This window comes from Lycium barbarum, chromosome 10 (genome assembly GCF_019175385.1).
Source record: "Lycium barbarum isolate Lr01 chromosome 10, ASM1917538v2, whole genome shotgun sequence".
Classification (NCBI taxonomy): Eukaryota; Viridiplantae; Streptophyta; class Magnoliopsida; order Solanales; family Solanaceae; genus Lycium; species Lycium barbarum.
In genome coordinates, this window is record NC_083346.1 from 101,629,672 (window position 1) to 101,700,920 (window position 71,249).

The 71,249-nt window shown below is 36.2% G+C and overlaps 7 protein-coding genes, 1 long non-coding RNA gene and 2 pseudogenes across 12 annotated transcripts in view; 6 read left to right on the forward strand and 4 right to left on the reverse strand.

Annotated features, from left to right (window-relative positions):
* Positions 1-4,670: 4,670 nt before the first annotated feature.
* LOC132613197 (cytochrome P450 89A2-like) lies at positions 4,671-7,599 on the reverse strand (annotated as a pseudogene).
* A 1,110-nt stretch (positions 7,600-8,709) lies between these two features.
* Positions 8,710-11,783, forward strand: LOC132615393 (uncharacterized). The gene is made up of 2 exons (XM_060329999.1): positions 8,710-9,066; positions 11,421-11,783. Exon 1 carries the CDS (start codon positions 8,892-8,894, stop codon positions 9,036-9,038), a length of 147 nt encoding a protein of 48 aa, XP_060185982.1. The 5' UTR covers positions 8,710-8,891; the 3' UTR covers positions 9,039-9,066; positions 11,421-11,783.
* Positions 11,784-23,833: 12,050 nt separating this feature from the next.
* Positions 23,834-25,182, forward strand: LOC132613198 (uncharacterized). Its single transcript, XM_060327242.1, has 3 exons — positions 23,834-24,116; positions 24,204-24,405; positions 24,450-25,182. Exons 1-3 carry the CDS (start codon positions 23,834-23,836, stop codon positions 25,180-25,182), a joined length of 1,218 nt encoding a protein of 405 aa, XP_060183225.1.
* Positions 24,222-24,315, reverse strand: LOC132616349 (small nucleolar RNA R71; annotated as a pseudogene).
* A 221-nt stretch (positions 25,183-25,403) lies between the features above and the next one.
* LOC132613199 (uncharacterized) lies at positions 25,404-28,022 on the forward strand. The gene is made up of 2 exons (XM_060327243.1): positions 25,404-27,590; positions 27,675-28,022. Exons 1-2 carry the CDS (start codon positions 25,404-25,406, stop codon positions 28,020-28,022), a joined length of 2,535 nt encoding a protein of 844 aa, XP_060183226.1.
* Positions 28,023-28,058: 36 nt separating this feature from the next.
* LOC132613200 (uncharacterized) lies at positions 28,059-28,985 on the forward strand. The gene is made up of 2 exons (XM_060327244.1): positions 28,059-28,355; positions 28,449-28,985. The coding sequence occupies exons 1-2, from the start codon at positions 28,059-28,061 to the stop codon at positions 28,983-28,985; spliced, it is 834 nt and encodes a 277-aa protein (XP_060183227.1).
* Positions 28,986-43,775: 14,790 nt separating this feature from the next.
* Positions 43,776-48,211, forward strand: LOC132613612 (6-phosphogluconate dehydrogenase, decarboxylating 2-like). Of its 3 annotated transcripts, none has more exons than XM_060327708.1 (2): positions 43,776-43,908; positions 46,503-48,211. In XM_060327708.1, exon 2 carries the CDS (start codon positions 46,512-46,514, stop codon positions 47,967-47,969), a length of 1,458 nt encoding a protein of 485 aa, XP_060183691.1. In that variant the 5' UTR covers positions 43,776-43,908; positions 46,503-46,511; the 3' UTR covers positions 47,970-48,211. The 3 variants fall into 3 exon arrangements, with proteins under 3 accessions (XP_060183691.1, XP_060183692.1, XP_060183690.1); XM_060327709.1 differs by having other exon boundaries at positions 43,889-44,020; XM_060327707.1 differs by lacking the exon at positions 43,776-43,908 and adding an exon at positions 43,915-44,082.
* A 1,498-nt stretch (positions 48,212-49,709) lies between these two features.
* On the reverse strand, positions 49,710-50,171 carry LOC132613201 (protein SOB FIVE-LIKE 2). Its single transcript, XM_060327245.1, has one exon. The coding sequence runs from the start codon at positions 50,169-50,171 to the stop codon at positions 49,710-49,712; it is 462 nt and encodes a 153-aa protein (XP_060183228.1).
* Positions 50,172-58,638: 8,467 nt separating this feature from the next.
* Positions 58,639-63,478, forward strand: LOC132614402 (ASC1-like protein). Its single transcript, XM_060328849.1, has 6 exons — positions 58,639-59,377; positions 59,866-60,095; positions 60,777-60,932; positions 61,047-61,232; positions 61,859-62,043; positions 62,475-63,478. The coding sequence occupies exons 1-6, from the start codon at positions 59,240-59,242 to the stop codon at positions 62,504-62,506; spliced, it is 927 nt and encodes a 308-aa protein (XP_060184832.1). The 5' UTR covers positions 58,639-59,239; the 3' UTR covers positions 62,507-63,478.
* A 6,887-nt stretch (positions 63,479-70,365) lies between these two features.
* The window catches only part of LOC132614567 (uncharacterized), an 8,403-nt gene continuing 7,519 nt past the window's right edge, over positions 70,366-71,249 (reverse strand). For all 3 annotated transcript variants that reach the window (XR_009572342.1, XR_009572343.1, XR_009572341.1), the window contains 3 exons: positions 71,038-71,159; positions 70,673-70,951; positions 70,366-70,592 (listed from right to left, as the gene is read on the reverse strand). This is a non-coding gene — a long non-coding RNA (uncharacterized LOC132614567). The remainder of the gene's footprint in view (positions 70,593-70,672; positions 70,952-71,037; positions 71,160-71,249) is intronic.

A 71,249-nucleotide genomic window follows, 5' to 3' on the forward strand; every position in this document is an offset into this window, starting at 1 on the left:
CAGCTGATTTTATTTATTGTCCAAGGACTCCGAGCACTTAAAATAAATTACGGGAGGTCAAAAATTAGGTGTCAACAGTGAGCTTGTAGAATAGTTCCTCAAACTTAGAATTGTGTCTCGTTCTCTTATAACAGCAAAGATCTCACGATATTTGGGACCCAGGCCACTAAGGATCTTAACTACTAGCTCATCATCAGCAACCGGTGAACCAGCTACTTTGAGAGCAGCAATAATTGGTCTAATCTTCTGTAAGTACTCAGCAATTTTCTTGGAGGCCTTTTTCAAGTTTTGCAACTGTCCTCGCAAGCTGAAATGCGAGTCTGACTTATGTTGGCATAAGCTATATGGAGGAGTTCCCAGGCCATCCTGGTTGAGGAAGCAATAGCAACAGTAGGAGCAATAGTAGGGTCAACTGATGCCATCAATGTATGTTTGAACAGTTGATCTTGAAAAACCCAAGTCTCAAATTCAAGAATCGAGATAAAACTATCGTTTTGGGTGGTAGTGGCAACAATTGTAATTTTTAAATATAATTTAAATAAATATGTAATAATGTCTATATATCTAAGCCCATTTCAGGCTTCCTACTGATCTAGTGTTTCGAGAATTATGCAAACGAAAACCGACGCAATACAATAATAAATCGAAATAATAGATTCATCTCAGATGAGAAATCATTTTGAAATTTAAAAAAAATAAAAATTGTAGTACAATATTTGTTGGAATTGACGCTTTAGATCCGGATAGTTCATATTTTGTAAATTCAAATTTTTTTCTTTTGTATTCTATAATGACCAACGATTGGATTTCTTATTTAAACAGTGAGAACTAGCCATTGACTTGGACATGATCTATCTGGACAATAGCTTCATAATTTGCTACTAATTCAATTACTTAAAATTATCAAAAATTTAATTATAATTAGTTGTATTTAGGATAAATAATTTAATATATAGCTAAAAAGTGAACCTGTATCATAATTTATATCAAATAATTATTAACTTCAAACAATGTTCAATGATAAATGATTTATAAACTAAAATGGATAAGTTTACTTACTTTATACATCAAATTACAATGTATATTTTACCCAACTTCTTTTTTTTCTTTTCTGATTATTATTAGGATTTAGGAGGGAAACGTCATGAATGTACAGTAGTTTCCTTCCAAATTACTAAACAAATAAAAAATGTGCCTAAATTTGAAAAGAACACTTAATTAACAACACAAAAACAAAAACAGAAATATTTCCCTCCCTCCACATTATTTCCATCTAAATTTTTATGCCTGATTCACAACTTTCTTTTCCTATTAAAGAGATTAGATAGCCAAACCCTAAAAGACTTTTTTTTTTTCATCATCCAAACCCTAAAAGACTAAGCACTCAAAAGAAAGCAAAAAGGTACTGCCTTCTTCTCCCATCTCAATTTCTAGTTTCAACATTTGTTTTCAAAGACATAACTAAGGTATATTTTAATCCTTTTCTTTGTTGCTTGCTTTTCCCTTTATGTTTAAATAAAATTTCTCTTTGGTCTGGTAAGGTGCGTATAATAGCCATGTTCTTATTTTTTTTCTTGTGTACTTCTCGTCTCATTCACAGTTTTATATAAAGTTCTTTTTAATCAATGAACAAAACGCCATTTACAAAACAGAAAGTATTTACTTTTTGGTTCTTGAACTGTATTTTTTTTTTTTAATTCTTATGTATCTCAGAATTATTTTCCTTTATAAATAATTATGGCTTGATAAAACTTACATCTTAACTTATTGCAAAATTCATCTATATTTGTACTTATGGAGAAGTATTAGTGTCTTACAAATGCGTGTTTGCAACCAGTTAGGGGTAGGAATGGTCTTCAGATAAAATCTAATTGTGTGACTGATATTCATGATATGAAACCTCTTAAGAGTTCAAAGAGAGCACCAGTTAAATGAAATTGTCCACACAGCAGGTGGGAGAACTAGTTTATCCGGGTAATATAGCTTTCGTGCAATATACACTTCATTATTAATTTTTTTTTTTTTGAATTATAATTTGTGTAGTTATTTAATCATAACTTAGCTAACTCATGTTCAATAATTTCCTAGGAAGCGTGGACCTGTTAAGAGAGATCAAAATTAGCTACCATTATGGTGGATATTTTATATTCACTTCTAGAAAACATGTAAGTGGCATTTGATGAAAAGAAAAACACTGACGCTGAGTTTATTAGTTACTTTGATTTGTTGGATGATTTAAAAAAGTATTGTAACTTCGGCCTTTTTTAGGGAGATAAGTTCTTTTGTTTGAGAGGTGAATGGTGATAGAGCTATTAGTGATTATTATGGATTAGTGGAATGTCGTGACGATTCAGATGTTAAGAACATGCTTGTTAGTTATAAGTTCATACGGAGAAGCCTATAGAGATTTATAGCTACCGAAAGATTGTGATATTTTTATGAGTACTTTTCTCAGAAAATAGTTTTAGAGATAATGCGTCAGAAAAGGTGTACGAAGTAGTCATGGAAGTACACGAATCAACAAACTCAATAGGTATTCTTTATTTTTATTGATCTTTTTCGCTTCTATCGACATTTTTACTTGATGTTATCTATTTAATATTTAATTTTAGGTTCCAACTTTGTGAAAAGAAAAACCAAAGAGCCTACTCGGTGCGTAATAATAATCAACTTACAAGAGCGAAAAAATTACCGGTAAAATATGATGAGAATTATCAAGCGCTATTGGTGAGAATGCAACCCAGTTTATTTGGTTTTTGGCCTAAACAGTTAGAAGTCGAATTTGTTGCCCTTTAAAAGTAAATGATTGGAAAGAGATTGACCAAGACAAGATCGACCATACGTGGGATATCGTCTTGGCAAGAAAAACTAATAAACTAATAATGTTTATAATCTTCTTTAATTTTTTATGGATCGACAGTTACCAGAACACATGATCGTAAAATATAATGGTATATTTTATCTTTTATAAAAAAAAAATGTATTTGAGGGAAGAAAAGGCGCAATTTTTGATCATATGAGTGACCTCTACAAAGACTGTAGGCACAAGTTGAAAAAGAAGTATTTTGACTCAAAAGAAACGTATCAACTTCGCTTACGAGACAAGCCTAAACTTGTTACAACAAATAGAATGAAAATATATGTTCCGTAAGCGAAGTTGATAAGTTGCTTTTAAATCGAAATACTTCTTTTTTAATATGTGCCTGTAATCTCTGTGGAGGTCACTCATATGATCAAGAATTGCGCCTGTTCTTTCCTCAGACACATCAAAGTTAAAAAAATTCTATAAAAGAAAATATATACCATTATAGTTTATGATCATATGTTCTAATAACTGTCAATCCATAAAAAATTAAAGAAGATTATAAAATTTATTAGATTTTCTTACCAAGATGATGTCCCACATATGGTTGATCTTGTTTTGCTTAATCTCTTTCCAGCTTTTAAAGGGCAACAAGTTCGATTTCTAATTGTTGGCCCAAAAATCAAATAAATTGGGTTGCATTCTCACCAATAGTCTGATAATCTTCATCAAATTCTACCGATACTTTTGGTACCTCTTGTAAGTTGATTATTTTACGCACTGTGTAGGTCCTCTGATTTTTCTTTTCACAGCGTTGGAACCTAAAATTAAAGATTAAATAGATAACATCACAAGTAAAATTTCATAGAAGTGAAAAAGATCAATAAAGAATACCTATTGAATTTGTTGATATGTGTCCTTCCATAACTGCTTCGTGCACTTCTTCCGACGGATTATCTCTAGAACTATTTTTTCTGAGAAAAGTACTCATAATAATATCACAATCTTTCGGTAGCGTTAAATCTCAATTGGCTTCTCCTTATGAATCTTATAAATAACAAGCACGTTTCTTAACATCTGAATCGTCACGACATTCCGCTAACACATCATAATCACTAATAACTCTATCACCTCTCAAATAAAAGAACTTATCTCCCTAAAAAGTATCGAAATTACAATGCTTTTTTAAATCATCCAACAAATCAAAGTATCCAATAAAATCAACGCCAATGCTTTTTCTCATCAAATGCCCACTTACATATTTTCTAAAGGAGAGAATATATTATGGCCACCATAATGGTAGCCAAACCGGAAAGGTTCTTGGTGGATGGTGAAGAGTTTGATATAATAGGAAGCTGAGAGATCAAGATGATGCCATTTGGTGTAGGGAGGAGAATGTGTCCGGGCTAAGATACTGCTCTGCTCCTTTTAGAGTATTTCGTGGCTACTTCGATTTGGCATTTCGAGTGGAAGCCTGTGGAGGGAGATGGCAATGATCTAACTGGACAGTTATATTTCACCATTACGTTGAAGAATCCACTGAGAGCTCGCATCAGTACCAGGTGTTGTACATATAGCTTATGAATATATATATATATATATATATATATATATATATATATATATATATATATATATGATAATTCAATTAACCAAACGGGCGCTTAATGGCAAATGATTTTTCATATTTTTTTCATCTTTGTGTAGTTAGATTAAATAATGAAACGACTGCACTGTGACTTGTAGTTGAACAACCATATAGCTACCATTGTTCTTTTGGTTCATTTTTCTGTAACGATATGAAATTTACTAGACACCTAAAATCCTCCTCTTTTATCAACTTATTGTTATTTTCTCCCTTTGATTCTCATGCTCTCGCAATTTTGCATAGTATTTCTTTATACAGTTTTTCCTGTATGGCAAGGTACTTAACCGAGTAGGCCATTATCCACTGCAAAGTAGTCGTTGTATCGCTGTCTGCCCCGAGGCACTCACCACATAATCTGGCAATCTCTTCATTAGCTAGTTTCCTCAGGCAATTCCAAATTTAGCAACGTATCGACATAAGAAACTGTTTCCTCTTCTTTTGGATGAACTCCAGAGTTAGCTTTTTCGTCTTTGTACTTTATTCGGGCTTGGATCAGAGGCATGAATACGCTCTCCATCTCTTTTCGTAATTTTATTAGCTCTTTCCAATGCATGGTTTTTGAAGATTAATTTTCCAAGTCTGGGAAAATGTCAAGTATTTTGAATCGGAGCAAGGCTAGAAAGAAGTGCTTGGTGTTGTCAATCTTCAATTTGGTTGATTTGAGCCTCATCAAGCTTGTACCCGAAGCACATGAAGGCAAGAAGACAGAAGATGGCATGCTTAATATGATCAATTACCATCACTCCCATTTTGAATCAGATCTATCAAGTAGCCTTTCAATGAGAATACGTAGTGCCCAATTAGCTCGGGACTTGATGAGAGAGGGACGTAACATTTCCAATCTGAGGTTCCGGCAGAGAAGCCTCCATGTGGGGCCACACGGGTCGGTGTTTGTAGTTCGGTGATTGCTACTTAAAATCTTATTGATCGGTAATGCAAGTAAAGAGCACTGGTAGGCTAAAGAGTGGCTGCTTATGAACATAGTAGTACTGGTAGTCCCTATTTGGAGGGTGATATTAGGACCATACTTGTACTTGAATTTTTGTAGTATAAGCTCGATATCAGCTATGGATTTATTTCTCAGCAGTGGTATTGGAGAAGAAGAAATGATTAAAGAGAAATATGAGAGTGATGGGAATGATGAACAAGGTATCCAATATATTAGCCTAAGTTGTGTTTGTGTCCCTCATTTGTCATTTTCATTTTACTCTACATTGTGATATGTGATCCTCTATATATGGCATGAAGATTGTAGAGGAAGACTTGATGTGCTAAGGCGAATTCAGAATTTAAAAGTTGGAGAGGTTTTTCCTCTAATTCCCTAAAGAGTGATGGGAATGATGAACAAAGTATCCATGATTTATAGGGACAACAAAGTATTCTCTCTATTCAAAAGAGCTAGTAATAAATTAAAGCTACCAACAACTTTCTCTTATTAAAAACGGATAACTAAATAGTAATATAGAGTCAGGAATAAAGGCGATTAAAGATATACTTCTTTTTTTCATTTTCCGATGAGATTGGGCAACTCGATTGCGTATGCTGGTTATTCATCCACTTCGAACGCTCAAAACAAATCTTTGCTCATGTGAAATAACAGGTATTGATTTGATTACTTAGGAAATCCCAAGCAAAATAATTTAAGCGGTGGTCAGGTTTAGTAGTAGGAAAGAAAGAATTACACGAGATATCAGTGCAACAGAAACCACAACAAAAAATAACTTTAATCATTAGGCTCACTATCCCGAGGAATTGAAAAAATTAACAAGGCGAAAACATCTTTTCTCTATTCAAAAGAGCCAATAATAAATTAAGAGCCCGTTTGAATGGGCTTAAAAAAAGCAGCTTATAAATTGAAAAACAACTTATAAGTTGAAAAAACAACTTATAAGCTGTTTTTGATGAGCTAAGCCAAACAGACCCAATTATTTTTTTGGATTTATTTTAAGTATAAAATGATTTTAAACTGACTAGTCAAACACTCAAAAAAACTGAAAACAACTTATAAGTTGTTTTCAGCAACTTATAAGCCAATCCAAACGGGCTCTAAGACTACCAACGACTTTCTCTATATTAAAAAAAAAAAGAAAAGCTAACTAAATAAGAAAAGTCAGGAATAGAGACAGTTAATGATATACTTGCTTTTTTCCTTTTTCCGAGATCAGGAAACTCAATTCATACTCTAATTTTTCCTCCACTTTAAACGCTCAAAACTAACCAATTTTCGTGAGAATAGACAACAACATCATACCTAGTATAATCTCACAAGGTGGGATCTGGAGAGGGTAGAGTGTACGCAGATCGTATCCCTACTTTGGAATGGACATTTATTAATTTGATTACTTAGGAAATTTCACGAAAAATTATCTACGCAATTTCCAAGTTAAGTAGTAGGACATAAGGGATTTATTCGTCATATCAGCGCAACAAAAACCACAGCAAAAAGTAATTTTTAATCTTTATTTTTTACAAAATTGAAATTGTATAATTTCTGCATACTTGTTATATATTAAGTATATAGAGACGGCGATTATAAATTATTACTGTTTGGTGGATGAAATTTCTTTTAGTAGGCTGAATTGGACTAGTTAAAAAAAATGTTTAATTGTTTCCATTCAGCATTTAATGTTTATTCATGAAACAGAACAGCAAATACTACTTGGCAATGTCTATAATGTCAATAATCTACATATCCCTCTAGCCGGACTCTCTCCTATTGCTCTACGGAGTCTTTGGATCAACCGTAATAACAACACTTTTAATAAAACTATGGATCAACCGTAATAACAACACTTTCAATAAAACTATCATACCCTATCAACTCTACTTTTCATCTGATTAATACTTTTCTCGATGTGGTTGGAATTCTTTGGGGACACTTGGAAGACACTATGTACAAAACTTGAGGAAAATTAGAGGCGGCTTGAACTGATTTGGAGGCAAAATTCAGGTAACAACTCAACTTGAAAAATGTCACTGCGATAATATATCACATGTGTATATCATATGTATCACACATTTTCATGGATATACACATATATACGTGATATACATGAGATATGCGGATATATATAAAGATACACATATATTCAGTGGGGATATACATACATCGCTCAAATATCCATTTTCGCATCAGAGAATCTTCCATATACCACCACCACAAAATTAATATTGTCTAATTTATGTGAAGGTGTTTGACTGGGTACGAAGTTAAGGGAAAAGGAAGATTTTTAAACTGATGATCTAAAATAAGTCATAGAAATTTTTGTGGCTATAAATTATTTCATTAAGGGTTAAATGGAAAGTTTAAAGTTAAATAGTTACTCCCTCCGTCCCAATTTATGCGACCCTCTTTCCTTTTTAGTTCATTTCCCAAAAAAAAAAAAAATCACACATTTCTTTTATTTAGTAACATTTCAGCTTTAAATTTACTTTTTTACCCTTAATAAAATGATTTCTAGCCACACAAATCTCTATGATTTGAACACCACAAGTTTTAATAGTTTTCATTTATTTCTTAAACTTCATGCGCAGTAAAACACCCACATATAAAATGGGACTGATGGAGTACTAAATATGAAAAAATGTCATTCTTCTTTTGATTGACTTAAAAAAAGTGTCACATAAATTGAGACCGTTGGAGTAATAAATTCTCAAAGGGTTATTCGGACAAATGCCCCTATTTTAGGGTGGTCTTTAATTTTCCCCCCTAAATTTTTTGGTCTTTAATTTTTTCCCTTGATCACTTTTGGCGAGACATAAGTTAAATTTCGACCGGCATCGTTAGTATTTAGCTTCGGCATATGCATCAGAACATTTCACAAGTTATGTCAGACAAGACAAAACTTTCATTATTTAACATAATCTGAAAAAGACATACGTTTAGATTTCGCTCAGCATAGTTAACGTTTAGCTTAGCTATATGTATCATCACATCCACAAAAGTTAGGTCCGAAAAGATAAAACTTTCAACACTCAACATAATCTGAAAAATACTACACAACTTATGCCGCATAGCTTAATTCCTACCGAACTTATGTAGAGCGCCGCAAAAGTTCAGTTATCGAAGATAAAAATGTTATAGAAATTATGCCGAACGAATCAGATATTTTCATTAAATGAGTAGGAGGAAAAAAATTAAATGCCACAAATATGAGGTGCAAAAATTTGATTTTTGAAAAAGGAAAAATATGGACTGGCCCACAAGAAAAAACTCGGTTAAGGAGGCACACACATGAATCTTGAATTGCAAATTATTTGTCAACCTTCCCAATGCGTTTTCTGCAACTATTCGTCACATGCTTTGTTGTCTTTGCATTCAGTTCTCGGGGTGCCAAAAAACCCATTCTTATCCATCTATGTCCTTCTCTCTATAAATACCAAAATATGAAATGACCCATTATTAGAAATTAAGCTAAACATATAGAGAAATACAAGAAAATGTTGGTGATGGGAATAAGCTTGCAATTCTTGATGGACTTGGTGGTTGCTGGTTTTTCCCTCATGGTTGGGTTGGGAATTTTCGCTTTCATTGCTTCAATCTTATGCTCTGCTGCTTTCTACCAGAACGCCAAGCAACTTTCTTGAACCAAACCAAGCAAGTTTATGGATTTAGGTATGAAGATTTGTGAGTTTTTCTTGATTATTGTTTATGGGTGTTCCAAATTTCACTTTTCTTGGAAAATAAATCTCTTTTTCTTAGAGAATGAGACTCTATTGCTCGTTCAGTCCCTATAATTGGCACTTTTTGGTTCCCAAGAGAATTAATTTTGTTTAATTCAGCTCCGAAATTTAGTCAACTAGAGAATGATCCCTACAATTCAGAATAGGTTTCCATTAATTTGTGGGATGTTACTGAGAATTCATATAATCACCTCGTATAGTTTAGGATTGAGATATTAGTTGATATTAGCAGTAACACTTCGTTTCAAGAAACATTCACACCTTAAGAAAGTATTTCTGGAAAAAAAATAGGCACGCGGAGGCCAACTCAGCATAGAGGTCTATTTTAATACAAAGAGAGTGATAGTTTAGGTAGATATATGGAACAATGGATAGTTGAGGTATGAAGTTCGCGAAAAGGTGATAGTTTAGGTGTGTTTTTGATCATTAACTCTTTTATGAACCAAAGAATAAATGCGAGGACAAACAAATTTGATCTAAAATCCCGCTTTTTAAATGGATAAGCTCATGTATATTGCTTATGGACCAAAATTTGGATCAGGGTGATGCAGAGTTACCTTCAAGGTATTGAGTTATGCATTTGTTGTAAAAGAAGAATGTGAAATTCCGTAATTTTTCTTCTTTGCAAATATCATTTTTTGCCATATTCATCTTGTAGTTGAACTTATACTGCCTTAGTACCCAATAAAGAACTCGTCATGTTTTAACAAAATGACTGAAGATTATTTAGTAGTAGTTAATGGACAACAAAACAACAATTTGCTGAAGAAGAATCTCTGGTATTGTTATTTACCTCACCTTGGCTGCATGTTTAAGCCATACAATGCCTTTACGAGATTGCTCAAATACTCTGGATGGATTTTGTTTTCTAGCGCTCCATAGGGTCAGACATTTTAAACGATGGTATCCTCCTTGATGTGATCTTTCTATATAAGATGCTAGAGTCTTGTGTGCACAAAAGTATGCCGTGGAAGCACGGATACAAGATTTATGAGAGAGTATGTAATATCTGGTGTCCTAATACAGTCAGACCTCTCTATGATAACCATCCTCTATAACAACACTTCACTATAACGGTCAAGTTTTCTTTGGAACTGATTTTTCATGTTATGCTATATTATACATTCTCTGTAACAGCATTTCGCTATAGCAGCTCAAAAATGTTCGAACAAACGGTGGCGTAATAGAGAGGTTTGACTGTACCTAAAGTGCCTAGAATTCCATTTCCCACTGTCAGTAGCATTAGGCAGCCTTTAGTATGGTGTATTCCTGGGGCAAACTAAAGTACTAAACTTGGTCTAATGACATCAACAGTGATCATGTAAGGTTGTATATCAGGTGGATAAACTCCTCCACCGGAATGCAGGTTTTATAATTTCATTGGGCCTGAAAATAGAGACAGAATTGTAATTATGTTATTGCTGAGTGGATCCACAAATATACTTGAAGTTAATGTTTGATAAATTGAGTCATAGAAGTGGGTTTTGTAGTACCTTCATTTCCTATGTAATTGGAAGGTGGTGTTTAGAATGAGGAAATCTTTATTTTCAGAAGTGAACGGTATTTTGAACTGGAAAAATGGAATAGTAGGACAATCAGTTTGGGTTTACATACCTAATGCAATATCTTTCCTTATAGGAGAATTTGTAGTTGGGTTTTGGTTTGTGTGCTGTAAACCCAAGTACTTGGCCTTCCCGGAGTAAACATCCCTCCACTTTCCTCACCCACCCTAAGAACAGATCAAGCAGTAGAACTCTTTAAAGGAGTCCGACTCTTCTGGAAGTGTACTACCAAAGCAAGAAAAGGCAAAATTTTAGTGCTTCTGTTTTAAGCATACTTCTCGGTATCGTGTTTCCTCCGGTGAATTGTATTCCAAGTCCATTAGTAATGGATAGGGAGGAGAGGATCCTCTAGTTAGACCAACTAGACAAGAAGGTTAGCGGAGTTCCTGTTGTGGTGAAGTGAAAGATCTTGTTATCAATCAAACCTTTGTTTGTCGGGAAAAGGAAAACATATAACCTGACTCTTTGTAGCATAGGAGGACCTGGCTTTTTGTAAACAGGAGATAAAAGTAAAGTTCTATTCTAATCCCACATTTGTGAGTAAACCATTTACCACTGAACCCATAATTTCACCAATTTAGTGATGCTATCTGTATCTATGTGAGTGCTTTGCATTTGAGTTCACTTAGAAGTTGTGGTGTTATACTTGTTAATACTCTTCCTTCTGTAGTTATTGGCAGTTCCTTGTGCATTATATAACTGATTCATGATTTCATTTATGCAGGTAGACATCAGCAGCTCAAGTAAAACCAACAATAACCACCCCTCCCACAGTTCAAAAAAAAAAAAAAAAAAAAGCAAAAATGATTACAGTAAGATAAAAAAAAAATCACGAATAAAAGGTGTTTCTCCACTATATTTATAGTTCATTAGGCACTTTTGCTGCTTGTAAGCCAAGACGAGCTGCATGGAGAGGTGAACTAACTGATTAGCAGCTACAGTTTTGTTGTTTGTAATAGACTAGAGATGTATGTCCTCTTAGGAAGAGGCATCTGTTTGTAATATTTAGAGGAATGAATATGCAGCTTTGAGACCGGTATTTTTGCCTTCTGCTAAATATCTTGTGTGTTTAGAAACTTTTTTTTAATGCTTCTTCAAAATTGTTATTAGACCATGCTGGTTTCAGTGACATTACTCTTGGTAGAGAGTACCCCAAAAGTGGGACCAAAACGAATATCTAACACCAGTTGACATCAGAATATGCTATCGGTGCAGTTGCCAATTGCGATTATGGTAAATGATATTCACAAGCAGATGATAATTCTCTGTTTCACTTTAGGATGTCAATGTCCACACTGGAAAAAATTACTCCTACTTTCTTAGAATAGTGCTTCCCCATCTCAAATACTAGTTGTTTCTTCAAATTGAATTTATTTCTAAGTATTTGATGTTTAGAAAAACAAAATGTTATTGCTTTTTTGAAAATCTACCTTTACTATTTCAATTTGAAGAGTATTATGATACAACCTTAAAAAAGCCACACCCCAAACCTAGCTATTGAGGTGGGAGAGCCCGGCGGCGTCACCATTCAAGGTACGATGGGCACGGAGGGTGATGGGTGAATCTGATACAAGTACCACTGATACAATCTTATTCCTAAGAGAAACACACTCCAAGAGCTAGCTAATGAGGTGGAAAAGCCCAATGCTATATAAGCTCCACATCGGCTTCCTATTTAAAGGTCATTTGCACGATTTCCCTTCAAAGGCACTAGTTTTTAATTTTTGTTTTTGATTCGAACCCCGCTCAATAAAAAATTAAAAAAAAAAAATTATAAGGTAAAGTTTGAAACTCTACCTTAAGGCAGAATTTTGCCTTCAAGCATAAGGCAGGCAAAGTTTTGCCTTCAGACAATTTTTTTTTTTTTAATATTTTTTTTACTTAGTTGGAATTTTATAAATCTTTGTCTTAAAGTCTAACTTTTACCCCTAATTTTGAGTAAAAGTTTGCCTTAAACCCTAACTTTTGTCCGAATAGGCCTAACTTTACTACAAACCTCTGCCTTGTGATTTTTTTCTTACTGAGCTGGAGTTCGAATCCAGAATCTCGGGGTATTAGGCGAAAGGCAGAAATTAAAGACCATCAATTTGAGGGACAAAAATTAAAGACCAGTGCCTTTGAAGGACAATCCGCACAAAAATATTCTATTTAATCGATGTGGGATTCAAGTTTTATTCCTTGCAATAATGTCATAACATATTAATTAGGTAAAACTTTTTAGAAGAAAAAACAAGGATATATAATTCACATAAAAAAGGTCTCATTATATTTTAGTACTATGATTTCCCAACTGTTAATAATTTTTTGCCGTGACATGATTCTAAGAATATGGATTTGGTTAAAAACTGAGCCTTGTATCTATTTATACAGTAGCTCTCCATATACATGTTCAATGAGCTAAAAATTGGGATAGGTATAAGGTTCTTGCTCCCTTTCTGTTCTTGATTTCTTCTTTTTCCAGTTCTGCCTTTCCTATACATCAAACATAACTTTCCTTCTATTAAGGAATAAAAAGCAAAATTTAAACTATGCTTGTTATATCCACGGGTGTAAGATGGGAGTGGTGTGCTGAATTTGGACGCGTTAAAATTGACTGAGTTAATAAATGAATTGGTCATTAATCTATCCAAAAATTACTTGAGTTGAAATAGGTTGGACTAAAATGGATTAAAAAGCGGATCATCCCACTCAATCCTTATTATGATTTAATTCTTTTTTTTTTTTTTGATAATATTTTAAGCACCTATTAATTTTTAGACATTATCATTTTTTATTCGGTATTATCTTTACTTTCGAGCTGCGTCTCGTACACTGTACCCAATGATTAGTTGCATGACTTACTGTATAGCTTTTGGATATTACGGTTTGTACGATACATATCAGATATTATCTTCATTACAACATTTATGCTATATCATATTACTGTAGTATCTCTTTTGTCTTACCGTTATGAGCATGTTAGCATAGTGGGGTCGCCTGGTGAGGTGGTGGCTTGTTGGGCGCCTTGTCATAGCCTAGTGCTAGATTTGGGTCGTGACACTCGTTTTAACATCATACTATCATAGGCTATATATATGTGTGTAGGATCACATGCTAGCTTGTCATCATTGTACATATGCATTAAACCCTGCGTGTTCATGACTTCTGACACTAGTTTGTGGGTGATTGTATTTGTTTTTGGGGTATTCGGCTCCTTTTATTTATGTTATTTTCTTTTAGGCAAAATACATCAAATCACCCTTAAACTATACCCAAAATATCGATATCACGCATAAACTATACGGGCGACCTATTATATACCTGAACATCTAAAAAGTGAAATTATTTACCCCTGCAAACTGATAACCACTTGCACAATGGAAAGTGTAATACACTCGCCTGCCACGTCAGCACTACGTCAGCGCCAAATCAGATTTCTTTTAAATTATTTTTCTTTTCTTTTAGTTAATTTATTTTTCCTTTATTGTAAAATATAAATAACCCCTCCTCCCCCCCCCCCCCCCCCCGGCACCCTTCTTCTTCTTCATCTTCTCCATCACTAACCCCTCAACCACTACCCCATCACTAACATCACCCAAATCTCTTTTAAACGTCCATTTGAAGAGCAGTTCGTGCAATTTCAATTTCTCCAGTCCATTTGAAGGGCAGTTCGTGCAATTTCAATTTCTCCAGTCCATTTGAAGGGCAGTTCGTGCAATTTCTTCATTGTTTAACAACAATGAAGAAGAATTATCCAGTCCATTTGAAGGACTGTTCGTGCAATTTCTTCATTGTTTAACAACAATGAAGAAAAATTATCCAATCCATTTGAAGGGCAGTTCGTACAATTTCTTCATTGTTATTAAAAGTCCATTTGAAGGCCAATTCGTGCAATTTCTTCATTATAGTTACGTATTGTTTCTTAAACTTGGACGAATTTGAGTGGAAGTGGGACGAATTTGTCGAGGAATTGGATGATTTGTTCCTCAATCCAGTTTTTCCGGTGGGGGTGGTGGTGGGCGTCGGGGCGGGGGTGGCGTGAAGGTGGAGGAGAAGAAGGAGTGGGGTAACGTGGAAGGGAGCAGTGACGAGGGGTGTGGAGGAAAAGAGGAAGTTGAGGAAGAATGGGGAGAGGGGGAGGGGGGGGGGGGGGAGGAAGGCAGTGAGGGTGGGAATGGAAGAAGATGAAGATGAGAAAGAGGGGGGTCGGGGGGCATAGAGGAGAAGAGAAGGGGGTGGGGTGCGTGGGGTTGGGGTTGGGGGTAGTAGTGGTGGAGGAATTATTTAAAAATCATTTTTATTTTAATTTTGACTTCACTTGCCTATTTTTGAATTTTTATTTTTATTTTTGCCACATCAGCTTCTAAGGGGTAATAAATAGCACTTTAAAATATATTAGGTGTGTAATGGGTCGTCTGTATAGTTGTGGTATCGACATTTTGGGTATAGTTTAGGAGTGTTTTGATGTATTTTGCCTTTTCTTTTATTTTGAGCCTATGCATGTTGTGTGGTTCTCCATCAAAACTTAGGTGAATTGGGTCGTGACTCTGAGACTCTGAACAACCATTAGTCATGCATTTTACAAGATAAACTACATTAAAAACTAATCTGTTTCTGGATTGTCGTGTCACTTGTATCATATCAACGTAATAAACAACATAATGTATCCGCTCCCGGAACTGTAGAAAAAGACAAGCAAAAGGTAAAAGCAATTTATAATGGATAAGTACACGAAGTAAGAATTATTCACGAAATAATATTTATGAACTAAAGTCAGCACAATTATTTTATTTTGCAATAGGCAAGCCGACTTCTTTAGGTTACATGTCCCTCATTTGGCTTGAAGTACTCGTGGCGAATCGCATGACATGTGTTGGACCATATATGCTTTGATGATTGACAAAGTAAATGAATCAGGTCAATGGACATGTTCCATCTCAGGGTCCAGATGCAAGTAAAACTCTTGGATTAAAAGATCTCGAGATACGGACTTAGCGAACAGGATATAGGAGTCCTTGGAAAAGTTATTTGAGATAAACTCCAGACTCCTACAGTGCACATATCAAGCCGCATGACAAGCAACAGGTTGCCTCCATGTCAAACATTATCTCTCCTCATGGGCCTTATCAAGTATGTGTTTGTGTTTAGCCGAATTGCTACTCACCAATAACTATATAAATGCAAGTCTCTATTGGAAGAAACGACGCACTCACATAGAGAGAAAAGCATAATTCGAGCAAATAAGCAAAAACAATAATTCAGAGTTCTGATTGACTACTGAAGTGCAGCCTGATACGTATGACCTAGTTGGAGAACCTGTTTAATTGTGTAATGCTTTACAGTCTTCAAGTTATTTTATGTTAGGGTTGTTTATCGAGTTGTACATTTTCAGCTTTCTTAGAAGCTGTAACACCTCGTACCTTTAAACTAAGCTATGTTCATGATTCAGGGATTTAGAAACCAACGAAAAGTGTAAGGATTGAAAATTCGTTACTATTCAGTGATTCACGTTTTGCGTCAAATTATACGGACCGTACTTATAAGTATGGGTCGTACTTATTGGGAATACATCGCTCCCAGAAAATCCAAGTCACCGGAATTTGTCAATCGAGATACGGTCAAGATATATGGACCGTACATTTTCAAAACCATACGATCAAGATATGTACGGGCCGTACTTTTTGACCATACATTTTATACTGACCGTAAAAATAAGTATGGGCCATATTTTCAAAACCGTATGTCCTTTCACGAAAATCGTAAGTTTCTGGAAAACCATCATTCAGATACGGCCACGAAGTTTGGGTCGCACATTATTGCACGGGTCGTACATGGTGCCCGTACATTTTCCCGACTCATCTATAGTATAAATACGGGACTTCAGTTTCTTTTCTTATTTTTCATATTCTTAAGCCCTAGAATGAAGTGTTTCTCCTCCCATCACTCGCATACGCTAAGGTAAGTCTATTCCAAGCCTTTCAAATGAATTCTAACCTATATCTATGATTTCTAAATAAGAATTTATTATTCCTAACCTAGGGTTTTCAAGAAAACCCATCACAAGGATTCAAGACTAAGGCTTTGGGACTTCTTCTCAATGTTCAGACTTTTATACAAATTTTGGAGTGTTACAGGTATGTAGGGTTTCTATTGTTATAGCCCGTATTTTGTACGTTCGGATAATTCGAGATAATTGCGAAAAGTCAAGGGCAAGACTATTTTTCAAAATTATTTTAATGAACAAGTTGTTTATTAGTATGGAAATATGGAGAAAGGCTAAGGGTAAAAAGGGAAATTCGCAAGATGGCTCATAGAAATATTGCAGAAGGCTAAGGGCAAATTTGAAATTTGAAAAATAAATTTTCATGAAGTGCAAAACAAAAAAAAAACAAAAAAAAAAAGTGGGCTTAATAAAAAGGGGCCAAGTGGCCGGCCACATGGAGTGGTCCAAGGCCCACATGGGAGCCCAACTTTGATAAACAAAAGATGAGAGTTAGAGCTCATTTTCCATTCACAACACTTAGAATTTTCAAGAACTTTGAAGAAGAGTAAAAACAAGGGCCATTCGGCCAAGAAGAGGAAAAATTGAAGCCTCCAATTTTGATCCAAAAAAATATTTTCTTCTAGTATTCCCACTAATTCAAAAGTCCTCTTTAACGTGGTTTAATTGTTGAAGTTGGAGATGTGATTGTTGATATTGTTGTTGATAATTTGGCCGAGTTGAATTCTCGGATTGTTGTTGATAAAATTGGCCGAGTTAGATTCTCGGGGATGGTGTATTTACAGGGGAAATGCTGCCGAAATTTCTGTAGACAAAGTGTTAGTTCAGGATAAGGTTCTTGGACATCTACATCTAATGTTTGTTACTCACTAATATTGTTATAGATTTTGGAAAGGCCAAGACTTAAGTTCGGATTAGCTAAGGAAGCAGACAAGGTATGTAAGGCTTACCCTTTCTTTATTTTGGCATGATCTTGATGAAACGAGCAAATGACGTATATGTATGATTTCAAAGAAATTTCCTATTCTTAGAGCCACTAGGATGGCTAATATTCTTGACTTCCATAAGTTGTTTCATATGGTTTTGATGCGTATCTATGATGTCCGAAGTTCGTTTGATATGTTTCCAAATGGCATTCGAAAGATAATTGATATGACTAAGGTTTTGATCTTCAAATGCTAGTACGTTCGATTATTCCATTGAGTCTTTGATATATTTTGATATGTACGTATGGTTCCAAAAGCTCTATTTGATTTGATCCATAACGATATCCGAAAGATGCTTGATATGATTGTTGCTTTGATTTTCCAAAAAAATAGCTTCTAAAATGTTCGTAGAAGGTTCTGTACTTCAAACGCTCATAACTTTCTTATACTGAGTCGGATTGACCCGAAACTTGTTTCTGAGCCTTCAGGTGTCGGTAAGTATACTTATCTATCGAGTCTTGATTTATATGCATATAGTTTCTCACTACTCTGCTCGTGCATGTGCCATTACCTTTTTCGCCGAGTCCCGGGCCGGTATATATCGTGCGCATGGTTCGCCGGGTCCCTTTCTTGAGGGCCGGGTGCCATATATGTATTCCGAAGTATGATGTGTTACGGTGTTATGATGTGTTCATGGTTCGCCGAACCATATATGTGTATATGTATATTTTTGATCTTGTGATGTGATATTATGATGTGTGACGGAGATTACAGAGCAAATCTTCTGGAGTATGATGTGTGTGGCGCCAAAGGCAGGGTGGCGCCACGTTCCCCGGGTCCCGCAAGGGGCCGGATACCGTTCCTGGCATGCATGATTCGTGTTTCCAGTAAGTTGTTTTTATTATTCTGCATATCGTGCTTATTGTCTGTACTAATCTTCTGCCCGTTCCGCAGTAATATAATATATGTTATATATGGATTGGGTTGAACGTTCCTCGGCACTAATATGTTATATATGGATCGGGCCGTACGTTCCTCGGCACTATTATGTTACATATGAATCAGTTATATGTATATGCATATGATGACATACGATGTTGGCACGCATGGTCTGTGTTTGGAAAGTAAGCATTTTGGCACTCTGGATGATCTACCTATTTTTTGTACTCCTTCTGACATATGACATCGGTATACACAATTTGCGTTCTGAAAAATAAGCATTTTGGTATTCTAAAAATGTACTTACTTTTGTACTGCTTGTTTCGATTATGGTTCTGTTTTCTGTATTCCATGCTTTACATACTCAGTACATATTCCGTACTGACCCCCTTTTCTTCGGGGGCTGCGTTTCATGCCGCGCAGGTACACCCAGATGAGTAGAAGCCATTATAGAAGATGTTCCAGCGGCGTTGGCAAGCTCCATTTGCTCCTGGAGTGCTGCCGAGTCAGAGTATATGTGCTATGATTTCTGAGTAATGTTAGAGACTTTGCAGACAGAGTCGTGGGTATAGAATGTCAGTTTTGTAAGCGGCTCCATCAGCCGATATGTCATTCTGTGTTATGTGATAAATTCTACATGATTACAGCTTTTGTTTGATTTGAGAATAACGATGAAAAAGAATATTTCTGAAAGCTGTACTATGTATTTCATCTTTATTTGATTTAAAAGTCTAAGAAGATTATGTGTGCACTAAGGGTCTGAGGGTTCGCTCAGCCCTAAGTAAGGGTCGGGTGCCCATCACACCCTAGGGAGATGAGGGTGTTACATCTATCTACATGTGGGAACATCATTGTTCTTCCCCACGCCATATTCTTCTATGTTTATACGAAAGTTCACCAAAACTAGGGTTCTAGACATGTTCATGATAATCCTAAGTACATGTACCATGATATACCATGTTTGTATTAATAGTTCGTTATTGTTTTCTTAATATTCCCTTTTGGTTATTGAGAATCTGTCTGTAATCCATAAAAACCCATACGTTACATTCCATGGGTTCTTAAATGCAGGTTATTAACTATTATGATCAATCCCATGAAAATCCTACATGTTTCCATGTTTCAGACAAATTATATATATATATATATATATATATATATATATATATATATATATATATATATATATATATATATATATATATATCCAAATCCATGTTCATGTTAAAGTATACTTATATACCATGTTACAAGCCATGTTTATGTAATACATGGGCTTCTAAGCCAACTATATCCATGTTCATGTTTTGGGAGTTGCACAGATTACCAAGAAGGTTTAATACACGAAACTACGTATGCTAGCGTAGGATAAGAATCGTTCCGCCCAGTTAGGACGATTCCTTCATGTTCCCCCATTGCGGGATATTGGATCCATTCATGCCATATTCATGTCTCGTACCCCGGCAAGGTATGAGATGACTTAGCTGATCGGGCAGAGATCAGACGCCACGTATTTACATGGTGGTTACATGTCGGTTATACTAATGAACTCCCACAGATATCTTTACAGACTTAAAATATTTTATTCATGTCAGATGATATTAATGTTCATGTTCAGCTTAAAGATACAGTTTCTGTTTCAGTTCTATTATTCCATTTGCCATGTTTATTCCATTCAGTTGCTTTACATACCAGTACAGTTTAAGTTTACTGACGTCCCCTTTTATTTTCCGGGGGCCTGCATTTCACAATGCAGATTTACAGGATGACTGATCAGCTCGTTAGGACTTTTCCCGTAGTAGCTATTGGTGAGCCCCTTCCATTTGAGGTGTTATCTTTATTTATTTTCATGTCAGTTATGTAGCTAAGGTATGCCGGAGGCCTTATCCCGGTAAATAGTTTAGCAGTCAGACTCATGTTAGAGGTTTCATAGATTAGTTCAATTATGTCATGTCAGATGTTCAGAGTCGTATAGCCAGCATTGGCTCGGTACTTATTATATTTTCATCCTATTTCCACATCATGTTTAAACAGTATTTTTATTAGTATTATGATGACTCATGTTATTCAGAATATCCATGTTTTTAAGTGTATTCCGCATCAGTTCATACCCCATGTTGATTCAACAAGCCATGTGGTTTGCTTGATCACATGCAGCAAGGCATCGAGTACCGTGTTACGCTCAGGCTATGGTTCGGGGTGTGACAGAAGCATTGTAATAGGTATAAACAATTGTCAAATTCAGCTCCAAGTTGAGGGACTTGGAGTAGGCTCAATAGTCTAGGGAAATTATTGAGATATAATTAGAGTTAATTCCTAAGTTACAAGCTTTGTAATCTGAAATTTGTTGAGGCTCACAGTTATAGTGGAGTTTGGGACGAATCCTGCAAAGGTATAGGTCATGGTTTTCGCACCTTTTGTGAGTCGGGTGGTTTCCACGTAATAATATAGTGTCATTACTTTTCTGTTTGTTATTATTTCGCAAACTGAACTTGGAACAGATAAAATAACCTGATTAATCTCTAGGCGAAAATCTGGCATAAATTAAGTTACATATTTGATCGTGCAAGTTATCAACATGGGTGAAGGTATTTCATGCGGATTATCTGAAATACATTTATATCAACAAAAGACAACTCGTATCTTCCTCCAGAGGAAGCGGTAGGAGATACGAGAAGAGTTGAAGATTTACTATTCCATAGGCTACTAACTTTCCAACTCCTCTTCCCAGCATCTTCAACCATCATGGACATACAGGTTTTAAAAACTGCGAGATTCAAAGCATTTTACAATCACCCTTCATGATTTGCAGCCTACACTATTATAAAAAAAAAATCTGGCCTCAAATATTTGGTCACCCGAACTTTTTTATTAATAGTGAATTTTATAATTTTATTTTTTCTTAGGCAATATTGATGTTTGTAGAAAAGGAAAAAATCTTTGTAACAGAAATATTTTAGAATTTTGAATATCAGTACTCACATCGCCATATTAGTAAATAAAACTATATACAAAAACATCTAACGGATGATATTACAAACACATGGATAACATAGTATTAACTAAAATTAATCCTTCTTAATATAAATAATAGCAATAATATTACTATGTGTAGTTAAAAGCTTTATTTTTTTAAAAAAAATACTACACTATAAACAACAAGTATGTAAAGAGGAAAAAAAAAGAACATATGCTTTTTATTAAAAGTTAGCTTTGGGCCACTAATTTTATTGAGTCATCCTGGCCATTCTATACCCTGTTTGGATGTGCGAAAGGTAAATTGACTTTTTCTTTGTGTATGAATTCAGCTCTAATGCCCCTACGTTAAATGTGTGACACTTTACAAATGTTAGTTGCCGTTTTTGTTTTCTTTTTTTTTTTCATTAGCTTAAGCTGCTCATATGAGCCTTAATGCCTAGTGACCTAATTATGTCCTTAGTGGGTACCTTGTGTTGAGAAAAACAAAAAAACTGATTGTTGGTACTAGTTTTGCTATCATTAAGTAATTGTGAATTGCTAAGAGGGAAGTCTTAGTACCTCCATTAGTTTTAACTTAAACATGTTGTTCTATAGGGTATATAACATTTGCACAAATATCTAGATTTAGTGTCATTTACACTTTACTTCTTAGCACTTTCATCGCAGTTTTGAAAGTGAATTGTTGTATATGAGCTTATGTTGGTGTGTTTATATGAATAGGTACAACAAGGACCAACGAAGGGTATTCCGGGCAGTTTTGAGTGATTCCGAGGTTGGGTACGTCGATTGAAGGTTGCGAAGGAAGTTCGAGCACTTGAAGGCAAAATCTGACCACTGAAGGGTCTCATGCGCTGGCCATGCGCCGCACAGCCAGCGCATAAAAACACCATTCCTGAATCTCAGACAGACCATGCGTTGGTCATGCGCCGCACAAGAAGAACATAAAGGGGGTTGTGCGCTGGCCATGCGCCGCACAGCCAGCGCACAAAAACACCATTCCTAAATCTCAGACAGACCATGCGTTGGTCATGCGCCGCACAAGATGAACATAAAGGAGGTTGTGCGCTGGCCATGCGACGCACAGCCAGCGCACAAGCGGCGTCAGTTGTCCTATTTAGATCGGGATTGGGCCAACTTATCTCATATTTACCCTAGCATATAAATAGCCATTTTGAACATTAGAAAGGCGGCTTGGGAGAATTTTGAGACTTGTGAAACTCTTTCTCGGTTTTATTCCTCTTCTATTATTTTTCTTTACATCAAAAACCCTATGTTAATCATGAATTCTTGTCTCCAATATCGAATCATGTGTAACTAAACACTTAAATTCTGGGGTTGTGGCGTAGCCATGAATATTGACGTTTGACAAGTATTTCAATCTTAGTAACGTGTTCGTATGCAATTGCTTCGTTACTTCTGTGTTTAATTTCTTGATTGTCTGCGCAACAGTTGAGTTCTATTTACTCATTAATATACGTGCTTGGGAAAGACGTCGTTCATTTGGAGAAGAAATAATGAGATTGTGATCTGAATATCCCTAAAGTTGGGCTAGGATTTGTGACTAGGATAGGAATATACTTAGTTACCGCAATCAATTATATACCGTGATCTTATTGCATTCTTGATAGGTCAATACCATAGGAATATAGGAGGAGAATTATCTTGAATCGGTGAGTAGTGGTTCGGAAGAATACTACGAGATTAATAATCCGGTTAATTAGCTATTGTGAACAAAGTTGCTAAGGTGTGATACTTGACTGACTCAATAGGATTGGTGAACCAACCACGACCCTGGAATACTTCTAAAATTTTGATAAAAGCCTGTCTCAATTACGTTCTAAGCACAATTTCTGGATACACTATTAGTCAATTACATTATAGCATTTAGTTATAAAAGAACCAACACTTTTATTCTTCACTTGCATAGATATTAAGCAATAGTTTATTTTCGTGAAATATTGGGCATAAGTCTCTGTGTGTTCGACATCCGATTTTATATAATCACTCTATTACTTGTACGACCACGTACACTTGCGTGTGCATTTGGACGCAACAAGTTTTTGGCGCCGCTGCCGGGGACTTAGAAATCAATTATTTTTGCCATAATAAATTTTATTGCTTCATTTTATCCAAGTGTTAACGTCTTGATCTTAGTTGTTACTTGATTGCAGGTACTTTACTCGAATGCGAAGGACTGCGAGTCAAAACAGCCTTGAGGAATTCGATCCTGAGCCTGAATGTACTTTCAATCGGCGCAGGAGAGATTTGAATTTATTGTAGAACCCGCAGGCTGTCGCATAATTACCTGTGGTCATGGCTAATAATCAACCGGTGAAAGTGAGAGAGGTTGCAGTGCCTCGTATGGCAGATGTCACTTCAAGCATTGTCAAGCCCACCATCGAAGGGCACTTTGAGCTGAAGCATCCTATGATTCAGCTACTTCACTCTAGTGGGCAATTCACGGGAATGTCACATGAGGATCCTCAGCGTCACATTCGTACTTTTCTGCAGATTGTCGATACTTTTGCTACTGGAAGGGTCACTAAAGAATATGTGCGACTAACACTGTTCCCCTTCTCTCTATTGGGGAATGCAAGTAACTAGTTATTAGTAGAGCCCGCCAATTCTATCACTATGTGGGATGACTTGGAGACTAAATTCTTGACAAGGTTATTTCCACCAGCAAAGACCGCTCGCCCCCGAAGGGAGATCATGTCATTCAGGCAGAAAAATAGAGAAAATTTGTATCAAGCCTGGGAGAGGTTTAAGGGTTTGCTCAGAGATTGTCCTCACCACCATCAGACGAATGAAGTTCTGGCACACACTTTTATTGAGAGTCTGGATGCCCAACATAAGTCATCACTAGACACTGCTGAGGAGGGCAGGCTCTTGATCTAAGCTATGAAGAACTATTCACATTATTGAACAGGTTCACTCAGAGCACGCCAGACTGGCAGGATGATGCAGCTAGCAGTTCAGTTAGGAAAGCACCGGGCATCTTTGAAGTAGATAATTTTACAACATTATCAGCACAGATTGATGCCATGCGCACCGACCTCAGGAAGTTAGCTGCGTCGCAAGCTCCACCACAGGTGCATGCAGTGCAGCAAGCCATAGTCTTTTGTGATATCTGCGGAGAGGGTCACAACAGTGATGAATGCCCTGCAAATCCCGCATCCATATACTTTGTGGGTAATGCAGGCAAGGGGCAAGGAAACAACAATCAATACGGAAATTCCTACAACCTAAATTGGAGGAACCACCCGAATTTCAGGTGGAGTGACAACTCAGGTAATCAGAAGCAGAACTATCAGTCAGCACTTGCTCCTCAAGCTCCCACAAACAGTATGGAAGAGATGATGAAAAAGATGATGGGTGACATGCAGAAGATGATGATAGACCAGCAGAAGTTGATAGCAGATAATCAGAATCACGATTTGGCTGTGCGGAATTTAGAGAGGCAGATGGGACAGATAGCTGGTGCACAAAATACTAGACCTCCTGGGGGACTTCCAAGTGACACAGATGTGAATGCCAAGCCTTGCAATGCTGTAACTCTGCGAAATGGGCGAGAACTAGAGGAAGTGACTTCAAAGAAAACTGGTCGAGTAGAGGGTGAAAAAGAGAAGGCAGTCAAGGCAGCAGTGGCAAAGCAGCCATAGGCCGTGGTTGCAAAGCCACCGCCTCTATTCCCTCAACGTCTGGGGAGACAGAAAGAAGAGGCTACTTATAAGAAGTTTCTTGATTTACTTAAGCAGGTACACGTGAACGTCCCCTTGGTTGATATGCTGCAGGGTATTCCAAAGTATGCTAAGTACATCAAAGATATTGTTGCGAACAAGAGCCGTTTCACAGAGTATGCCACGGTTGCACTTACTGAGGAATGCACTTCTCGTATTCAGAACAACTTGCCCACAAAATTGAAGGATCCCGGAGTTTCACTATTGAGATTTCTATTGGGACACAGGATGTTGCTCGAGCACTTTGTGATCTAGGTGCAAGTATAAATCTAATGCCTTCGTCTATCTTCCGAAAACTAGGTTTGGGAGTGCCCAGACCAACCACTATAGTTCTTCAGCTGGCAGACAGATCGTTAGTAAGACCCGAAGGCATTATTGAAGATGTATTGGTACAAGTAGGGTCGTTGATAATTCCTGCTGACTTTGTGATATTGGATTTCGAGCCAGACCCGGAAGTCCCATTTATTTTGGGGCATCCGTTCTTGGCTACAGGGAGAGCACTTATTGATGTAGCTGCTGGGGAGCTTACCATGCGAGTACATGATAAAGTAGAGGTCTTTAATGTATACCAAGCTCTGAAGATGCCTGCAATCTATGAGGAGCTGTCCGCCATTACTGTTCTGAATGATGATACACGAAGGCCACTCATCGCTTCTCATGATCCTTTGAAGAGAGCCTTAGTGAGGGATGATATTTTTTGTGACATGGAGACGTTTGAGATGGTGCAGAGTCTAGATATGGTGAGTATTTATATTCGGGCAGGCGAGTTTGAGCACTTAGACAGGACAATGGGAGTAACTCCGAAGTTATCAATTGAAGAGCCTCCGAAATTGGAATTGAAGCCCCTGCCCGCCCATTTTAAATATGCATTCTTAGGTGAGGGGGATACCTTTCCAGTGATATTGGCAGCAGAGTTGACCACCGAAGAGGTTAATATTTGTCTCAAAGTATTGAAGTCCCACAAAAGAGCATCGGGGTGGCAGATATCTGATATTCAGGGAATTAGCCCCGCGCTGTCCATGCACAAGATACTCATGGAGGATGATCATAAGCCTAGCGCACAACATCAGCGGAGACTAAACCCTGTGATGAAGGAGGTTGTCAAGAAAGAGGTAATTAAGTGGTTAGATTCAGGCATTATTTTTCCCATTTCGGACAGTAAGTGGGTGAGCCCGATGCAATGCGTCCCGAAGAAAGGAGGGATGACAGTTGTGACAAATGACAAAAATGATCATTCCTACTATAACATCACTGGATGGAGAATCTGCATGGATTATCGCACGCTAAACGAGACAACCAGAAAGGATCACTATCCTATTCCCTTCATAGATCAAATGCTAGACAGGTTAGCCGGGCAAGAGTTTTATTATTTTCTAGACGGTTACTCTGGCTACAATCAGATAGCTATTGCCCCGGAGGATCAGGAGAAGACCGCGTTTACATGCTCATATGGCACATATGCTTTCAAACGCATGCCATTTGGGTTGTGTAATGCACCCGCGACTTTCCAAAGGTGTATGATGGCTATTTTTTCAGAGATGGTTGAGGACTTCGTACAAGTGTTCATGGATGATTTTTCGGTATTCGGGAACTCTTTTAAGGTTTGCTTGCAAAATCTAGACCGAGTACTGGCAAGATGTGAAGAAACTAACCTGGTCTTAAATTGGGAAAAATGTCACTTTATGGTCCGAGAACGAATAGTCCTTAGGCACAAGGTTTCAAAGAGAGGGATGAAGGTTGATCGTGCAAAAATGGAGGTCATTGAGAAGCTGCCACCCCCCATATCAGTCAAGGGTGTGCGCAGTTTCCTCGGGCATGCAGGATTTTACAGGCGCTTCATAAAGGATTTTTCAAAGATCTCAAGTCCGATGTGCAGATTACTTGAAAAGGATGTGAAATTCTTATTTGATGATGCATGTATTAAAGCCTTTGAAGGTCTACAGACGAGATTGGTAACTGCACCAATAATCATTGCACCTGACTGGAACTTTCCATTCGAGTTAATGTGTGATGCAAGTGACAACGCTGTGGGGGCTGTGCTGGGACAGCAACGAGAGAAGGTTTTTCATTCTATCAACTATGCTAGCAAGATTTTAGACGCTGCCCAATTGAATTACACTGTGACAGAGAAGGAGCTGCTAGCTGTGGTTTATGCGTTTGATAAGTTTCGATCCTATCTTGTTGGAACACATGTTATTGTTTACACAGACCATGCAGCTATTCGCTACTTGTTCAGCAAGAAGGATGCTAAACCCAGGTTGATTCGGTGGATTCTTCTGTTGCAAGAATTTGATATTGAGATTAAAGATCGAAAGGGAGCGGAGAACCAAGTTGCAGACCACCTGTCTAGATTGGACAACCATAACCATTTTGTGGAGGATGTTCAAATTCGAGAGTCTTTTCCTGACTAGCAGCTATTTGCAATTCCTGTTGCCGAAGTCCCATGGTATGCTGATATTGTGAACTTGATCGTAAGTGGGGTGTACCCACCTGAAGCCACTTCACAGCAGAGAAAGAAGTTATATCATGACTCACGGTTTTACATATGGGATGAGTCGTATTTGTTTAAGCAAGGAACTGATCAGCTAGTGAGGAGATGCATTCCACAGACTGAGGTGGGTCAAGTGTTGGAGAGTTGTCATTCTTCCCCATACGGGGGACACTTTCAAGGTGATCGTACTACGGCTAAGGTATTACAATCTGGCTTCTATTGGCCTACCCTCTTCAAAGATGCCCATGCATTTGCTAGAAGTTGTGATTGATGTCAATGAACGGGAAACATCTCTAAGAGGCACGAGATGCCTCTGACGAACATATTAGAGGTGGAGATATTTGACGTTTGGGGCATCGACTTTATGGGGCCCTTCCCACCATCCTTCGGTAACAGGTACATTCTGCTTGCTGTCAATTATGTTTCAAAATGGGTAGAGGCAGTCCCTCTTCCAACCAATGATGCGAAGGTGGTGGTGAATTTTGTGCGAAAGAATATATTCGCGAGGTTTGGAACTCCACGGGCTATGATCAGCGATGGGGGTGCCCACTTCTCCAACAGCCTGCTGAAGAACCTTCTGGCGAAATATGGGGTGAAGCATAAGGTGTCTACAGCTTACCACCCACAGACATGCGGATAGGTAGAGGTCTCAAATAGAGAGGTAAAGCAAATCTTAGAGAAAACTGTGAACGCTCAGAGGAAGGATTGGGCAATGAAGTTGGATGACGTTTTATGGGCTTATCGCACAGCATATAAAACCCCCATCGGAGCTTTTCCTTACAGGTTAGTCTATGGGAAGTCATGTCATTTGCTGGTTGAGCTAGAGCACAAAGCATATTGGGCAATCAAAAAGCTAAATCTTGATATGAGCTTGGTCGGAGAGAAGAGGCTGTTGCAGCTGCACGAGCTTGATGAATTCAGATCGGGGGCGTATGAGAATGCAAAGCTGTACAAGGAGAAAACAAAGCGATGGCATGACAAGCATATACAACATCGTGAATTCGCCCTAGGGCAGCAGGTACTACTCTTCAACTCTAGGATGCGGTTATTTCCGGGAAAGCTTAAGTCCCGATGGTCTGGCCCATTTGTGGTGTCAAAAATCACACCCCATGGGGCCGTCGAAATACAAACTACGGATGAGGTGCCCAAGTTCTTGGTCAATGGGCAGCTCCTCAAGCGATATTGGGGCAAAAATTTTGACAAGGAAAAGGAGCAAGTGCTACTCGATGACTAGTAGGGAAGGATATACGTCGTGCCGCGACGTTAACTCAGGCGCTTCTCGGGAGGCAACCCGAGTTTGTAATGTAACAATGTAAAACAAACAAACAAAAAGTGTCGTGCCACAACCTTAACTAAGGCGCTGGTTGGGAGGCAACCCAACTTTTGTAGCATATATGTCATGTGTGTGTTCATGTTGCAGGACCAAATAATGAGCAGGAACAATAAACGCTCGAAGCAAGTAATGAAACTGCTCCAGGTTTGTGTGTGCTATGCCCATGCGTCGCATGGAAATCGCACGAGGGGTAAGTAGGCCAAAATTTTGGCTAAGTACAAAGTTCAGAAAAGGGTGTATTGTGCGCTAACCATGCGTCGCATGGTCAGCACATGATCAGCACTCAGAGCCAAAATTTTGGCTAAGTACAAAGTTCAGAAAGGGGTGTATTGTGCACTGGTCATGCGACGCATTGCCAGCGCATGAAGGGAAATCAGAGCAAAATTTTTTCTAAGTATAAAGTTCAGAAAGGGGGATGTTGTGCGATGACCATGCGACGCATGGCCAACGCACGGGTCGGCCCAATTCGAATTCTTTTAAAAGAATAAGACACGGCCGACCCCTCACTTATTCCCCAATCCTCCCAAAACCCCCCTCTCTCTAAAACAGCTCCCAACCGAACTCAAACACTAAAACCCTTCTCCCAATCCCTTCCAACCCCAAGGAAAGTAGTGTAAATCATCTCCTCCACAACACAAGGTAAGAATTCGTGTGTTTTCATCAATGAAATCCCATTCCTTCTTTCCCCTTTTTGTTGGGGTGAGAGATTTATAAACAAGGGTTTGTGGGTTGGGCGAATTTGGATGGATGCTTCCGTATTGTGTTGTTTGTAAAGAGTGGTGGATGCTATAACAATGATCCCCAAACATAAGGGAGGGTTTTACAACTCTCCATTATTGCAAAACTTCAAGGGATAGTTCTATGCCCACAAGTTGCTTGATAAAATTCCTCAATTAAGTTTCGTGTGATTTTTGTGAAGTCTTGAGTAGCAAATAAACTTGAAAGAACATTCTAAACCATAGGGCATTGCCATGAACACCCATAGGTCATTCAACATGCTTTTCTTTGTTTTGTAAGATAGTCTTTATTTCATTAATTTTGTCATTTTAGGCTAAAAATTAGTTAACTTCTTTGTTTTGAGTTTTGTGTATCATAGTCAGAAGTAAGTGCTGGAGAGTCATTAAAGCCATGAGAGTACCCGAACATCAAGAAAGATGAACATTCAATGCATAAACACACAGCTTGCAATAAGAGTAGGGTCGTTTCACGACCCCACTTGGTTTAAGATTTGCTAACGAAGTTGGATGTTTGTGTTTTGAATCTCTACAGGTACAATGGTGAACAAAGGAAAAGGAAAAGTGGACGAGTCAGGCCCGTCACAAGGTTCCAAGAGGAGTAGAGGTGGCAAGCACACCGCCACTAAGAAAGGGCCAACAACTCGTGGTGGAAAGCAACCAGTGGTCCCTATCCCTCGGGCCTCTTCCCAGAGGCCTCAACCTACCTTTTACGGGGCTGGTTTGGCAGAAGAATGGTACAAAGAGTTCCCCTTAGCTGATGGATATGTGCATGAACGGCCTGTCAACAAAGTGGCGTTGAAGAAAAATTTCAGGGGAATTTACAATCAAATAGTTGGAATGAGCTGGAGCTCGGTATTTGATAACCTAGGGCCGGTAAACATTGACATGGTTCTGGAGCTTTACTCCAACATGATTTTGGCAAGAACAGAGGGTGGCGAGCCTCATCATTCAGTGCAATTGAGGGGTGAATGGGTGTCGTTGACAGCCTCCACTTTGTGTGCACAATTGGGAGTTCTAGACCATCCCGTGGGCCCATTGCTTGAGTTCATAAAAAGGCCTAACTATAAGGACATTCGGGAAACCTTATGTGGCCCTGAGACCATGGCTAAGTGGGCAAGATACTGAAAGGACCCAAGGAAGCACAAGACTATGCTAATGGGTGATTTTATGAAGGAGGCACGAGTGTGGCTACGGCTACTAAATTACCGCATTATGCCTCTTGACCACTTCACCACCGTGCTGAAAGAGAGAGTGGCAATAGTGTGCTTATTCTTGACTGGGCAGCCGGTCAACATTGGATACTGGATGCTTCAGGATATGATCCGCATCAGAGAGGGCAAATCCCTCAAGCTCAGCTTCGGAAACACACTTACAGCATATCTGAGGAAGCTGGTCCCGCATTTGGAGAGTAAGTATGACAGGGTGCTTGAGTGCCCAGATAACATGATAGATATCTCTAATGTCAAAGCCCCTGAGCAGAAACAGTTCAACTTGACTCCAGCACAAGAAAGATCGGCTCAATCGACCGTGCTAACACAACTATACAAGATAGCGGTACTCGCTAGTGAGCAGTTTGAGCTGGATATCTCGAGTGTGTTTGCGGAGTATCCTCACACCACTTACTCAAGAGTGCTCATTGGATAGGAAGGCAGGATGCCCGCTGATGAGGAATTTTGTTCTGCGGATCTCATAGCCGCTGAGATGGAGGAGGGTAGTGAAGAAGAATCCCAGGCACAGGATGCTGAGGATGATGACTAGGCCCTAGTGGGCCTCAGGGAGTATTTCTTGCCTTACTTTGTTTTTAAATTTTTCCATCTATATGCTTCGAGTGCAAAGCATGATTTAAGTGTGGGGTGGGAAATACGTCTCTTGTAACAACATTTTGAGGTTAAGGATGGTGATCAAGTTGCCATAGGTTTTCTTTTTGTTAGTGTTTGAGTCTTTGAGTAGAAGAAAAAAAAAGATTTCCAGTTTTCTTGCGTTAGGGTTTCTTGGTAGCTTCTTGAGTCCCTCGTTAGTGGCACACACCATCCACCCCCTTGGGACCTCGGTTCTTTCCTAAGGGGGGGCCTTTGAACCGGGTTAGATTTTTTAGTTTTTGTAGAAGAGTCGTAGGAGTCAAGCCTGTCAGACCACTCGAATGCTAGGTGCTCAGGTTAGGTGGAATGTGGAAACCATGAGTTTTTCTAGAAAATCTTTAAAAAGCATGCTAAAAAAATATATAGGCAACCTACCTCGAAACATTTCTATAGTAGACTGCATTGACTTATGTATGACCCACTTGGCATGATTTGTGATAGTTGCTTGATTGGATGGTTGTATGAATCTGTTTTGTGTTGATTGTGTGTTGTGTGCGATGTGAGGAAACTCTGGTATGATCCATGCTTGATAATGATGACTAGAACTTGGCCGGTGTGTTTGTGAAATGAAATTGAGTGAGAAGTTAGGAAGTGATCTAGGCATTTCTTTGTTAGCCAAAGTTTGAAACGTTGCTTGCCTACCCTTTGTGTATGTATATCCCTAGTCAACCCCGTTGAGCCTTTAGCTTTTCTTTTACAACAGCCAATTAGCCTACTCTCGTTGTTCTTATTGACCCAATTTGATCCCTGTTTTACTTTTTAGGCACTTTTAATGGTTACTTATTGAATTGGAGTTAGGATGTGAAGTTAAGGGAGAGTTGTTGAATGAAGTTAAAAATGAAGTCTATGGGTGTGTCTGAAGGGTAGATGATGGCTAGGGGGAAGTAAAAAAAAAAAAAAGAATTGCAAAACAGGAACTGTCTAGTTTGTCATCTGCGTTCTTAATGTCGTCTCCCACTAGTCTGTCGAAAACAAGAGGATTCTTAAACTTGAGAAAATAAATGGGTGTTGATAAGATAGAATGGGTAGCATGTGGATGAATGCTATGGTCATGCGCCGCACAAGAAGAACATAAAGGAGGTTGTGCGCTGGCCATACGTCGCACAGCCAGCGCACAAGCGGCGTCAGTTGTCCTATTTAGATCGGGATTGGGCCAACTTATCTCATATTTACCCTAGCATATAAATAGCCGTTTTGAACATTAGAAAGGCGGCTTGGGCGAATTTTGAGACTTGTGAAACTCTTTCTAGGTTTTATTCCTCTTCTATTATTTTTCTTTACATCAAAAACCCTATGTTAATCATGAATTCTTGTCTCCATTATCAAATCATGTGTAACTAAACACTTAAATTCTAGGGTTGTGGCGTAGCCATGAATATTGACGTTTGACAAGTATTTCAATCTTAGTAACGTGTTTGTATGCAATTGCTTCGTTACTTCTGTGTTTAATTTCTTGATTGTCTGCGCAATAGTTGAGTTCTATTTACTCATTGATATACGTGCTTGGGAAAGATGTTGTTAATTTGGAGAAGAAGTAATGAGATTGTAATCTGAATATCCCTAAAGTTGGGCTAGGATTTGTGACTAGGATAGGAATATACTTAGTTACCGCAATCAATTATATACCGTGCTCTTATTGCATTCTTGATAGTCAATACCATAGGAATATAGGAGGAGAATTATCTTGAATCGGCGAGTAGTGGTTCGGAAGAATACTACGAGATTAATAATCTGGTTAATTAGCTATTGTGAACAAAGTTGCTAAGGTGTGATACTTGACTGACTCAATAGGATTGGTGAACCAACCACGACCCTGGAATACTTCTAAAATCTTGATAAAAGCCGGTCTCAATTACGTTCTAAGCACAATTTCTGGATACACTATTAGTCAATTACATTATAGCATTTAGTTATAAAAGAACCGACACTTTTATTCTTCACTTGCATAGATAGTAAGCAATAGTTTATTTTCGTGAAATATTGGTCATAAGTCTCTGTGGGTTCGACATCCGATTTTATATAATCACTCTATTACTTGTACGACCACGTACACTTGCGTGTGCATTTGGACGCAACAGTATATTTTTAGGTTTTTCATGGGTGCAAACTGTGTGTATACTCTGGTTTTAGTAATGCTTAATTCTGTCGGGGAAAGTCTCAATACCCCACTGACTGCAATTTGATCTGGAGTGTGTGCATCTGATATTTTGTTTGTTCTCATCCAACTCATGAATTGTTCTTGCGATGGACAAAAATAGCTTTAGATACTTCTCTGATTTCATGATGCTTACTATGACTTGCCTGCAGAGTTCTCTAATGTTATATCCCGCATTTTGCGCATTTGGATAATTTAAGATAATTGCGGGGAGATGACAAGCAAGGCCTTATTTTTTTTTTATTTTGTTTGGCATACAAGTTGTTATGAAAATTTTGAAGTGGGAATATTAAGAAAGGTCAAGGGCATAAAGGGAAATTCGCAATATGACTCGTGGAATTATGGAGGAAGACGAAGGGCAAATTTGGAAATTGGAAAAATTAAAATTTGTCATGAAGTACAAAAAGAAAATGGGCTTATGTTTTGGGCCATGTTGGCCTTCCCACTTAGAGTGGGCTTAGCCCACTTTGGATCTTAATGGATAAATAAAAAGATGACTTAGTCATCTTATTTCCAACACCTTCTAGACATTTCAAGAAAACAAAAGAACAAGAAAAGCAAGAGAAAGCTCCAAGGCCATTTCGGCCAAGTGCAAAAACCAACAAGAAAATTGACAAAAATTCCTTCAAAAATCATTTTCTACCAAGTGGAGGGTCCTTAACAAAGTAGAGTTGTTATTGAAGCAAGAAAAACACAAATTCATAAGTTGGAAATTCAAGCAAGTTGGAGAATCAAAGAAGAAGGTAAGGGTTCATCCTTTTCTTATATGTTATGGATGTTGTGCATGTTGTAGTGTGTAAAAATGAGTGAAATTCATGAAGAACAAGAATATAGGTGTGTGGCCGTGCATGCCTATGTGTGTGTATGAATCATGTTTTAATTATTCTATCTAGTGTTTGGTTGTTATTGTTGTGGATGCTATGTTGATAATGGAAGTTGAATGATTTTGGAGAGGTTGTAGTTGTGTATGCATGATGTTAGCCGTGTAGTTGTGGTGTGGTGTGGAGGAAGATGAGTTAATTTTATTTAGTATATTGATTGTTGTTGTGTGGATTCTATATTGCTAACAAAAGCCTAATGAGCTTAGTGAAGTATTAGTAGTTGGAGGCTTGTCTTTGAAGATTATGTAAATTGAATATTATGTTCTTACATGTATGGAAGGTAATGATATTAATATGGTGTTGTTGGAATGTATATTAGAAGGTTGTTATTGTTTTATTGGAGTTGGAAGGTTTTGAAGGAAGTAGTAAATTGATTAGGTTGTTATAATGTATCTTGGATTGAATATGGAAATTGTTAGTATGGTTGTTGATATTATGTTGATAGTTTGGCCGGGTTGAATTCCTGGATTGTTGTTGATTAAAAATTGACTGAGTTGAACTTTGGGGATGGTGTATTTACAGGGGAAGTGCTGCCGAAATTTCGGTAGCCAAGTATTATCTTAAGATTTCAATTCTAAATGCTCTAATCAAGTTTGGTAAATGTGACCAATTTGTAGATTTTGGCGGATTTGCAACTTGAATTTGGAATAGCATAAGGAGCGGAAAGAGGTATGTAAGGCTTCACCCTTCCTTCTACGGCATGTCTTAGACGTAATAGGTCGGATACGAGCCTCAGGGATAACTCTATTCTCCGGAATCCGCACCTAAAGTTTCCCCTTTTTCATTCAGTAGAATTGAATTAGAAATTGTGTTAAAGGTTGGAAAAACTTTCTAAACATCTAGAACTTGCATAAATAGGACCCGACTACCTTAAAACCCTCATAAGTGACGTCATGAAATGTAATGTACGCAAATTTGGTACGCCACCTCATTTGACCCGAGGTGGGCCCCTTGTTCCCGGATTTTCCCTATTGTTCCATTTGACCTATTTTGGAGTAGAATCCAAAGGAAACTTTTGATCCTTATTTCGTTCATCAAATGACAAGTAATGTAACTATGCTAACGAGGATACTTCTATGATGACAATGATAATGATGATGTTAAGAAAGGGAATATGCCTATGATAAGTATGACAAGAATGATTCCATGACTAAGAGTCTTAAGCTAAGGATTCAATATGAGTATAAAAGTATCAAACTAGTTCTTGATCGTTAATTCTATTCCTCGGTTATGACCCTATTTTTCTAAAGATTTCAAAGTATATGAATTGACGCTTATGACGCCCAAACTAGTTCTTGATCGTTAATTCTATTCCTCGGTTATGACCCTATTTTTCTAAAGATTTCAAAGTATATGAATTGACGCTTATGACGCCCATGATCTCATTCTATGTTTTCTCTAATGCTATTCTTCATTGATAGTCTCGCCTTATGATTATCGTTCCTCCAAGGTGAGACATGACGATCCCGGTCACTCCATAATGTAATCGGAGGTTACCGACCTTACGTCACTCCGATAGAGTTATAGCTTTTTCTTTGGGCTCTCCTGCATGCTATGATATGATATATGTATATATATGTATATGGGGAAGATGGGAAAAAGGGCAGAGCGCTATAGTCGCTGGGATGTACACACGGTACATGTATCCGTATTTGACTTGATATCATCCCGGACGCGGGATGCCCGGACGCGGGATATATATATATATATATATATATATATATATATATATATATTTATGGTTAAATGGATCGGTTGCCGACGCCTCGGCAATATGACATGTTCTATCTTCTATATATATGAAAAGAAATGTTTTCAAAGAAAAGCTAAGCATGCATGGTATCCGCAAAAGGACACTTATATGTACAGGTTATCCTTCTACCTTATGACATGCTCTATGTTTCTTTTATGTTATTATCCTTGTCCTATATTTTCCGTATGTTATTATTCATGCCTTACATACTCAGTACATTACTCGTACTGACGTCCCTTCTTGTGGACGCTGCGTTTCATGTCGCGCAGGTCAGCAGGCAGACAGATTTGAATCCTAGGAGCTTCATCAGCAGTATTGTGGTATTGTGGCAGCGCTCCAGTTGTTCCGGAGCCTCAGTTTCTTGGTACTACTTTTGGGTATATAGTCGGGCACGGCAGAACCCGGCCCTTCCTATGTATATGAGTACTATGTTTAGAGGCTCGTAGACAGATATGTACAGTTAGATGTTTTGTACTTTTGATGGTCCTCGTCGTTGTATAATGTGCTAGCAAAGTTTATTAGTCCGTGTTTATAATTATGCTATTAATGTTGATGTTAAGCAAAAAAAAAAAAATGGTATAGTTCATACGGCCCACTCAGTAATAGAGGTGAAACGATAGGTAAGGGGTGCTCGGTACAAGTATCGGGTACTCGTCACGGCCCCTAGTTGGGTCGTGACATCTAATGTATTACCTTGAAGCTTTCAAGACACAACTTTGTTTCACTTGCAATATGCAATCTTTTGATGGAGATACGCGGAGGCCGAGCGTAAGTGTGCTATATTTCCATGGGTCCTCCGGAGATAGGGATGATTCATGGTATCATATCATTTTGGGAAAAACCAGGACCCCTATTGAAACAAAAAACCAGATCAGTTACAAGAAACAGAGGAAAATCTAGTCACGTCGAGGATCCAAAGGAAATCTTGTTATATTCCTTTGAAGACTTCAGTACTGCATATATGAGGCATTGGGAGGTCAACCGTGGTGTACTACACAATGATATATGGCTTAGACGCTTTTCAAAATGTCTCTATTATCTTCCTGAAGACTCATATGACGCCCTAACCAGTGCTAGACATTCGCAGTCAGTGGCCCGGGACTCATTTGCCTATTATGGTTGACCTGCTGAAAATCTTTTTTTTGGTAATATTTACTAAAGATCCTGGAACTATATCAATAGTCGTCCTCGATGTAGACCTACACGATGACTCTATATGTGTGCTTGTGATATCCTATCAGGCCTTCCGTTTTAATGATCGTTCTTTTTCCTGCTAATTACAAAATTGTTCCTGTCATGTAATCTCATCTCTAATACTCCCTGATGGAGGTTGTGCGTTCACCAAACAGTATATGAGAGACCTGGTTGTGTACATGTTCCCTTATGCAATGCAGTACAAGAATCAACACAAGATTTTTACGTGGAAAACTTCTTGCTCAAGAGTTTAAAAACCACGACCTACCCTAGTAGGATTTCAACTCCACCAACCAAGCAACTCAAGTTACAACTCTATTGCAAGCTAGAAGCTAACTCTCATAACCCCTCACCCTTACAATAATGCTTATGCAACCCTCACAATAATGCTTATGCAACCCTCACATTTGACTACCCCTAGCCAAGCACACTAATACACCTAGACTCACCCCAGCCTAGTGTACCACTCAAAGGCACCCTTTGAGAATTCACCACAGTGACTAACTCTAGCCACACACTAATACAACTAATAGAGGCAAATCTGAAAAAATAATGTTAACTCTTTCTTGGTTTGATAAATGGACATTCCTTTTTACTCAAGAAAAAAAAGACTAAGTGAATACTCTTTTTGATCCGAATGGAGTATTACTTTTTGAAAATCTACCTTACCTTTTCAATTAGAGGAGTATTAATTAGGTAAAAAATTTAGGAGAAAAAAAATATAATTCATAAAAAAGGTCTTATTATCAAACCTATTAAATAGAAACTAGGAAACCCATGAGCGCACTCACACACACATGCGTGTATAGTGTTGATCTATAATTCTCTGTGTACCCAAATAAGGCATGAAACCTGCATTAATCAAGCACAATAATGCGTGTATTTGGGAATCTGCTCTACCGTTAAAATATTAAAATCTTGCCGATTTTTGGTGCTGAAGCTTTAAAAGATACTCCTTCCATTTTAAAATAAGTGGTGTTTTTAGTTTGGATTCACCCATTAAGAAAATTACTCATTTCTAGAAAGCAAGAAATATTTTTACTAACTTACCTTTAATCAAATGTCTTGAATTAGTGGCTCTTTAATGCTTTATTGGTTACGTTATACTCTACTTATTTAAATAAGGGTATAATTGAAAGAAAACAATTAACCTTCTTGAATTTTAGAAATAACACTTATTTTGAACCAAAATGAAAAGATAAAAATGCCACTTATTTTGAAATAAAGGGAGTATAAGGAAATTGAAATAGAACCTGTCATAGTCCAGAGACGACATAATAAAATTGTGACAATCAAATGGCACAGCCAAATAAATCTTTTTGATTCTCTGTCATATAATATATGGCTATATGCATGTACACTCTCAGTCACCCGGTCAAACTTATAATCGAAATCAGTAATGCTTTCCAGCACTTACCCAGATTTTCCCATATTTTAAATAATTTGAAAGTTAAGTCACTTCTCCTATTGATTTTCTTCAATCTAGTCGTCTCTTGATTGTTAGTTGAAAAAAATCGATTTGGCTGGATCAAATTTGCATTGTACATATGTTTTTTTTTTTTTTGTTTTTTTTTATGTACATACCACTCTTTATCATCCTTTTTGTTCTTTTTTTTTTTTTACGTGGTGGAAGATCTTCCTGATCTGTCTCTAAACTAGTCACATCTCTTGATTGTTAGTTGAAAAAACTCGATTTGTTGTTGTGTTTAGATCTCAAATCGTAGCTAAAGTTGATTTTATAAGATTTGAGTGGTGAAATCAAATTAGAAAGGTAATACACTATTGTTGAACAAGTTTGAAGAAGTGGACTTGAATTCCTAATATGATTTTTGTGAGAAATTTTGAGTGGATGTTGTTTAGACTTGTTGGGCATAGTTTAAGGAGGTTGTCTACATAATTGAAGTCATTTGGAGGAGATTTGAATTGATTTTTAACAGGAATTGTAACTGAAAATGGCAGAAGAAATTCGCCTCTATAACTAACGACGTGTTATGCACGTTTTTGCATTGTTATATGTTTTTATACAAGGTATACACTTGTTTATATAGGTGTATTAATACTGTGTCGAAATACTATTGCAAATAAATATTTGCTATGCAAGTGTAAACATAAAAATGTAACTATATACATGAGTGCAAATTATTGTATTGGGATGTACATTTCAAAAACTTCCCGAGCATTAGACATTACCGAGAAATAGCCGCCTTGTCAAACAATTTAACAAGTTGTTGATATTTGACATTCTACAAAATATAGTTGACAGAAGACTCTTAGAAATGTATGAATAAAAAGAAATATCAGCAGGTCTTGAATTTGGTCGAAGAATAAAATATTAGCCTCACCTAACATTTGGAGGTCATAGTTGACTGTCTTTTCCACCTAACAAACCACCCACCCACCCACTTACTAACAATTGGCCATTTTGTGAAAGTTGCAATCACATTAGGGCTCTTTTTTAGTATGTTCCATAATAATATTCGATGTACTGTTAATAGGAAGTACTCCCTTCAATATTTTGATAGTATTTGAAATTAGATCCCTGTGGAAGTGCAAATTTCAGAAGATGATGCATTTCATATATATGTCATACTACCTATGGATATGATGTTAAGGAATTTGATTTGGTTAGGATGAAGTAATTATTCACCTACACACATTTTTTAGCATCTAATCTAATTTGATTAGTTGAGATTTTATTTACAATTTAATAGTTACCAATTCACCTACTCCAAGAATGTAAAGAAAAAAGGTGGCGTTTGGTTAAAATAATTGAAAAAACGTGTTCCATCAAATTCCACCAAAAAAAGGTTTTAAGTTTTAGGTGGTACAAGGCAATTGCAACGACTATTGTTATGCCTCGATTCAAACCAGTTGAGGTCGTTCTATAAATTTCTCCATTCTATTAGTGGGAAAATGTTAAATTAGCTCATGAACTTTGTAAAATATTCAAATTTGCCTTTTATTAATTATCTCTTGTCGCTACAAAAAATGAAAAAGATTTGCCCTCATTAATTAACGATAAAAGTTTTCCAAATGAGATTTTTTCACAAAAGTATACTTTAAAAAGTTAAATTTTGAGATAATTACATTGTGTATCAATTAGGGTAACAATGCTACCAAAATTGACCCATATTTGTAAAGTTTACAAAAAATGACCCAGTCTCCTCTCTCTCTCTCTCTCTCTCTCTCTCTCTCTGTGTGTGTGTGTGTGTGTGTGTCTCGCACCGCTCCCTGTCTCTCGAGCCGCTCCCCCTCCTCCGCCGCCGGAGAACAGTCGGTGCTGTGATGAATTTCTCTCTCTCTCGCTCTCTCAGATTTGGTGGTGGTGAGCGACCCACTTGTCTCTCTTAGATCTAATGTGGCTAGTGGTCTTCGACTCCTCCTCCTCCTCTCTCTCTCTCTCTTTCTCTCTCTCTCTCAGATCTGGTGTGGCTGGTGGTCACCGGAGCTCCTCCGCAGCTGCTGCTCCACCGGTTCCTCCTTCTCTCTCTCGCTCTTGCTCTCTCAAATCTGGTGTGGCTGGTGGTCGTCGGAGCTCCTCCGTTGTTGCTGTCGTCGTTAGTGGTGTTAGAGTTCGCTAGAAAACGAAACTCCGACGATGACCGGTGGCTGTTGCTGCTCCGTCATTAGTGGTGTTGGTGTTTGTATAATAGTGTATAATATCGTATATGGGTATATGGGTTATAATGTTGTATAATATTGTATATGGGTGTTTATGTATATAGGAGTATAAATGTGTATACACCTTCAAACACCTATATACATAATGTACTTGTCTTTTGTATATAAGTGTATAGTACTGTATAAAAGTGTTTTTTGGGTTAAAGCTTTGCAATGCAAGTTTTGAGCTATTTTTTGCAATGTAAGTGAGCAAATTGTATACTTATGAAATTTCCCTTAAATTTTCCCTTGACCTATGTGAAATAGTTCGAATTTTTCCTTCAACTTTGCGAAATAGTCTAGAATCTAGATTTGACCACCATTTTTCTCATTCATCATTCCTCATCCCTCCAAAACGACCATTACCATAACAATTGATTTTCTCCACTCTAAAACATACCATTTAAAGATCGTTGTTACTCAACCACCTCTTTTCACTCTTGAGAAACTATAAGAAAAATCATCTTATTCAGACGATCTCTCTCCCACCTTCATATTTACCAATTCTACAATCACCATTTTACCTCCACCAAAAGACACCGTCCCTCAACCACTATAATCCCACCTTGACCGTCATAATATTGCTATAAATGATTTATGAGCTGAATTATATGTATATGGGTTTGTATTAGCATTATGAGGTGGATGTGAAGCTTTACATTGCTTTTGGTTATTTGTGAAGGATTGGTAATTTGTGCGAAAATTCAACTTAGTGGTGCAAATTTATCATTTTTGAGTTATGTTCTAGGTTTATTTAAGGCTTGAGGGCGGTCATTTGATCTTTTGGGGATAGAGACCTGACTATTGAAGGTTATAAGTGAACCATCGCCGGAACAGAGACCCTATTATTCAAAGTTTAGGGGAAAATCTGAATTATTTTTGCATAGTTTAGGGGAAAAATTATCGTTGTTTGAGTTACATTCTAGGCTTATTTAAGGTTTGAGGGTGGTCATTTGGTCTTCAGGGGATAGAAACCTGACTATTGAAACTTTATAAGTGAACCATCGCCGGAACAGGAGTTAAAAGCTTATATGATCACTCAATTTTGGGTAATTGGCCAACATAGTCACTCAACTTTGTTTTATCTTCCAAAAGTCACTCAACTTTGGGTAATTGGCCTCCATAGTCACTCAACTTTGGGTAAATGACCTCCGTAGTCATTTTAGCCGGAAATATAATTTTCGGTACATATTTAATGATGTGCCAATTATAATTTTTTTTAAACATCTTAAACATTAAAATCAATAATTAAATTTATTTATTAGGGATCTAATTCATCATAATTAGTGCATATTTTTAAAGTTTAGGATATTATTCATCACTAATGCATAAAAATAATAAACTTAGACAATATATCTCAAGTAATATTGCAAGGCATAAATTAAAAAAAAAAATTATCCTAAGAATATAAAATTCTATTAAATTAAACAAGTGCGCCACTAAAACCTATTAGCAGGATTGTCAGCTATAGGGGTGTTAGTATTTTCTTAAGGGGTGTGCAAATGGCTAAGTGGATACTCTTATTGATCCGGAGGGAGTGTTTTCCAGCACATGATTATGAAGGCCAATTACCAAAGTTGAGTAACTATGGAGGCCAATTACCAAAAGTTGAGTGAATTTTGGAGGACAAAACAAAGCTGAGTGACTATAGAGGTTAGACTCAAAGTTAAGTGACTTTTGAAAGATAAAACAAAGTTGAGTGATCGTATTAGCTTTTAACTCCCGGAACAGTGAACCTATTATTCAAACTTTTGGGGGGAAATCTGAACTATTTCGCATAATTTATGGACAAATTTGATCTCTTTTCTTGGAAATTCACATGATTAAAGCTTTTGCCATTAGTCAATAAAAGTAAATCTAGCTTATTTCAGTTACAACAAGAGTATATTTGTCCACAACGATTAACAAAGGGCAAATCTGGACTATTTCATAAAGTTCGATAAATTTGACTCCTTTCTCTTCTATTAGCGTCAATTAGTTTTATAGTCATTACAAATTTATTTTTATTTTTATAAGAAATTTTATTTTTACACATAAAAATTATAGAAATAATACGCAAGAAATATTTCAGAGGATTAATTTTTTTTTTTTGTTTCCAAAATAAATGAATATGTTCACCAGTTTCCTCCTTCCATTCGGGTCAATTGCTATTTGAACCATTTTCATTCCAATATATTAAGGCGGCATGAAAAATCGTCAATTCTAAAAGAAAAATACTCCCTCTATTCCAAGTTATATGATGTAATTTGACTAGACATGTAGTTTAACAAAGACTTTTGAATATCTTGTGGTATAAAAAAATTAAAGATATTTGTGTGGTTATAAATCATATCGTTAAACATAAATGATAAAATTTAAATTAAATTACAGTCAAATAAAAAAATGTGTCATTCTTTTTTAAACTGACTAAAAAGAAAAGTGTGTCCGCTAAATTTGACTTATGCCGTTGTCAAAAGGGACCAATAAGGGAATTTGAGAAAATGTTGAAAATCATCATTGTATATTGTTGAGAATACTATAAACAGCAGCCACCGTGTTTGAAAAAGAATATTCTTAGACCATTCTCTCCATTCTTGAAGTTGAGCGTGAGTCCACACCATTCATTTGTATCTTTATACATTCATTATTTATACTCATTTTTCTACAATTCTGATCTCATATTTGTATTGCTTAACAACCCCATTTCAATTATTTGAAGTAAGTCTCATAACTTTGTTGCTTTAAGCAAATCTTGGTGCTTGGTTGAGCTTGTAAAAAAGGTTTGATCTTGATTACCCACTTCATCATTTTTTTGCTGTTTCATTTACCTGAATTACATTTTTTCATATAAATTATATTGTCAAACTTGGTACTTGGTTGAGGTAGTGGTAGTTTTTTGTTGAATCAACTTAATCTGTCAAATGTATGATTCTCAATTTGTAATTTCTTAATCTGTTAAAGGTTTGATCTTGATAACCCAGTTCATAATTTTTTTTGTTGTTTCATTACTTGAAGTAAAATTTCTTCATCTAAATTGTATGGTGAATCTTGGTACTTGGTTGAGGTAGTAGTAATAGCTTTTGTTGATTCTCATTTTGTGATTGTTTAGTGTTTGAATCATTTTAATTTGTTAAAGATTTGATCTTGATAACTCAGTTCATAATTTTCTTTGATGTTTCATTTACTTGAAGCAAAGTTTCTTCATCTAAATTATATAGAGAATCTTGGTTCTTGGTTGAGGTGGTAGTAGTAGTAGCTTTTTTTGTTTAATCAGCTTAATTTGACAAGGATATGATCTTTATTTGTGATTGTTTGATGTTTGAATCAGTATAATCTGTTAAAGGTTTCATCTTTATTTGTGATTTTTAGTGTACGAGTCAGTTTAATCTGTTAAAGATTTGATCTTGATTACACAGTTCATAATTTTTTCATTGTTTCATTTACTTGAAGTAAATTTCTTTCATCTAAATTATATGGTGAATCTTGGTACTTGGTTGAGGTAGTAGTAATAGCTTTTGTTGAATCAGCTTTATCTGGTAAAGGTATTATTTTTATTTGTGATTGTTTAGTGTTTAGGGTAGGCTGTCTACGTCACACCCAAGACCCTTGGGGTGCGGCCCTTCCTAGGATCCTGCTCCTAACACGGGATGGTTTGTGCACCGGGCTGCCCTTTTTAGTGTTTGAATCAGTTTAATCTGTTAAAGATTTGATTTTCAGTTTTTGTGATTATTTAGTTTTTGATTGTGATCTGGCCTAAATTCTTTGATTATGCTATGAGTTGCTCATTGTGTTCCATTAGGGTATATTATGATTGAATTTCTTCAATTGCTGGTGGATTTATGTACCTGTGATTTTTAATTCTTGGATCGCCTAGTTATAGTCCTTACTTTTCCCTTTTTTCCCCGTGTGTGACTTTTTGGGTACATGTTTTTGCTACTTCTTGTGCTTTTAGGTAAGAGTGTTTGGACCTTTACTTTTTATTTCATCAGATGAGGAACTTAGCGATTTACTTGGTTCTTTTGTTTGCAAGAATCACCCTTTTGTCTGCACGTTTTAGTATTTCATAATAATCTAATCTATTTCGTCCTATCTGCTGTTCGGTAAAGCAATTCAGACTCAATTTTCTACTTTACTTCCCTAATCTTGTTAATAATGTGTTTGATCAAATTTTAGAAGTTGTGGCTCAAATACTTTCTTCCGGCCTGGTTTCATGTCTCAGCCTGATAATTTTGTTGGTGTTAGCCAAAATATGATCCATTTTCTCAGATTTTGTGCTGATATTGACCTTCCTGAGTTCATTTAATATTTTCATATATTGAGTCGGTTAATTAGTTTTGCCACTAAGTTCGTAAGTTGAGTCTACTTATAATTCAAGAAATTGTCTATACATTGGTTCTGTAGCATTGAAGGTAAACACTGTATGTGAGTTTGACATGGACAGTATCATTGAACTCTCTATTCTAGTGCATTTGTTTTCATTGTTTTTGTCTTCCTCCTTTTCCATAGGTTTTCCTCTTGCAGTAAGAGAGTTGTCTGTAAATCACTTGTGTCGTTATTTTCTCATTTTCTCTGGTATCATTGTTGTTGCCTGCAAACCTGTCTTTTATAAAGTCACATTAAAGGAGTCTGAATTGCCATTTCCTTGAATTTTGTTTTTGTATTGATAAGCCAATAATGAAGGGACACCTCAATCTATTTCTAATAATGGACTTTTCAGTCATCAGATACCTTTACCTGACTTTGAATTGTGAAGTTGTTATCTGTCTTAAGCATCTTTTAGCAAATCAACGTTAAACCATTTTTAGTGTTTTTGACTGATACAGATACGATAGGAATCAGGTATGTCTGGTTACATTTTTGGACTGCTCGGAAAAATAATAGTCAGCAAATGTATAGGTTTTGTATATTAAGTATAAGTACACATACAATACACACATTGGATACATATAATATACATCAAAAGTGTATATGTTTTGGCCAGCGGCCAAAATTAATTTCAGCCGTGGGCCAAAAATGAAAGAAGCTCTATCCTAAAACCAAATAACCAGTACAAATATTAAAATTACATGGAATTCTTGCAGAATCTGCTTTTTAAAACTGCTAAGATGTGTTCTCTTTATTGCCACTCCGTTTCTCTTTACTTTTTTTGTTTTCATTTTATTGTAAGGGAAAAACAAATTCTCACATCTCCTTATAACAGGTAACCAACATGGCTACACCAACAAGAATTGGTCTTGCTGGGCTTGCTGTTATGGGACAAAATCTTGCTCTCAACATTGCTGAGAAAGGATTTCCTATATCTGTTTACAACCGATCCACTTCAAAAGTTGACGAGACCGTTGAACGAGCTAAAAAGGAAGGAAACCTTCCTCTTTACGGCTTTCATGATCCAGAGTCATTTGTTCTCTCTATCCAAAAGCCCCGTGTCATAATCATTCTTGTCAAGGCTGGAGCACCAGTTGATCAGACCATCAAAACCCTTTCGGCTTTCATGGAGAAAGGTGACTGTATCATCGATGGCGGCAATGAATGGTACGAAAACACCGAAAGAAGAGAGAAAGAAATGGCAGAGTTAGGTCTTCTTTATCTCGGAATGGGAGTATCGGGTGGTGAAGAGGGGGCCCGCAACGGACCCTCAATGATGCCTGGAGGCTCTTTTGAAGCCTACAAGTACATAGAGGACATCTTACTAAAAGTTGCTGCTCAAGTTCCTGACAGTGGCCCTTGTGTTACGTATATTGGTAAAGGAGGCTCCGGGAATTTTGTTAAGATGATTCATAATGGAATTGAATATGGTGACATGCAGCTAATTGCAGAGGCTTATGATGTACTAAGATCTGTGGGAAAGCTCTCTAATGATGAACTACACCAAGTCTTCTCGGAGTGGAACAAAGGAGAGCTTTTGAGCTTCTTGATTGAAATAACTGCTGATATATTTGGAATCAAGGATGATAAAGCAGACGGGTATTTGGTAGACAAAGTTTTGGATAAAACCGGGATGAAAGGTACCGGTAAATGGACTGTTCAGCAAGCCGCTGAATTGTCAGTTGCTGCACCTACAATAGCTGCATCATTGGATTCAAGATTCCTTAGTGGGTTAAAAGACGAAAGGGTTCAAGCAGCCAAAGTATTCAAAGCTAGCGGGGTTAGTGATGTGCTCGTTGAGCATTCCGTGGATAAGAAACAATTGATTGACGATGTGAGAAAGGCACTTTATGCATCCAAAATATGTAGCTATGCTCAGGGAATGAATTTGATAAGGGCAAAGAGTGTTGAAAAGGGATGGGACTTGAAGCTAGGGGAGCTTGCTAGGATTTGGAAGGGTGGTTGTATTATCCGTGCTATATTTTTGGATAGGATTAAGAGGGCTTATGACAGAAACCCGGATCTCGCTAACTTACTCGTGGATGAAGAGTTTGCAAAAGAGATGGTTGAACGGCAGTCTGCTTGGCGAAGAGTAGTCTGCCTAGCTATAAACTCGGGGATTAGCACACCGGGTATGTCTTCAAGTCTTGCTTACTTTGACTCGTACAGGAGGGAAAGTCTTCCTGCCAATTTAGTTCAAGCTCAGAGGGATTATTTCGGTGCTCATACTTATGAGAGGATTGATGTGCCGGGGGCTTTCCATACCGAGTGGTTCAAGATTGCCAAACAGTCGAAGAACTGAGGTCTTTTATTTGACCTAATTGAATAATGTTCTTGTTGTCATTGAATTGGAGGAGTTTTACCTATGTCGTTAAGCCTATTTGTATTTGTAGGCCTTAGCGCCTTTTCTCGCATTTTATGTTATTTGAGTTACATACAATCAATCATATACATTCAGAGCAAGTAGTTTTCCAAGTCCTTTCCTTTGAACTACTATGATGTGCATCTCTCATTTTCTTTTACTATTTAAGTCAATTTCTCTTACTCCCTCATCTTAGATTTTTCAAATGTTGTGCATGCTAGTATCAGATTCAGTTGAAATGTTCTGAGTATTACCTGAGAATCGTCGTAGACCTGTTTGTGTCATCAAAAATTCGAAACCAGGAAAGATCTGTGTGTTGCAAATTTTCCCCGCGTTTCTATTAATAGGCAGTTGACCTTTATATAATTTTCATAATACATAGTGAATGACATTCTTCTGCAGCTAAGGATCCTTTCATTTTTTCGGAATTTATAATGCTTCCTGTCTCCCTTTCGTGAGCTCATCTGTTGTGAGCTGGTGTCAAATGTTTCAACTAATTCTCTTTTTTCCCTTATCTCTATTCTTCACCCCCTTCCCAACACAGGGCAAAAATTCATTTGAATCTATTAAAAAGCTCATTCTGTTCTCTCTTTGCTTCCTTTACACATTTACAATACAGCGTTTTTTTTATCAGATGTCCCTGAAGGAGCAATGCATTGGATTCAACCCTGAAGTTTTTTTTTTTCTTTCTTAAACTTCATGACCAGATTCCAAGCAGTTGTCCATACTGGGATTTGTAATTCGTGATCCTAATCTTGGTTCTACTATTTTTGTGGAGCTTTCACGTCTCTCTTTAACCTTTTTATGAGTTTTTACTTGGAATCTAAATTTAGAAAATTATCTATCTTTTGGTTTCTTTGGACTCGGTACTTTCTTCAGGTGAGTTCCGAGTATCACTTCAACAAGAATGGTTCTTAAGCATGAACTAATTTGCAAGTTGTTTTTGATAACTTAATGTCCAGATCTTGTCGTTATCTATTATGAATAGCTCTATTGATTTGACATATCTGGATCTTGTATATCAAGCATGCCTCTTGGGCATGAATTACTTTTCTATTTGTAATAGATATCTTAATATCCAGTTCTTGTAATAACTACTGTAGCATGTGATGGCTCTCTTGACGTCACCCTGAGAAACTCCAACCAATAGATGGTGCATGGAGCCTGAATGCAAATTTTTAAAGGCCTACATAAAACATGTTTGGATTGTCAATTTTTCATGTCTTTCAACGTAGGACGTTGTTCCTTTAAGAAATTCATCTATGATCAGGTCAGTTCTCATTCATATCTGTACTAAGCAAGATAAACTGCCAATGTTTGGTATCTATCTTACTTTCAATTTTAGGGAAAGAAAAAGACATATTTTTCTTTATTTCATTGATGTAGTAGTTCTATAACAGATGAGGTTCCTTCCGCTGTCAGTTATAGGGGTTTAACTGCCAGCTTCAAAATATTTATAAAAACAAGAAAACTAACAAACTGGTTTCTGCTTCCCTCACAGCAATTTCCATAGACTTTTGCTCCTTTTCTTGTACTTACAATGATCATTGAAGGTCCCTTCTTGAGGAGATTAGTAGCTGAGACAAAAGGAAAATTATTAGTGTCTTAAACCTTGACATTATTTTTTATGGAGAATCAAAGTAGAAGGATTTTCAGTGAAATAGGGTCTCAGCGTCGCCCTCAATTCACATATTTTCTCCTAGATGTTGATCTGCTCGATGCATAATCTATTCTGATCTTTGATTTATGTCCTGAATCTTCTTTTGCTGCTTTTATATTCATATCAAACAGTTTCTTCTTCACTTCTCTGTTGTATTCCTTGCTTGGGAACTTCTTTGTTTCTTTCTCGGCATGCTTTAATCGAAGCTTTCCATGACTTTTATCAATGGTTGTGCATACTTCTTGATGACCTGGACCAGACGAGGCATCCGAAACTAAGGAGTCATCACTCCCGACATCTTCACCATCATCATCATCATCGTAAAGATTCTTGTCTCTCTTCCTCGAAGTTCTTTCATCATCATCATCATCGTCCTCGTCTTCATGGTGATATTGATGAATAGGTGAAGCAATATACATTGTCCATCCGGACTCACTGCTGCTACATTCTTTTGTGCCTCCAGGGAGTTTAGATAACTCCATTACCTCAAACTAGAAAGTACTGGATATTCAAGAAGAAATGCGAGTAATATTTATAAAGCTTCCCATTTTATTCAAAGTTAACTTGTTATCCTCTATGCATGGTCAGATATTTTGGATTGTCCCACAAGGAAACAAAATAGAGTTTGCATTGTTCTTTTTCTAAATAATTTTAACCTTGAAGAACTGGGATGCTATCTTTTTACATCACAGTTGATTGAGTGTCTTCTTCTTTACATTCTATCTACCTCATAGAGTAAAAAGCAGCATTTGAAGCAATACAGGAAGGGAGTCCCACACCTGAAATGGGAAATAATGTACTATAAAGCTATGTTGCTCGGATCCTCGAAAAATGTCGGAACACCCGTAGCTGATCCTCCAAAAATGCATTACTTTTGGAGGATTCGACACACACCCGGTGACATTCTTGGAGGATCCGAGCAACATAACTTATAAGACAAATGTTCCTGAATATCTAGAAGAGAGCCTGTTATAGTAGTTCATCGTACCCTTGGTTTCTGTGTGTGTTTCTATCCACTAAGATTGACTTTTCATGTGAAATATGTAGTAAATTCAGCTAGCCCCTTCAGTCCCTTCATTTCATTTTATGTCTCTTAGGTTAATTGGCTATAAAGGTTTAAAAATGTAAAATATACTTTAGAATCTTATGGCCTTAAACTAATAATGTGTGTAACAGTCCAAAAATATCCTTTGATTGTTGTCCAAGATCTTGGCAGTATACTATGGGTCTTCCCCACTTAAATTAATGTTCTTGGCTTATTATCTGTTGAGACTAGACTAGAAGGTCCTTTACATGAATTTCAGATTCGGTCTATTTATAAAGAGGCTATATCTTGAAATCTTTCTTGCTTTCTGGGCTCCATTTGGGACAATATTTTGGAGGTTTCTGAATAAAATGACAAGATTTCCTCTGCTGGGAAATTGATTCAACATCTTGTTTGCTTTCTCATTCATTTATATTAAGGCAATCGGTTTCATGTGTAAGGACAATGATGCTTTACTTGCAATTATTTGCATATATCTTTCATCAAGTTCTTGTGTACTTCATTGTTACACAGAAACAAGCAGCCATGCTTCCACATGTAGAGCTATCACCCCTAAATGTGATAGGTGAGATTCATGCATTGAGGGTGGGAGGCCTTTTGGAGAAGCTGTGGGGGCTAAGTTCAAAGTGGACAATATTACACCATGTTAAGAGTATCTTTTGACCGTTTAGCCCAACATAAAGTGAAGTGGGTAAAAGCCTAGTTAGTCAATCGAGGTTGTAGAGGTTCTAAAGCTTGACTTCTTTTCCCAAATTGATGTTTACTTATCTTAGTTACAAGCGGTCTGGAGTTGTATTATACACATACATATATTATTTTCTCACTAATTTAAGGCATCACATAAGCACATTCTTTTCCTAATAAAAATATTATTTTTAAAGAACCATTTTTTTTCTTTTTAAATCCCTTTAACTAATAAAAAGTGGGAAGTAATATTATTTCTTCTTAATCCCGTTTTATGAATTCAAATAAAATAATCTCATTTATTTATTTTTAACTGATAATATAGGTCATATATATAAGATCATAGTAATCTCATCAATACTTTTCATTCAGATAACGATAAAAAAATTCTAATAAAATAGAAAATAATTTTTATCTCTTCATCTTTTCTGAATTGAAGTAGGGTAAGCATTTACTAGTGTAACCTTTGGTTTTAAAGTTAAAATGGAAAAAGGGTCAACAACAACTCCATCGATGATATGTGAAAGATATTTTGTGATTTGTAATGAATTTTCTTGTTTTATGACATTATGGTAGTTGTATTTTTACATAGAACTTCTAATTTAAATTTTACACATTGGCTCAATTATATGCTCTATGTGATACTTGAATTGGTGAGAAAATTTACTACAATTTAATCAAGTTGCTTCATATAAATTCTACTTCATAAGTTATTTTTATAAAAGTTAGAAATTAAATTTGACCAACTATGCCCTTAAATGCCCTAGAATATGGGTTCACCGCTAAAAAAAAAGAAGGAGAAAATGTATTTAAGTGGAGATTGATCTATAGTCCTCTAGGTAAATAACTCAACCTTTAACCAAGTGCACCATTTAGCCTTTTTGTAGCCTGGGTTCCAACAGATAATATTACACCAATATAAAAAAGTATATACATAAAATAACTAATTTTACGAAGAGACCATGAATTCACATGCCCCAAATTAGCACACAAATTCGCCCTTGTTCAGAGGGGTGAAGGGTGAGAGAAGTGGGAGTTTTGGAAGAATAGGAGATTGGGGAAATTGGATTCTGCCATGAGAAAATGAAGAGAGAAAGATAACCCTTTTAAGGGTATTTTTTTTAAGAGAGAAGAAGGAAAATATGAAAATTAGCTACAGGGATCTGGTGCGCTACGATTTGAAAATAGGATGGCCCAAAGGTATATTTCGGGTCCATTAGTCCAAAGTTAGTTCATTTCTTTTGCTCGTAGCCACATCATGTTCTTTTTCCATTAGTAACAACAGAAGCATTTTTGGGTCAAACTATTAATGACAGGGGAATTTTTAAGCCAAACTATTAACGGAGAGAAAATTTGCTAAATTTCGCATATTTTAAGGGCATTTATAACTGTTACTTTATTTGTAAATGTTTAAAAAAAGGGAATCTTGTCCATTAGTTGTTAGGCTAAATCATTAGTTGTCATGGATTTGAGTTGGAAATCACGTTGTAACTCCTAATTTGAAGTATTCAGTCTGATGGTATTTAATTCGAACTTGCTCAAGTTATCTATATCTTGTTGAAACTAGCTAATTAGCTTGGCCAACTAGAAGCATCCGCCATTACAAAAAGTGTTTTGATTCCTGACCTACTGTTCAGTTACCCGTCAAACTTCAAACTGTCAAAGTCAACCTGAGCATATCAGCCAATTGAAAAATATTTTAGTTATCTATCATTATAGAGAATCTCATCCATATATTCCGTTCTATGGAATTCAAGTGTAAAACATATTTTGTCTATCAAGTTGCATGTTTTCGGAATTGGCCTATAATTGAAATCTAATTGTGATGGCTAAAAAGCACACAACTAAATGAAAGTGAACTTCTCACAACTGAAGCTATAACAAACTATTTGCATGTTATTTTCTAGCTTATGTTAATTACAACATATCTGATGTTCCATCAGTTGGTATTAGAGCTTAAAAAAGAAGTGTTCCTGCATTTATTGGTCCTGTAGCTTTATTATATTGGAAAAGGGTCAAAATGCTTTTAAAGTGTGAGAAATTCAACAAATTTCCCCTTCGTTAATAGTTTGACTAAAAAATGTCCATGCAGGTATGGCCCAAAAATGTCCTTATCATTACTTAATTGAGACAAAATGCCCTTATTTCACATAGAACTTAACCGAATAGAATTGGAAGACTAATAACGGCATATTGTACCTACCCGCATAAATTAAGGGCATATTTGATCCACTTTAGTTCCTAACTAAAACTATTCAACAACTTGTGAAGTATCATTTATAAAGCAACTTGTTTAAGTTGTAGGAAATTTTCTCATCCATTTAAGGCATCACATAAGCACATTCTTTTCCTAATAAAAATATTATTTTTAAAGAACCCTTTTCTTTTTTCTTTTCTTTTTAAATCCCTTTAACTAATAAAAGGTGAGAAGTAATATTTTTTCTTCTTAGTCCCGTTTTATCAATTAAGATAGAATAACTCCATATACTTTTTTAACAGATAATATAGGTCATATATATAAGATTATATAGTAACCCATAATTAGTTTTCAATTAGATAACGATAAAATTATTTTTCCTCATAAAATAGGAAATGTTTTATTTCTTAATCTTTTTAGAATTTAAGTAGGATAAGCATTTACTAATATAGTTAAAACAAAAAAAAGGGTCAACAGTAACTTAATCGATGATATTTTAGAGATATTTTGTGATTTGAATCAATTTAATAATTTCTTGTTTTATGACATTATGATTGTTATGTTTTTACCTAGAGCTTCTAATTTGAATTGTACAAAATTACTCAATTGTGTGCACTATGTGATGCCTTAAATTGGTAAGAAAATTCACTACAACTTAATCAAGTTGCTTCATATAAATGTAACTACACAAGTTATTGTATAGAAGTTAGAAATTAAATTGGACCAACTATGCCCTTATTAATCTTCTAATTATGTTCGGTTAAGTTCTATGTGAAATAAGAACATTTTTGGCCCAGTTAAGTAATGATAGGGGAATTTGAGCAAAACGATTAACGACATGGACATTTTTGGGTCAAACTATTAATGGAGGGAAAATTTGATGAATTTCACATACTTTAGGGGCATTTTTTACCGTTATTGTATTTTTAAAATTTAAAAAAAAAAATAATTAAAAAACGACATCTTGTCCGTTGTTTTTCACCGTCCGCCCATAAAAAGAGAAATCAAAACATGGAGTTGAAATTTTCTTGGGCTACATCATTAGTAGTTATGGATTTGAGTTGGAAATCAAGTTATAATTACTGATTTGAAATATTGAGTTCGATGGTGTTTAATTCGAACTTAGTGGTCTTTGATGAGCTCAATTTATCTAACGCCTCATTTGTTTGCATTTAATGGAGATCTGAATTTGAATGGTTCAGACCTTAGGTCATTAAGTGCATTTGTTTACATTAAGATCTAAACACTTATTTGGTCTGAATAGGCCTTAATCATTAAGATCTTGAACAAAGTCTTAATATCATAAGAGGTCTTTTGTATAGATAATTTTTACCACCTGCTCCACCCCACCTCTACTCCACCACCCACCACCCACCACCCACCACCCCAACCCCAACCCCCCACCACTGCCCACCTACCCCCACCTCACAACCCACCCACCACCACCCCATCCCCCACCCCACCTACCCACCACCCATCCCCCCACCCCACAACCCACCTACCACTAGTCCATCACCACCCAACACCCACCCTATTCATTACCTCCACCCTACCCCCACTACCTTACCCCCAACCATCCCCTCACCCTACCTCTCGACCCATCCCACCACCACCACTACTCCCACAACCCTCCCACCGCCACCTACACCCCCAAATCCCTACCCATTACCACTACAAAGCATCTCCATCATTACTATCAAACATAAAATTTTTATTTTTTTATCAAATAATGTTTTTATTTTATTAAATTTGTATTTATTTTCTAATATGTAGTTACTTTTTTTATTTTTATTTTGTATTTATTATGTTTAAATAAATACATTATGCACATTCAGATGTTCAAAAACAAACAGTCTTAATCATTCAGTGTTCAGATCTACAGACAATATCTTAATCATTCAGATGTGGGTTCAGATTCAGACGTCTTAAACTTAATGAAAACAAATGAGGTCTAAAACTTGTTGGAACAAAATTTCGAAGTGTTGAATTATTCTGCTGAAATTGACTGAATATTCAATTGGGAGCTGGAAAGCGCAACTAAAAACAATGCTTGGGCGAACAAAAAAATATATTCGAGAAGTTGTGTTAGCTTTTTTTTTCTTCAATCGGATGTCTCCGAAGGGACAAGTTGTGTTAGCTTTAGGTGTATACTTATTCATTTTTTTGCGCGGATTGCCCTTCTTTTGGGGTGGTCTTTAAATTTTGCCCTTCAAATTTGTGATCTTTAAATTTTGCCCCTTATATTTGTGATCTTTAAGTTTTGCCCTTTGCTTGGAAAGGTGGGCGAATACATGAAGTTCTGGGTTCGAACCTCCGCTCAGGCATAAAATAAAAAAATAATTTCGCAAGGCAGGACTGGGGAGTGTATGCCAGATCCAGCATACAATCTTTAAGGAAAAACTAAAGTTATGCCGGATCCGACATAACTAAAAGTTTGCCCCATAAGACAGAATTTTTCCTAAGACATGGTTTAGTTATGCCTTATGGGGCAGAATTTTAGTTAAGACATAACAAAATTATGCCCCATAAGGCAAGAATTTTTCTTAAGGCATAGACTTTGCCTTATAAGGCAAAGTTTAAGTTATGCCTTAAGGAAAAGTTCCGCCTTATGGACATACTTTTAGTTATGTCTTTGGGGCACACTTTTTAGTTAAGGCATAACTAAAAGTTTACCTTGAAAAGTTAAATATATATATATATATATATATATATATATATATATATATATATATGCTTCAAGGCAAAGTCTGCCGGAGGGGGCAGACTTTTAGTTAAACACAACTAAAAGTCTGCCCCCTCCGGCAGACTTCTAGTTAAACACAACTAAAAGTCTGCCGGAGGGGGCATAGCAAAATTTAAACTTTGCCTTATAAGACAAACTTTTAGTTATGCCTTAAAGAAACTTACGTCTTATGGGGCATACTTTTAGTTATGTTTTATGGGGCACACTTTTAGTTAAGGCATTACTAAAAGTTTACCTTGAAAAGTTAAAAAAAAAATACATATATATGCTTCAAGGCAAAGTCTGCCCCCTCTGGCAGACTTTTAGTTAAACATGACTAAAAGTCTGTCGGAGGAAGCATAGCGAAATTTAAACTCTATTTTGCAATTTTTTTTAAAATTTTTGACTGAGCGGGGGTTCGAACCCGGAACCTATGAGTTTTAGCCGAAGGGAAAAATTTAAAGACCACAAATATGAGGGGTAAAATTCAAATACCACCCAAAAAAAGGGCAATTCTGCGAATTGCCCATACTTATTTTGCACAAAGGGAACGAATACTTTCTTCAACATGGTTTTCAAGTTCTAGCTATAGTAATAAATTGGCCCAACCACCTAGGAAATGTCTAAATCTGCCGTATGTATGATATATGTATAATTCATGTACAGTATGTCTATAACCGTGTATAATCAGCGTATAATATATGTATATCGGCTAAAAAAAAGTAAACAATAAATCTGAACGGCTATTTGCGTAAAATCTCTTCATCTTTTACTGTTTTTTGCTTCATAACTTGATTTTATAAGATTACACTTTTAATGGTCATGGACTTTGTACAGCTTACAAGTTAATTTCATGAGATCTTGGACCTAGTTGACTAATTCGATAATTTCTTTTTCGATTAGTCGGGTGTGGTATGACACTGGATTAGTTGTTAGTCCTAGTTGTTTGAACTAAACCATTGAAAGTGACAAATTTTAATAAGCTGACAAGACAAATTGTTGAAACTTTCTATGAACACATGGGCCAACAAAGGGTAAGCCTAAGAAGTGCCAAATATAGATAGTCAAATAAAAGCGATAACGATGTTAATCAGACCAATTTACAATGTATTCATCACTAATATTCCTCAATGAATTAAGCCACTTGGGTTAGTTAGTATCATCTTCGACTAATGATATCTCCATTTCCTAATATTCACTCATCTTTTACTTAAGCCTACATTATGGTCAGGGGTGGAGCTAGCCCTTCGGGCGTGGGTTCGATCGAACCCAGTAGCTTTGGCCCGAACCATATATTTATATTAAATTTTTTATCAAATATGTACAAATTATTAATTTAGAACCCAGTAACTTTAAGGAATTAGAACCCCGAACCCACAACCTTTAAATCCTGGCTCCGCCTCTGATTATGGTCGCTGATGTTTAAATTGTATTGGTTCATTAATATTAATTCTTATACGGATTAATTGATTTATTTTTACCATACTCCTGTCCTAGATCATATGCAATTGTGTGCTTTTATAAACAAATATTATCAACATTTGTGACCAAGCCATACCATCCAGCCCCAGCATTGGAGCAACAATTTCTAAGAAGCGAATTCAAACAATGGAAAATTGTCACAGATTTAAATCAATATCAAAGAGATTCAAACTAACAACAAAGAAATTATTTTTACTCCTTTTGCACGGTCTAATTTTCTGATCCCCACCAAAAAAAAAATCACTAGCATCGCGTAGATCCTTGCTGGCGAAATTAGAGGTGTACGTAATTTGATATATATACCTAATTGAAACCGAAAGTTTCGATATTCTGTATGATATATGTGGCAAGTTCTTTTAAAACATTTGACATTCGATATAATATTCGTATTTAAGAAAATAAAATAGTGAAATATTGATACCGTACCGAAATACGTACTAACACAATTCACATGTTTTAGGTTTTATATATACATGTATATGCCTAGAATTTTACTTCCTTTGTCCTTGGGATTTTTTAAAACCTTACCTTTTTTTTCTTTTTCTACATATCTTTCCTACCTTTTTTTGTTACCTATTTTTCTTTCTGGCTTTCCCACTTCTAGGCTTTATAGAAACACAAAATCCACAATTTTAGTTTTCCATCAATATTTATCTCGGCAATGATATTCCATTTCAAAAGTTCAAACATAGGGGTGTGTGCGGTATGGAGGAAATATTATCCGGACACGTTTTTCATTTTTCTAGAAAAATAAATTCCTTAAAAGATAAGGAAAATGACTTCTAGAAATAGAGATTTCACAAATGAAATTCCACATTCATTTTCTCATCCCCATCTTCGAATGCACATCATCTTCAACCCCACCCATCCCTTAGTATTTGACTAGATAATATACAAATGCTTTTAGTATTTGCTTACTACCCAACGTAAGAAAATAAGTAAGACACCCATTTAATTTCATGAAAAACATTTTCCTTCGTACCGAACACACCCATGATCACACAAGTTTTTCCTCTAACTCACTCTCTAAGAAATTCAAAGTTCCAGAAGACGCAATTTCTTTGATTTCTGTTCAATTTTTTTTTTTTACCTCTTAAACATATAAAAAAAAATATATACAATTCTCTATTCAGAACAAACAGACTGAAATTATGGAACTGAATTATATAGAGAACCGAAAGGACAAAAACAACATACCAAATTTAGTCAGCCAGTCAAGTATGGTATTGATAGAGCATTTAAGACATGGAATACCAAAAGTACTTAATGGAAATGTCTAAAAACTGATAAAGCAAACGTGAGCATATTATATATACAATAGCTCTGTTGAAACACATATATATTCTCTTCTTACAGATGCAAATACCCACATTCATATGATTTTTTTTTTTTTATTTTTTTTTTTTGAAAATTCAGGTAAATGGGTGTGCTTGAACTAGGGACTTTTATTGACTGGGAACAAGAATCATACCCGCAATATGAAGATTTCATCGTGCTTCTTTTGTTTGCACTTTTCTTTCCCACTGTCAGGTTTTTGCTCGATAAATTTGTATTTGAGGTACTTCTTTTTAATGTTCTCATTAATTTTTCTCTTTGTTCATTTCTTTTGAACGTACATTACTGAGTTAGTTGTGCACAAAAATGAAGTTTGGAGCTAATAGTACTCTCTCTGTCTGATCCTATTACTATTTGAAAAGTCAAAAGAATTTGTTTTTAAAATAATTTTATATGCCTTTTTTATATTTTAACCTGTAAGTTAATGTGACTTATACTATTCGTTATGCAGTTTCTAAATATGTAAATTTTATTTGAAAAATCTTTGTAGATTTTATGTTCGAATTCCCACTGAAAATTAGACTGTGGGAAAGAAAAGGGCAAACAATTTGAGTTCATCCTGCTGCAGAAAAATCTGCACCTTACACTCTTATTTCTTTTGAACTTGTGCTCGTATCCTGAATTCAAATGTTACTCTACATCTGTATTATATTCCTACGTACTCTTACATGATAACGTGTTTAATATAGAGTGGATGTACATGTTTTGCAGAAAGTGGCTAGAAGGTTAATACTTGGAAAAGGAAAGTCAGTGCTAGAAAGTGAGACAGATGAACATAGAAAAAGGATACGGAAATTCAAAGAATCGGCATGGAAATGTCTGTACTTTATCTCTGCAGCAGTTTTCGCACTTTCAGCGACCTACAACGAGCCTTGGTTGAAAAAAACCAGATACTATTGGGTAGGGCCAGGAAATCAGGTCTGGCCTGAACATAGATACAAGTAAGATGTTTCTTTTATATTAAACATTTAATTGATGTTCATGTAACATTTTCAAAGAGTCAAATATTTGGAATTTCTTTTGTACATTATATGTATGATCCGAGGCACTGATTGGGAAAGTCATAAAGGAACATTAAAAAATAATTCGAGAAGGGTTCCTTCGCCTGCGCGAGAGACTTCTATGCCAGCCGGGAATAGCGGATCATCCCTTACCTTCCGCCCCCCCCCCCCCCCCCCCCCCCAACCCCTCAATTGATACCAACGAGTAAAATCCCCTTCTCCTTATACTTCAGGACCCATAGTAACAACAAGAAATGTGCTAAACTATTAGCAGGAGTAAAAATCGTGACAGTTAAGAAATTGTAGCCTCTATCTTTATTTTATTCCAGAGGGAAGCTTTATACTACAATCTAACAACTAATAGATAGTATGGTAATTGATTTATTGGTATATTATTTGTCAAAAGTTACTCATTATGACAGGTAAGAAATTCCTACTAAGATTTTCAGGGAAACAATTGTGATCATTTGCTTTAGAAAAGCCATTAGTTGTTGGCATTTACTCTCAAAAATCATGTACAACATTTTTTTATGATGTGTGGCTAATTCAACTTCCATGCTTTGATTGATATTCTTATTCATGCTTATTGACTATTCAATTGACTGTGTTGTGTAAATATAGGTCAAAACTAAAGGCATTTTATATGTATTCTGGTGGATTCTATGCATATTCGATATTTGCGTTAATATTCTGGGAAACAAGGCGATCTGACTTTGGGGTTTCGATGAGTCATCATGTTGCTGCTGCGATTCTTATCGTCTTGTCCTATATCTTAAGGTGTGTTTCTGTGGGTGTGGTTATCACATTAAATACATGATTATTGAATTTGTTGACATTCAATAAGAAAATGCAACCTAAGTAATTCTATTGGTTTTTTTCACCTTTGTATAGGTTTGCAAGAGTTGGTTCGGTTGTTTTAGCACTCCATGACGCCAGTGATATATTCCTTGAAATAGGGAAAATGTCCAAATACTGTGGCGCTGAAGCTCTTGCCAGTTATTCATTTATCCTTTTTGTTTTATCTTGGATTGTTCTTCGTCTCACATACTTCCCTTTTTGGGTTCTTTGGAGTACAAGGTAAGTGATGGTTGCTTTATGTTTTTGCCTGTTTCAGTCTAACACCTTCCTCTGCACCGCCAAGCAATAACTATAGATTAATCAATCAATGTGAAAAGAAGTCCAACCCTTTCTTTGCACTTATTTCAGAGTTGGTGATAGACAATGGTTCAAATTACAGAACATTTATGGATTTTTGTGTTATCGAATATTTGAAGAACCATATCATTAGATAAATATTATTGAAGTTATCAAGAATTATATACTGAGATCCTCCTTCTCTAGTGATTGCTTATCTCGTTGGACCTTCTTTAACTTGAATAGCCACTTGAAAGTTTGTCTTATGGCATAATTTGATGGTAACATTTAAGATAATTGTTTTTGCTTCTTTATTAGAACAATTTTTTTTGGCTTTATGTCATTTATTTTCATGTAATGATTATGCTTAGAATTAACAGTCATTTGTCTTTCTAATGGAAACCTTTCTCTTTAGAATTGCATTGTACCCTTCTTATCTTTTGGAGACTTCATTTACGTGTTTGTCAAATTATGAACCTACTGCTTAAGGTTTCACCTATTGTGGGAAACAGTTGTTTATGAGCTTACTTGGGACATCCTGTTTTCTTCTTTTTGGTTTTCTCTTACAGTTACGAAGTTACCTATACCTTGGATAGGCAGAAACACGGGGTGGAAGGACCAATCTATTACTATGTATTCAATTCTCTTCTATACTGCTTGCTGGTTTTTCATATATATTGGTCGGTGCTGATATATCGGATGCTTGTTAAACAAATCCAGTCGAGGGGCCGATTAAGTGAGGATGTTAGATCTGGTAAGCTAAAAAGTACATGCTTATGAGTGAGTAGTGGTCCATGGGTGCATATATATATATATATATATTACTGAAACTGTCATGCTTGATTGATCATTACGTGACTAATTATCACGGTCATGCCATTGGCAACATGAAAATAAGAATGCACTTATATTATAGGCAATTCATAGGTCTTCATCATTCGTTTATGTTCCGTGCGTTTTATAACTAGATTATTCCTTTCTTCTGTAAGATTCACTTTCTTTATGTTTGTTTTATGACTTGATTATTCCTTGCCTTTACTTGTTGAGACAAACATGGTGGAATCCAAGACACTCTGTCACACGTCTTATAGATTCTACTCTATAGCTAAATTTGCTTCCATATGTTATACTTCCTGTTTTAAATTGAATATCTCATTGGTCGGTCTCATGTTCTATCTTATGCAGATTCTGAAGAGGACGATGACCATGAAGATTGACCATGCAAGAAGAGTTTTAGTGCTCCTGTATACATGTGAAGGTACTTAATAAATCTTCAGAGATTTGGGTGCTAATGGAAAGAAGATAATGTAAAGCAATTTCATGAACTCTGCATCCATATGTTTTTATGCTAGCTTCTTTACCTACCAATAGCACAAATAAATTATCCATGCTCCTCCCTGCTGCCAAAAAATGTAAAGAATTTCCTGCTGTATCTAAAACAGAATCATCATTCAGGCACTCATTTACTGAATCTGCTCTTATTTCTGTGTAGTCCACATAGGCAAATACCCTATCTTTGTCATTTAAATGAAAATTTTCGTGGTCTTTTTGCTATTGCCCTCAGTTGACATGAATCTGATAGGCATTTTTTATGTTTCTAAAAGCATTTAATTATCTTCCCGATACGTCTTGAACCTTTGACTTATATATCGAGACCTGTGTCTTGGTGAGAGGTAGCAGGTACGTAGTGCACACAAGTTGGCCCTAGATAGCAGCATATATATAAATAAAAAACTGTCATTAGTTGAGTTAGGTTGAAGGCATTGCTCATGTACAGGAGACCAATTGATCATTGCAAGTTGATTTATTTACAATTTTGACCTTTCCGGATCATGGATGCTTGCATTAGGTTATCTCTTTTTCCTTTTCTCCACAAAGAATGTGTGTATAATGATGTCGGATTTGTAATATAGAAGATCTGAAACTGCGGCCAGCAGTTTAGGTTTTGGCCCAGAGAAGTTGCTGCAAACTGATTCATATGACTTCGGGCAGTAGTTTCCTGTGTTAGTATTAGTTAATGATTGATGGGAAAGTATTGAGAAGAGGTTTTGGTGAATATGTTTTTTTGCTATTAAAAGGTACCTACCTATTCCTAAAAGGTTTAAACTAAAAGGTGCCTATTCCTAACACATGTATCCGTTGGTTTGAACAGACACTTAGGTATTATAAATACCTGATAACTCCTAAATATGAATTAAGATTTTTTCCGTCTCTTTCACTTTTACTTCAAATCACAACATTCTATTCTTGTGGAAAATTTGAATTAATTGCTGGTATTCGAATTTCGGAGGCTTTGTAAAATCCTGAAGGAATTCTGCCACCATCCCTGCAGCAACGAAGTGGGAGGCTTAAATTCTTTAAGGACAGAGACTACTCTACCAAAGCCACTTACTTCTTCCCCACTTCTTAAACCTATTTTTCTAACAATCTTAAGGAATTTAAGGAAATCTGATAGAGTAAATTGTGTTCTCATAAGGAATTTTAAGGCTTTATCGGAAACATGGTGATGGAGAGAGATAGAACACGGAAGTAATAAATATTGAATTTATGCGTTAGTTTTCTCGTCCGTGTGTACTGGCGATTACTTCCTTATTTATTTGAAAATTACATCATCAACAAACTGAGACTAATTTCCAGTGTTCCCAGTGATCTTACTTATGTGGAAATAAGGAAATAAGCGGACTAAGCAGTTAATGCTACATCAATTAATTGATTTTGGATCGGTGTTTCTTTTCTCCAACATATACCTGAACCGACAAGTAAGAATCTTGTTTAAATTTGGAGTTTTAAAATCGGAGAAAGAAAAAAGAAAGTTCTGCATAACTTCATAGTTCATGGTGATGAAGAAGACAAGCATGGATACTTCTAAAGGACTGGAATCTCAATCTTTGGATATTTACAATGGTCTTGAAAATTGAACGTCAAAGCAATTATCTCCAAGATATGAAACGGAGAAGTAGAAATTCGCTTTTGTGCGGGCGTCCAAATAGTATGCTTGATCTCAGTGGCGGAATCAGACGGAATCAGGATTCATATTAAGTGGTGTCAAAAATATAAATATGTTGCTATCCAGGATCGAACACACAATGTTAGGGAACATTTGCAACTCCTTAACCATTGCACTAAACCTTTAGCTTGTGTCAAGGGGTGTCAACAATAGTATACATACCTATAAAATTAAAATTTCACCTATTTATACAATGTAATTTTCCGGCGAAGGGGTGTCACTTGACACCCCTCGGGCAAGGGTAGCTCCGCCCCTGCTTGATCTTATGTGGCCTATTAATAAAAGAGTACAGAAGTCTTTCAACCTAGAAGGAAGATAAGTGGTGTGAGAAGAATAAAGAAGAAAATGATATCCACGCCTCTAGTTTTCTTCATGAAAGGCAGCGAACTTGGCCATCGTCGAGAGACTAGTTTTCATCTTGAAGTGCAATGAACGTGATCATCATCAAGAGACATGATCAAAATAATGAATAAAGAAGAAAGTGACAAAATCGGGTTCTATTTTTTCACTCTACTCGTCTTTTAATTTTCTACATACCCTTCATGATTTATGAGATTCAGTTTTTATGAATGTTAGGGTAGATGTTAGTTTTGATGATCTCAAAGTATATTCTATTTGCGTGCATAAAATATGTGGAAGATTATAAATTAGCCTTATATTAATATTTGAAATATTTATTCTTGAGATCATGAAATAGTTTCTATATTATTTTGGATGAGTGAAGAAATACATGTGTTCGTTTGAACAAAAGGCCAAATTGTTGAAATGTTTAAAGGTTACAAAGGATTAGTTGAAAGTCACTGGAAAGGGAAAATTGAAATCCTACGAAGTGATCGAGGAAGTGAAATATTTTCCAATTAAGGATAATAATTTATTATAAATATAGAAATTTCTAATTGGAAACTAACTCAAGATAATATTACAACAACGATTGACAATGTAGTAAAGTAAAAATGATACTACGGTAATTGTGAATAAGAGTTTATTAACTCTGGACAATATGTAGTATGAAACTTGTTTTCCTTGGGATAAAGGAAATAGATCGAATCTCCTATTGAACCTAAAAGGAGCGAAAGACTTACGGAGAATAAGAATTTAAATTCTGATTTTATTTCTTCTCAAGCAAATATTTATTTCTTCTCAAGCAAATTAAGTATGTTTTAATTGAAGGAAGTACAAATAAAGTATTAAATAAAATACTATGGTTTTGAATCTGGATGAGGATCAAAAGAACTTAAGCAATGGTTTCAGATTGTGCTTCCTGAAAATGAGAAGAAAATTATTTTAAGGTCGTTGTTTGGATTAAACAAGTTCCAAGAAGAATGAAAATTTGATAAGGTAGTTTTATCAAATGGTTTTAAACATTGCGGAGCGGATAAATGAATTTTCGATTCACAAAGGATTACAAAGTGATACTATATCTATATGTTGTTGACATGCTATAAGAACTGATGTGCAAGACATGAATGAAACTAAGAAGTTTTGAACTCTCAAGTTAAGATGAAAGATTTGAGAGAAGTTGATACTATCTCTTAGGTATCAAAAGTTAAAATGTTGGGGTTACATTTTATGTGAATTACTACATTGAAAAGGTTCTTTCCAAGGTGTTTAGTCATTTGGGTATTAGGAAATTTATACTCAATTTGATGTGTTTATAAATTGATTGAGAAATGGGAAAGATTTATTAGTCAATAAGACTATGCTAGTGCAGTGACAATTTAATGGGATCCCGAGTTTAATTGCACTAGCTTTTGCCTTTGATATTTGTAGATATTGAAATATGCTCATAATCCTATAAGTGAACATTGGAGAAGTATCGTAAGGATACTTGATTATCTTAAAAGGACAAAACTTTTGCCTTATTTTAAAACATATCTTTTCAATATTGAAGGATATTGTGATACTAGTTGGATAACTAGTGTAAATGATAATGGATTAGCATCTGGCTGGATCCTATTTTGGATGGAAGGCAGTTTCATGAGCTTCTATGAAAAGACGTGTGTTACTCATTTCTTCATGAAATTTGAGTTTATAGATGCGGAAAGAGAGATAAAATGGCTGGAAAAGTTATTAAAAATTGTGGCCACAACAGAAGCCAATTGTTTTCTTTGCACTATGATAGTGAAGCAATTATGTGTAAGGCATTTAGAAAAAAATGGAAAATCTAGACATATTGCTTGAATAAGACAACTGAGTGTTGGTGGAATTATCACCAGTTGTTTATGTCATGTCTAAACAACTATGCCGCCCAATTGACGTCTAAAATGCTCTCAAGAGGTATGATTATAGCACTATGAGAGCTGTGGGTCTAAGACAAATTAAATTGTCACGGTAATGGGAATCTTACCTCTACTATTGCTCTACAACAATACTAAAGGTTCAAAAGGTAACAACGAGTTATTCTGTGACGGTTAGCAAGTATAAACACTTGAAGTGGTGCCGCTTCAGCCAAAGTTGGGAGACAAACTTGGTAAAGTGTTTATGAATTCAGGAGGTAGCACAAGACCATAATTGGGTGCTAAAACTCACGGTGAACAAGTTGTGACGTTGGAACGATTATGTGTATAGAGCTTTTCCGTCTTTATCATGCGTTAAGGAATTGTAGTTCAATAGAAATTAATCTAACTATCAATTTCGACAAGGATTTGAATCGTTTATACAAGTAGAAGGTTCAACTCGAAAGAGACCTACTATATGCATAAATCTCATAAACAACATCAATCACTAACTAAGTGGGGAATTGTTAGTATTAGTTAATGATTGATGGGGAAGTATTGAGAAGAGGTTTTGGTGAATATGTTTTCAGTCATTAAAATGACTAGATGCCATTGAAAAGGTACCTATTTCTAAAAGGTTTAAACTAAAAGGTGCATTACTAAAAAACTGCTCAAAACCGACAAAAAATAATTGATATTTCCGACCTCGCGAGGTCGGTTTCTGAAAAAATGTGACCTCAAAAGTAGGTCTGGTATGGGCAGGTCGCAAATAATTAGCGACCTCATGAGGTCGAAAAAAACCAACCACACGTGGTCAGTACATGATTCGTCCAAAAAAAAGGAAAATTAACATACCGACCTCATGTGGTTGGTATATTAAATTATTTCTTTTTCAGTAAAAGCATTAACGACCACATGGGTTTTGTAAATTATATTTGTTTTTGTTTATTTTATCAAGTTACCGACCTCATGTGGTCGGAAATATTAAAATTTTTATTTATTTATTTTTCTATTACCAACCACATGAGGTCGCTAACTATAAATTTATGAATAATGACCATCATGAACCGACCTCACGTAGTCGGGTTCTTTAAAATCTGTATATTGATATGAACACAACCGACCTCATGTGGTCGGTTTCTTTAAAATGTGCAAATGATATGAACACAACCGACCTCATGTGGTCGGTTTCTTTAAAATGTGCAAATGATATGAACACAACCGACCTCATGTGGTCGGTTTCTTTAAAATGTGCAAATGATATGAACACAACCGACCACATGAGGTCGATTTCTTTAAAATCTGGAAAATGAAATTAAAATAACCGACCTCATGAGGTCAGTTTTCTGCAGAAAAATTGGCAGCATTCTGCTACTTTTGCAGCTGCCCACCTGCCAATAATGAAAACCAGTTCTATATTTAGCTAAAAGCATCTCAAATAGCTGCCAACAATCCAACAAGAACATATAATAACATGCTACCACACTACATCAAATTCAACTCGAAACTACTTCAAAGTTGGATCAATGTAATTCAACATTCACAAAAAACATTAAACTACTTCAACCTTTGCAAACATCCACAAAACATTATACTAGTCTACGTTAAGTTAGTCTACAACGTCAAACTATAGTCTACAACATCTAACTACTTCAACATTCACAAACATCCACCAAACACTTTCACATTTTTACAAATCCACCAAAAAATTCATAAGTTAGTAAGATACTTAAAATTCAACCATGTCGTTCTGTGTTTGACACGTGCTCCCCATCATCATCACCACTACTTGGCTCATCTACAAGTGCGTGTTCTTGACCAACCTCTCGACGTCGTGACCTAGATTGAGAATGGGGAGGTCGACGCTTAGAGCTACGAGCGTCATCAGGATAGGGGGGAATCACCCTCGAAGAAAGTAATAAGTCTAATTGCTCGTCCCTCCGTCTCTCCCTATCCTCCGCAGCCTTTAGCTGCTCGTCCCTCCGCCTATCCCTAGCCTCCGAGGCCTGTAACTGGATAGATAGCTCAATAATCTTCTGCTCCATGGCCATAACACTCGCTCTATCTGATGACCCGACATCATTGGAAGAACCTATGCCTTGCAGGGGCTACTGGAATTTATGAAATGCTCTATTTGCCATTCCATAAGTTGTGCCAAACCTAGTGGGGCCACTAACAGTCACAATCCACAATTCATTCAATTGTTCATCCGTAGGTTCTGTGCCATGTGGCAGACTGCTGCATAACTCAGCCCGTGATTGTTGAAATTGAATCTGAAATTGAACAAGGAAAATCAACTGTTTAAATGGTAAAACCAATATAAGACACTATTTTATCGAAGCATATCTAAGTACAATTTCGAACTTGCACCCCATTCTCAAAATCTGAAAATGGAAGGGAAACCAATATAGAAATTACTACAATGATACTACATTAATGCTAAAGAATCAAACAGAGCACACAAAGGCCAATCATTGTATTCATATCATGGCCAATCATTGCATTCACATCATTAAAAAGTGAAGAGTCACAGATATCAATTGACGTATTCAACAAATTCTTGTTAGTAAACGTTCTAGACATCAACTGGCTAGATTGAAAATGGCATATGAATTAGCATGGAAATGGAAATGAGTTTGATACTTGAAGAAAATAATGGAAGAGAAAAGGCGGTATTTACTCACTTATAAAAGCAAAAGTATCAGGTTCTTATCTGTGTAATAATTGAGACTTGATGCTTAAAGTAGTTAATTTGGTTCCTTTAGAATGGAACTACTCATAAAGGTTCTATGAATCTAATATCTGATCCTTGTGTTATTTCTCTTATTTTTTTCTTGCTATGAATTAAGTATTAGGCCTAAACAACTTTGGTTGATTGTTAAGTTTACATAATATTACTCATTGGACCACCCTGACAAAAGCAGTTGTTGAAACTTGAAAGACAAAAAGAATGCAAAATCTGAAGGGATTTCATTCATTAGAACACTTGCACATGAGTTACAATGCAGTTAGAAATTAAAACCTTTCTTGAAAAAACTAATCTAAATAAAGAAGAAAATAAAAACTAAAATCAAGGGTTATTTGAAGGTTATAAGCTTTGGTATATCTTCAATAAAAGCTCCCGCGTCCCTCAATATAACTTGCTTTCTCTCCGATCACCTCCTGAAATAAGAGAAATGATTATGCAGATATGCAAGATCAGTGTGGCTGAATGATTCTTCAAGGAAAACTTGGGACGTCACTTGGTCACATGGATATGAATTTTGCAGTGACAAGAAGCATTGGGACCAGAAGGTGCAGGTCACACAACCTATCTGCAGCAATTCTAAGCATACAACAACTACTATATATACATTACAGCAACTGGAACACAACAAGGAACATACTATGAGAATCAGCTATGGGACAGAGTTGACTATGGAACACTTTTTTGCTGGTTTTTAGTAGAGGTAATATGTGTAGCAGTGGAGCTAAAGATGCATCATGGATCTTGGTACTGTTATGCAGACACAACAATGGCACAGCACAATATATGGAGATGGAATGATCCTGCACGCCTAGGAGGATTTGTGGCAACAACATCAGGTGGAATATGCATCAAAGAATATGTGGCACTTCATCATTTCACTGAACCAGTTCTTTGGTTATCTCATGATCAAAGACTAGTCTTTACCATTAGTTACAATGCAAATTTAAGAATTCTAGTTAAGAAAACATCTTTCCTTATATGTTCACATATATCCACTGCCAGAAGCTGCAAATTGCAGTTTGCAGTAGTACTACTATTATATATAAATAGTTTTCTTCTCTTTTTCATATATTCATATGGAACCAATTAGAGAAAGTGAAGAGATAAAAGCAATAGATATATTACTATCCAGAGGGTAAAATCCTAGCTTGATAAAATTACATGAAAAGTAGAAGCTTCTATTTTAGAAAAAGAAATTCAATTAAACTTATGTAGGACTGCTTAGCCCGTTCCTCAACCCATTCGTCTGGTTCTTCACTGTTTTTCTTCTTCTTCACGTGAGTGATTCTGAATGCCTCATCTTGAGGCAATATCCTCTTTTCTTTGAGTTCCTGCAAAAAGAATAATTGAGTAATTAATAAAGAAAACGAAATAAATTGATTATCCTACAATAGGACTAAAGGAAAAATACCAGCTCCTTCCTCACGGCCGCTTGGCTCTTAGCTCCACTAGTGTGTAGGGAGCCACCCTTCGTAGAATTTCTGGCCTTCTTCCCTGTTTCACTTTGTTTCTTAAATTCATCAAACGCCCAGTACTGCAATAGCTTGTTATAGGCCTCAGGACGGATCCAATCAGGCTTTGCTTGCTCTTCACGAACCCTTCCTAATGCACCCTTTAGCAGCTGCCCTGCTTTCTTCTCGAAGTTTTGGGCGACATGAGCTTCATGTTCTGGGAGCCAGAAACACTTTTTCTGTAATGAAAAGTAATGAGTTTATTAATAAGGATTCAATCAATATTATAGTAAATTATTTGAATAAAAATAATAAATTCATATACCTTAAAGGTTAGATAGATTTGTTTCTTCTAGCCTGGTTCCATCTTACCCCAAGTCGGCGAGTCCGTAAAACTACCCTGTATCGTCCGCGAAAGAATTCTTGAAGCTTTGCCCGGTAAAAAAACTGGAAAAACATAAACAATTAAACACTTAAGAGGCTTAACATCTCATTTTACTATTGGTTCAGAACTGGTTTTGTTATTATGACAAAATT

Excerpts from the sequence above, each read along its gene's own strand:
- LOC132613200 (XM_060327244.1), top strand. The coding sequence starts at position 28,059 with ATGCCTCTGACGAACATATTAGAGGTGGAGATATTTGACGTTTGGGGC. Across the intron at positions 28,356-28,448 it reads AATATGGGGTGAAGCATAAG|AGGAAGGATTGGGCAATGAA; the intron begins GTGTCTACAGCT and ends GTGAACGCTCAG.
- LOC132613201 (XM_060327245.1), bottom strand. The coding sequence starts at position 50,171 with ATGGAGTTATCTAAACTCCCTGGAGGCACAAAAGAATGTAGCAGCAGT.
- LOC132613198 (XM_060327242.1), top strand. The coding sequence starts at position 23,834 with ATGGCTAATAATCAACCGGTGAAAGTGAGAGAGGTTGCAGTGCCTCGT. Across the intron at positions 24,117-24,203 it reads CTCTCTATTGGGGAATGCAA|CAAAGACCGCTCGCCCCCGA; the intron begins GTAACTAGTTAT and ends TATTTCCACCAG. Across the intron at positions 24,406-24,449 it reads GACACTGCTGAGGAGGGCAG|GTTCACTCAGAGCACGCCAG; the intron begins GCTCTTGATCTA and ends ATTATTGAACAG.
- LOC132613199 (XM_060327243.1), top strand. The coding sequence starts at position 25,404 with ATGCACTTCTCGTATTCAGAACAACTTGCCCACAAAATTGAAGGATCC. Across the intron at positions 27,591-27,674 it reads GAAAGGGAGCGGAGAACCAA|CTATTTGCAATTCCTGTTGC; the intron begins GTTGCAGACCAC and ends CCTGACTAGCAG.
- LOC132613612 (XM_060327708.1), top strand. The coding sequence starts at position 46,512 with ATGGCTACACCAACAAGAATTGGTCTTGCTGGGCTTGCTGTTATGGGA.
- LOC132615393 (XM_060329999.1), top strand. The coding sequence starts at position 8,892 with ATGTTGGTGATGGGAATAAGCTTGCAATTCTTGATGGACTTGGTGGTT.
- LOC132614402 (XM_060328849.1), top strand. The coding sequence starts at position 59,240 with ATGGGTGTGCTTGAACTAGGGACTTTTATTGACTGGGAACAAGAATCA. Across the intron at positions 60,096-60,776 it reads TGGCCTGAACATAGATACAA|GTCAAAACTAAAGGCATTTT; the intron begins GTAAGATGTTTC and ends GTGTAAATATAG. Across the intron at positions 61,233-61,858 it reads TGGGTTCTTTGGAGTACAAG|TTACGAAGTTACCTATACCT; the intron begins GTAAGTGATGGT and ends TTTCTCTTACAG.